The sequence below is a fragment of the Cajanus cajan genome, chromosome 6 (assembly GCF_000230855.2).
Source record: "Cajanus cajan strain Asha chromosome 6, NIPB_CcT2T_4, whole genome shotgun sequence".
NCBI classification, from domain to species: Eukaryota; Viridiplantae; Streptophyta; class Magnoliopsida; order Fabales; family Fabaceae; genus Cajanus; species Cajanus cajan.
This window is the reverse complement of record NC_138522.1, coordinates 1,680,793-1,742,361: the sequence shown is the minus strand read 5'-3', so window position 1 is coordinate 1,742,361 and position 61,569 is coordinate 1,680,793. Positions and strand designations below refer to the sequence as shown.

General features: G+C 33.2%; 2 protein-coding genes and 1 long non-coding RNA gene across 3 annotated transcripts; 2 read left to right on the top strand and 1 right to left on the bottom strand.

Annotated features, from left to right (window-relative positions):
• Positions 1-25,325: 25,325 nt before the first annotated feature.
• On the top strand, positions 25,326-28,967 carry LOC109797246 (Tetratricopeptide repeat (TPR)-like superfamily protein). The gene is made up of 4 exons (XM_020357220.3): positions 25,326-26,066; positions 27,686-27,832; positions 27,994-28,074; positions 28,438-28,967. Exons 1-4 carry the CDS (start codon positions 25,431-25,433, stop codon positions 28,627-28,629), a joined length of 1,056 nt encoding a protein of 351 aa, XP_020212809.1. The 5' UTR covers positions 25,326-25,430; the 3' UTR covers positions 28,630-28,967.
• Positions 28,968-29,091: 124 nt separating this feature from the next.
• Positions 29,092-33,993, top strand: LOC109795963 (glucan endo-1,3-beta-glucosidase 8). Its single transcript, XM_020355540.3, has 2 exons — positions 29,092-31,406; positions 32,045-33,993. Exons 1-2 carry the CDS (start codon positions 31,036-31,038, stop codon positions 33,147-33,149), a joined length of 1,476 nt encoding a protein of 491 aa, XP_020211129.1. The 5' UTR covers positions 29,092-31,035; the 3' UTR covers positions 33,150-33,993.
• Positions 33,994-51,137: 17,144 nt separating this feature from the next.
• On the bottom strand, positions 51,138-54,631 carry LOC145958821 (uncharacterized). The gene is made up of 3 exons (XR_014434374.1): positions 54,385-54,631; positions 52,331-52,462; positions 51,138-52,183 (listed from the first exon to the last, which is right to left on the bottom strand). It is a non-coding gene; the product is annotated as an uncharacterized LOC145958821 (long non-coding RNA).
• Between the last annotated feature and the right edge of the window lie 6,938 nt (positions 54,632-61,569).

The window sequence follows — 61,569 nt, the reverse complement described above, 5'->3', positions numbered from 1 at the left end:
AAAAATAGATTTTGATTTAAATGTTATTAAATATTAATTATCTTATCATTTACTCAATGTAACAATTAAAAAATAATGAGAAATATTTAATAAATAAAAAAAGTTAAAATTAAAATTTTTATAAAATTAAACTAATAAGATTGCGAAATTAAAAATCAGGACTAAAATTACAAACTTAAACATTATAGCAAACTTAAAAGCACACTTCATTCCTGATTTTATTCTTACGTGTTTCTAATGAAAGAAACATATATGTGCGTGATAAATTTTTAAGATTTTTTTTTTCAAAATCATATTATAACTTAAAGAGTTAAAATTTTTTTTTATAAATCATATACTTTTTTTATCATTCATGATAAGATAAAGTATTCAATAACGATAGCATATCAAAATTATATCATGTATGGGTGATAAAATTGTTAAATTTTATAATAATAATAATAATAATAATAATGTTAAATTACAAGTTTATCCTTCTATTTATTTTTAATATTTAATATATTCTCACTATTTTAAATGATTTAATTTTATCATTTAATTTTTTAAAAATGTTGAATATTATCCTTTTGTCTAAATTAACATTAACAACATTTCATAAATTTAATGAAAAACAATATTAAATATGGTTTAAGAATTAGATAATTAAATTGAATCATATAAAATATTCAATTTGATCCCACTATTTTTAAAATGTTTAATTTGATCCTCTAATTTTAAAAAATAATGTCAAATATTGTCCTTTCACCTAATTTTTCATTAATGTTGTTAATGTTTGTACCTGTCTGAGGGCACACTCATAATCTTCTGGTGGGTGAAGGGCCGAACGAGAGCTTCAGGTAGATGTTTCAGAGGGGGGAGGTACCTGGAAAAAGCACTCCGACGCTTAAGTCAGGACAAGAACGATTCTCAAGGGTAATAAATGAACAGTGACATAACTCGTTTCGTGTGACTTATTTATACTACTTGTCATGGGCCCTGAGCATGGTGGGTCTTCTCTGACATTTACCAAATTAGGTAATACAATGCTAATCGGCTAGTTATGCCTTAATTGCGTGTTGTTCCTTGTTAATCATGATTATCGTCCTAACTATTCTGACTCTGTTGGTCCTTGGCCGAGCCGACAGGGAACGACCGAGACACCTTTTTCGTCCTCGGCGCCTTTGGCCGAGCCGATAGGAAAAGGGTTGGGTTCTCCATGGTTCTCGGCCCTTGCCGAGCCGAAGTGGTGTCTGAGCTGCGTCAATATCTGATAGGACATGACGTATCGGTCCACGTAGCCGATCCACATGACCGATAAAACCCTTCCGGTACAATGTTAATTTAGATGAAAGAATAATATTGAATATTTTTAAAGAATTAAAGGATCAAATTAAACTCTTTTTTTATAAATAATAAGATTAAATTAAATCCTAAAAATAAATAGAAGGATTTAAAATATGATTTTATTAATAATAATAAATTTTCAAAGTTATAATAATAATAATGATTTTTATAATAATAACGATATCATATCAAAATTATATCATAAATTTAAATAGAAAGTAACCATGTGGGATTTAGTCAGTATTTACACTTTTTTTTTACTATGGTATGTTTAGGGGGTGTTTTTTTTATACTCCTTTACTAACTTAATATACATTTTTAATGCTGATAAAAATAAACAATTTTGTCCTTCACCCAAAAATATCAAATTGAGATATTACTATTTATGACAAATCTCGATCAAATGGTACGTTTGAGCTTAATAATGGACCAAGTTTTATTATCAATATAACAATCTGAGCTCATAAAAAAAATAGTTGAACAATGATTGTCTCGCACTCTTTTATGAGAGGTGGGAACTCAGAAAAGTGTAAGGAAGAGAAAACGAAAGGAATAGAAAAAGTAAGAATATATGTATAATATATATATAAAGAAAAATAGATTTTAAAATACTTTTGTAAGATCGAGATACAAATTCTGCAACTCTAATCAGGTTTATGCTAAAGATGCTGATCACTAGGAAAATCTCATAAAAAATTGGAAATAAAAACATTTAACATTTTCAATAAAATATATTTTAAAAAGTTAGATACTAATAATCAAGTATTAAGTTTACCTTTATCAGTATTTATTTTTCAAATTAAAATTAAATTATAAACTTTATATAGAAAATAAATATATACCATTAATATAAATGGTAAACCTTTGATATTTATGTATTGATATTTTTACAAAATACTAAAAATGTAATTTCATCAAATAAATATTATACTGATTTTTTTATTAGTGGGAAATAATCTTACACTGATATAAATAAAAAAATGCAATGCCTAATAATTTTCTCTCGTTGACTTTTTTTTTTCTTCCCGGCATGATAATTACTTAAAGTGTACTAGTAAAAGACTTCTATCTTTTGGTGAGATTTAAAATGTAAAAGTCATGCGTATATCAAGGTATATATTATATCGAACGTACATTTAATAATAGTATTATTTGCTTATCTAAAATTATAACTGTACGTTTAAAGTTATAATTTTTCTCTTAATTATCAATTAAATCAGTGCACTTTAAAATTGCTTCTATTCTTAAAATACAAATTAATGATAATAAATTTATTAATTTATAATTTTAACAAAATAATAATAATTTTAAATTCGTTATAAAAGTATTAAATAGTTTTTTAACATTATAAAAAATTCTAATTAATATTTTATTTTAATTGATTTGGAGAATGTTAAAAATAATTGGCAAGGAGGTATAAATCATATATGTAGAAATGGTATTGTGTATTGCTAGCGTGAGGCTAACGTGGCGATGATGTCATAAGGAGTACGTACCGTAGTAATAATATGATTAATATTTAATATCTTGAATCTTCTACTCTCTACAGCAAAACCTCGTGTATATTGTTAAATTATGAATGATTTTTAAATGATCATGCTTTCTCCTTTTTCGGTTTAAGCCCTAAGTGAGTTGGAGAAAGGGCATGCAGTGGCAAACATGCATCATTTCTTTGTGCCACTGCTTATAGGTTGCAATTATGGCATTCGAACTACCACCTATTTTTTTTTATATATATATAAAAATAGAAAAAATTACAAAGATGTCGCAAATGAAGATTCAACATAAGTCCTCATACTTCTAATTATTCTAATCCCTCTCATTTAATCACTAAGTTAATCTTAGTGGTCGAACTACCACCTATTAATTTACACTTTCTCAATTTATTATTTTCGTTGATTTAATAAGAAAACATATATACCTCTTTTTTATAAAGTACTATTTTCAGTGACTTTATATTTAAATTAAATATCAATTCTGATCTTTAATATAAAAAAATATATAAGTTCTAAATTATTTGTGCGCACCATTTTTTATTTTCTCAATTTATTCTCTCTTTGCAGCCAACATAATAGAATATTGTTGATTAATTACATACTTTGCCAAAGTTAATGAATATCGTCTTTGAACGTAATTTGTAGTCATGGCATTATGACCACATAACTATATACGATTACGAATATGAGGGTGAAACAATTATATATGATAGTATTGTCTTTGTCATGCCAAGGCCATTCATGCATATAGTTCCAACATGTGATGCATACATTTATTTATCAACAACACATGATTTGCATGGTGATTGGTGAGAAGGAAAATTACTGTTCAGAGGAGGTACAATATGTCTCGTACGTACATAAATGGAACATTTATACTTATTTTTTCTCCACGAGTCTTGAACTCTTGATTTTGTTACATTCTATTTTGCAGTCACTTGCATCTGTTTATTTTGTCTGTTCTTAATGTTCTGGTCACTATCACCCATGATAAATATTTTCTCTTTGTCGTAGAAAAAGATAGAGAAGAAAAAAAGTAAATTAATTAAGAAAGAAAAATACACAAGTTTAAATATATTCAATTCATTTGAAACAGGATGTAAAAAGGAGAGACAAAAAAATATGAAAACTGTTTCATGAAATGAATCTTAGAAATTAAAAAAAAAAAATCTTAAGATTGAATAAATAAAAGTTATAAACACAATTTCACTTTTGGTTTAAATTAATGCCAATCAAGTTTCGCGTCATTCTGTCATTAACTTTTTTTTTTTTTTTGTTAATAAGACCTATTAGAGATTATGTAAATGTTAACATGGCAGTATACATAATCTTATGATGTTGACATGAGGTAACAATACACATGTAGTGTGAGATTTGAACTTTCATTAACACTTGTTTCATCACCAAGATAAAAGTCACTAAGCCATTTTCATTAATAAATCTTTTTATAAGAAAATATAGTATACAACATGATTGCGTCTGAGACTAAAACAAATATACATATTTTATTAAAAGGTATTCAACAAGAAATCGAAGGTGAATTGTTAACTTGGACATGATATCGAAATCCAACTTAATTAATAAAAAGGAATTATTCCTCTGTATAAAATAAAATACAACAATATAATATTAAAAAATAACTTATAATTTGTAATATTGCATGCTTTAATTAATTATAACTTAATTACTCTATATTTAATAACATTTTATTTTAAAAAATTTGATTTGTTTTAATATTTCATTTTTTAGTAAATAGTATACACATCAACAATTTAAATGATTAGTAAAGAAGAAACAATTTAAATGATTTTATAGTCATTTAATCACAAATTAATATTTATATAATAATAATAATAATTTTATTAAATTTTATAATAATTATCTTAAAATTTATATAAACAATAATTTCTAATTAATAATGATTTTTTCAAATTGACTATACATGAAATCAAATAATTTTTTATTTGGATATTTTATTAGTCGAAATAATATGTTACTATTCATGTAATTGTTTGTATTTTACTAAAAAAAATTGTTAAATATAATTGTACTCTGATTTTGAAACATAAAATATTTAATTTAATTAATGATAAATTAAAGGTTATATTGTTTTAAAATTAAAAAAGTTAATTTAGTAACTGAAATAAAATAGTATTATTCATGTGATATTTTATACTAAATTATAAAACAAATTATTATATTAATAATAACATCTTATTTGAATATCTAAAAATATCTATATAAAAACAATTTTGTATATGAAAATGTAGTACAAAGTGATTAAGTCATGATTAAGACATATAGTATTAAAAAAAAAAAAAGTTATTATGAGACATCCATTTATTCTCAAGAATGATATCAATTTAAATTCATAAAAATCTAAAATACATCCTTATAGAAATCATAAATAGAATAAACCAGTTCTTTAGAAAATAAATAAATAAAGTAATAGTAAACAAATTGTAATTTAAAAATATTGAAATGACAAATAAGTAATATAATTCCTAAACTACTTCAAATCCTCGATGTCATACTGGCATCAAAGTTTGGCATACACCTAGACCTCTCCAACTTCTCCCAAGATTGAGGATCCTCATTTGCAAAACATACAAAAGACACACCAACAAAAAATAGAGAATGAAAACAATCTCACTCTATAGAAAATGGACCACAACGCTTGACATCTCATCCTTTCACGATAAACAAATATAATAACAATTAATACTTCGAGATATGATAACAGTAACTCATACTTCAAACTATGGTAATCGTTATTCATATTTCAAACTATAATAATCATAATTCACACTTCAACTTCAATTATAGACAACATCAATTTCATCCATCAACATACACACAAAAATGCACCTACATCTAAATGCATGGGGTACCCGACCATCATCATCAAGAATATACAGTTGGTACTTAAGTTCTGAGTCAACCTTAGGCTATCAACACAGAAGTATTCCCATCAGAACCACAAAAACAAGTTTCCACCAGAACCACAAAACAAGTTCCCACGAGAAACACAGAATCATGCACGTAGGATGCATGTCACAGCCATGCAAATGCTTCTATATAATTTCATCGTGATAATCATATAATCCATCATTCTTTAACATTTATACTCATGCACATCAATTATCATTCATCAAGATAGAAATCATCATTCAGTAGTCATATATATATATATAGACACACACATTCATCATCATATAATCAGTCATAGACATCACAATAACATCATTTAAAACATCAAAGAGAGCCTCCTGACAATCTACGTCGAGCTTGGAAACCCATGCATAGTTTTAAGTCGAGATAGAGAGCATTCTAGTCAACAACTCATGCCCGACTTAAAAATAATAAGCCCGACTTAATTATTTCCAATTTAAAAATTACAAACCCGACTTAATTCAAGCCTAGCTTTAAGCTGAGATAGAGAGCACCAGATTCATCTTGCACCTGACGTGGACATTTTCCTGCCCAACGCCAGCACGTTTGGGCAAGGTCTTCATACACATGAAGGCATGCCCAACTTTGAGCACTCAAGCCCGGCATCGCGTGTGATTCAACACCCAATCACCAACATCAAAATTACTAGATTTTGAAATAAACGTTTCCACAATCAACCATACAAATTATAATCTCCCATAACTCGTTTTACATCCAAAAATTCACCAATTTTATCGTTTACAACTTTTACCCCTTAAATTCAACAAATTTCTCCCCTTAGGGTTCTAACCCCTTTCTATAGGACACTCAATTAATTATTCTAAAAACATCTGATCATCAATTAAATTACATGTTTTGATTCTACTCGACAAATCGCATCAAACACACACAAAATTTCATCGAAAAGAAAACTTATGGGATTGGGGCCAATCCCTCTACCCTTCATGCATACATCCAATCCTTCTCTGATGATCCTTTCTCTTTGTTCTCTAGATGTGTTCTCTTTAGAGCACTCGAGCATCAGGATAGTGAAGATGAATAATAAAATAATCCTTTCTCCCTTCTCTCTATATATAAAATTATTTCTCTAAACCCCCTATTGTCTTGATTATTTCTAATACTCCCCTGAATAATTAAATATATTAAAATGATTAAAATAAAAATTATTAATCACAAAATAAAAAAAAAAATCATCATCATCTCCTAATTAATAATTACTAATTATTAGAAAATTCTTAGGGTGTTACAACTCTCCCCCTTCAAAGAATTTTGTCCCCGAAATTACCTATAGGGAACAACATCGAGTATGCTTCAAGCATCTTGCATTTGAGTTCCCAAGTCGCGCTTTAATAGTCTTATTCTTGGGTCAGCCTTGAAAATCCTTTAGTGACTTGACTTAATTATAATTAATATTATATATACTATAAAAAATACTTAAAAAAATTAATATATTAATTGACTTTTTTTTACAAAATAAAAATAAGGAGAGCAATATAAGGGCACTTAATTTTTAACAGTTTTTTTGTTACACAATATTTTTAGCATAATAAGTAGGAACACATTATTATAATATGTATATATATAAATTAATGAGGGCATTTGCCCCCAAAACTTATCAACATGAATTTGTCTTTAACAATATCGGGCGCTACTCTACTGATGTTTGGCATAGTCTTCACTGGGAGCCATTGTCTCACCCACATTGAACACAAGTCTTGCCACACTTGACTTGACATTGGCATAAAAGCCTTTTCTCTTGCTCATGTGTTTGTGTCGGACACCATCTTCATTATGTGAAGCTTTTAGTTCATTTTATCCCTCTTTCTTTGAGGTTTTGGGTATCATATATCATATAGGACGAGTTTAAGAGTTTTCCAAGTGCTTTTAGGGTTTCCTTTACCACCTTGAAGCTTTTCCTTGGCTTTCCATCTTCAATGAATTCATTATTTGTTTCATTTTATGTGTTTTTTTTTTGTAATAATGAGGAGCTAATTTCATCGTTGTTGCAATTAGATATAATCAACCAAACTCTCATGTAACTTGTATCGATTATATATGTGTATGTGTTTTTCCATTTCAATATTAATATTTTGTTTCTAATGTTAATGTTTGTTGTGAATTAATCAACCACAACTTGATATTGGATTTATTAGGTATATTAGAAAATATCTTTCGTAATCTATAACTGAAACAAAATACCTAGTAGAACTTGTATCTAGGAATAGAACTTGACTTATTAGTTGTCTTAAACCCTTTTGATTAATACAAATTTGTTTATTAAGTATTTAAGGAATTGATGTTTTATAAAAGAATTTAGACTTTTTCTTCTAAGGAATTAAAGTTTGAGTAAACTACTGAATTTACATTAACATTAAATGTGAAAGAAAATTTGAGTGTTTAAATGTATAAGAGTGAGGTTCGATAAAGTTCAATCCCAACATTAACATGTCATTTCATTTCTTATCTAAACGACCTTCTAAGTATTTGCAAAAATATCAAAAATGAACTTTATTTTTTTTTATAATTTTTTTTCTTTTATCAATCAATATTATATAATGAGATATTATTTAGTCTAAATTAGCTATTGAATGTATTTATTGTCATGTATTGAAAAAAATTTAAGAAACAACATTTACTTATCATTGACTACTTGTGCTGTAACAACCCACCATGGTCCTACACTCAGTGGAATTACACTAACAATACTAATCACCTAAAACAAAATATTAAGCTAGATAACAGAATATACACGTAAAGGAAGTGATAAAAGAAATCAAATATTTATATACGAAATATAATACTATGTATATAAAGTCATCCACATAATACTACCCTAGTGTCGGTCAAGTACAGACAAAATAGTTACCCAAAATGGTAACTCTGACACGAGGACAAAACTCCACGTCTCATAGTGGTCATAGCAACCACCTCCAACCTAACCCTGACATGCTCCCATACACAGTATGATCATAATCCATCCACATGAAAACATAATGATAAGTTAGAGTTCAATAAATAACCATACAAGTATAGAATAATAATCTATACTACACAATTATCCAATCATGTCCCAAGGGACTTCCATCTCAATCAATCATCAACCTATCAATCATGAAGACAAACATCATACACTTCATCATAATAACAATCATGCAATAAATGCAACTCATGACAGATATCAATGGATATCAATCATCTAATGTGTCGTCATGCATTCACCTAGGAGATCTCCCTAACAACAGAGCAGTATAAGTGACATTCCATCCTACCGAAACCACCCCAACTATTTTCATGCCCAATGCGCCCGCTCGGTCACAGCTAACCGGGATATAAATCTCCACTTGGGTTTATTCGGATGATGTCACTTACGCACTTGGAAGTCCGGTTCCATCGTCAGGTATAACATAGCTGGGTACAAACTTACTACGACATTGACATGCATTACTAAGTCCCTTGTGGAGTTCGTCCACCGACTATCCGCAAGGAACCACGACCTTTCCCAATACTTGGTTAAGGGAATAACCCTCGACCTCATACCCCTCTCCAACACTAGCTAAGGACTTAGAGGAGACTCACCAAAACCAATGGCATATCCAAGCACCACTCTCACTCAAAATCAGTGGTCTATCTAAGCACCACTATCATAAATCAATGGCCTATACAAGCACCACTCTCAAGATACTATGTAAGCTCTTCCAATTCGAAAACATTTTCCCTCTCCTCAAGTCCTAGGCTAGACACATGTCACAAAGCATCACATGCAATAATTCATCATACATCATACATGGTCAATCCACCATCATGATCAATATCATCCTCATATGAACATATACATATGTCATATCATATTTAAACATTCATATACATCATTACCAAGCATACATATGAATCATACATTACCATACATCATATATCATACATACATGATCCAACTTCACTCTTAAACATGCAAAAGCATTAATTTCAATCAACATCACTAAGCATACTTACGCCCGACACAATCTGCTCGCACCCGGCCTAAATCCAACCCGAGAGCTCAAAAAGCTCATCCACGCTCGGCGTAGAATCTCCACGCCTGACGTCTTTTAAATAGAGACTCATAAGAGTCTCCATGCCTGACACACCCACCCTGCGTCCGACGTCGTATCATAAAAATACCACTCCAAACAACTATCTGATATCGCGCCCGACGTGGCTCTCCTCACGCCTGGCATGACTCATCCAAAGGCTCCCATCTCAAATCGCGCCCGACACGACTAACCTTGTGCTCGACGTGATTAGGAAATGACTGCCTCTGATAAATGCACGTCCGACATCAAGAACATGCGCCCGACGCAAATTTAAATAACAGCCTCCCAAAACTTTGAAAATTACATCCAAAACCTGAAAATCGGTAAATTCAGCCACATGCAATTCATGAAACACAATACATAGACTCCATACAATTTGAAAACAATTTCAAATTCAACATGCACCCACCTGATGCATCAAAATCATCAAAACCCCATTTTGCCCAAAATCTCCAAAATGAGCAAATCCTTCAATACAACCCTTGATTCTCAATACTCATGCATGGATTGAGTTCCTAAACTCACATGCAACCAAACAACCGCTTCCCTCACTGAAGATTGGCTCAGAATAGCCAAGAATTTGAGGAGAAGAAGAATTTCTCCCGAAGCTTGACCCGCGGACATCAATCCTTCGAAAACTGGCTTTCTAGCCTGAATTCCAAGAAAAGATAGAAGGGATTAATGATCTAGAGAATAAGAAGATTCAAACAGAGGAATTTGGGAGAGAAAGGAGCTCACGAACCCAGAGTCTTTCTCTCTAAAACTTCTCTGTAGAATTCCTTTGAGAATGAGCTTATGAGGCTCTGTTCTCAGAGAAAGTCTTATATACTCTTCCTTCTAGCATCCAATAAACTTTAAACCAACTCACTACATTACATGTGCGACTCGTGCAATTACCAAAATCACCTAACAAAGTCCAAACTACCGTATTTTATATTTTTCTACAAGTTATACGTAATGGATTCAAGAGAATGAAAGTGAGTTCTAAATATGAGCTTGTGCATAAAAAATATACAAATTGTTATCTTAAGTGGTTTGGCCTTTTATACTCCTTAACTAAAATTAAAGTTCAATCCTATCATTTTAATTCTTATAAAAACTGACTTGGTGATGTTAGAAAAAATTAGTAGTAAATAAAAGAAAAATAATATTATATCATGACATTAGTCTTTATCTTGATAGGAATTTTGTGGACCTTTAGTGCAACCTAAAAGTAAATTTGTTCTTCAAAATTTACAAAACATCTTATTATAATTCGTGCACTCAAAATTAAAACACATTATCGTTAGAACTTCATGAACAATGTCTAAAAGAATACACAATATAAAGTAAAAATGTGTAATACACTATACTCTAAGATCCACTCTATTGTTCTTTTATATGAAATCAATATGTTGACAAATATATAAGAAAAGTTTTTAATATCAAGGACAACAAAATAATCAACGATAATAAAAACAATTAATATGTTAACAGTAACCATAAAATAATTAACACTTCTATATAATTATTTTCATATACGAGAAAGGAGTTACACCTTTTATTAATATAGATAGATAGATAGATAGATAGATATATATAGGGGTTATAATTATACCAGTGTAACTTTTACTAAGTATTACACCACTCAATAATTTTATATTAATTGTGAATTTTGTAAATCAAACTGTTAGATTGAAAGTTCATATCACTTTATACGTGTATATCAAATTTTTTTTAAAATTAAACAATAACTTGAAGGTAATCAAAGTGTTCATATTTTATTGTATTTTGAAATGAATATATTACGTCAATTTTGTTTTATAAAAATGAATTATCAAATCATCTTGGATTAATATAAAATTTTGTATATATGATCTAAGAGATATAAACTTTCAATCTAACGATTGGATTTACAAAATTCACAATTAATATAAAGTTATTAAGTGATGTAATACTTAGTAAAAATTACACCAGTATTATACTTAGTAAATTATATATATATATATATATATATATATATATATATATATATAATTTACTTATTTCAATAGTAAGTCTTAGTATACTTACTTTATTCGATAACTCATATTCTATATCAAATTTTAATAATTCAATAAATTAAAAGTTTTTTTTTATTATATTAAGGAAATAGTTCTTAAGAGAGTATTGTTTTAATAATCTCTCTCTCTCACACACACATATATATATATGAGGAGAGTAAGTTTATCTAAGCTTATATCACTCAATAATTCATATTTTATATTAAATTTTAATTTTTTAATCGTTAAATTAAAAAAATTTTATATATATAATCTGTAAATTTTTACAAATTTTGAAATTTATTTGATACTTTATTAATTTTATTAATTCAAATTGATGAATAAACATAAATATATTTTATATGTTGATTTGAATTAATGAATTATAGAATATTAAATAATTTTTACTTTTTTTAAAATTTATAAATTTAATATATATTAAAAAAATTAATTTAATAAATAAATTATTAAAACTTAGTGTAAAATAAAAGTCGATGAGATTTACTCTCATAAAAATAGATCTCTTATATATATATATATAACATGATGACTCTTCTGATTGTGGTTATTCCTCTCAGAAAAATGGATCTCTTATATATATAAGAGCACTGTTTTAAAACCTGGACCGACCCGGCCGGTCGGACCGGGAACAGTGGTCCATCCGGTTCGAATATGAAGTTGGATCGGTTATGCAGTCGATCCGTTTCAAACCTGATTGAACCGGTCAATTTTCCGATTTAACCGGTGAATCGGTGGGTCAAACAGGTTCAACCACTTTTTTTTCTTATTTTTTTTAAAAAAATTTTAAGGGACCATAAATCACAAAAATAATAATGAAAATTGAATCTCTTAATGAAAAAGCAAGGAGTCTTATTAAATATAACAATGATTATTTGTTCTAATATATTTATTTGCAATATATACAACTTAAATAACTTTTATAGTATATTATTAATTTTAAATTATATATTTAATAATGCGATATCTATGTAAATATTACATATATTATTTTGTGATATTAATTGCAAGCATATTATATATGTACATATTATTTATATTTTTAATTTGTATTAATATACCGTTTAACATGTAATTTTTGTATGTATTTTTTTACAAAATAAAAATAAAAATAATTTTAAATAAGATAGAAAAATTGAAATTTAAAATAAGATATGAATTTATTAAAATTTATAAGTATAAAATATATTTAATATAAATATTTTTTAATAAAAATCGAGGCATGCGGTTCAACTAGTGACCCACCGGTTCAACTTTTGACCTACTGACACAGTACCTTAACTAGTTCGATAACCGGTCCAGTTTTTAAAACTGTGTATAAGAATTAATTATCTATACACTGTTAATATATGTTAATAACGCCTTTTTTATTTTAATTTAATTAAATAAGCAAATAACATGATAATATTAACAAATCTGATTGATTGTCGGTATAAAATAACTTTACACTAATAATGTATAAATAATTAATTATATATATAATATCATCACTTTTCTGAATTCAGGGTATTCATATAAATTCGAAAATATAACTAGTTATTTTTTGCAGTAAATGTGAATGATGAATGATCTCTTAGTGTATACAATGATTACACCACGCCCCTTGTGCTCTAGTGTCTGTGTGCGTGGGTTTGGGACTCTTGTCCGTATCTTGTCTATGCATTCAAAGAAACTGAATTTGGCAGAGACAACCCGTGCCCTTCAGTAACATGTGACAACACACTGCTCCCGCTGTCATTTTTCTCTACATACCCTCAATTCTCGTCCTTTTCTGAACTCTTTAACTTATCGATGCATCTCCTTTTTAAGTTTATACATTCTTATGCCTTCTTTCTTTTCATCCAATTCACTTCTTCAAATAACTTATGAGTGCCGCCTGAAATTGGAACTTGCAAAATTCAGAATAATAATAGTCGATTTCAATTTCAAGAAAGAATATATTAGTTTTATAATATTTTTTTTCTGTTGTCTATTATAAAAAATGCAGATTTTTTAAACTATTTTTATCTCATTTGATCTTATTTATTCTAAAATATTTCTCTTTTAATACATAATTTTTCAATTACACTATTTTTTTAACATTTATAACTATGACAATTTTGAAAGAATATTATAGTAGTAAAATTTATTATAAATAACTAACTTTATTATTATGCATAAAATCATTTATTTACTTATAATGGAAAATAGAGAGTATTTTTTTAGTATCTTAAATTTTAGTCTATTTTTTATCTAAATTTAAAATTTGTATTTTTAATCTCTCAAAAATTAATAATTATTTTTTCATTCTCTCTCCATTTGTCATTATTTAATTATGGTATTAATGACTATAATAATATTTTTATAAATATTTTGGTATTACTTAATTTTAGTAGATATGGACTAGCATTGTTCCAACAAAAGTTTCAGCTTTCGCTTGGAGGGTTATTTTGAATAGAATTCCAACTAAAGATAATTTGTTTAGAAGAGGTGTTCTGCAAGCATCACAGTTGGAATGTGGTTTGTGTAGGAATAAGGGAGAAATTACTTCTCACTTGTTTTTTTAGTGTGAGATTTATTTTCAGCTCTGGATGGCGTGTTTCAATTGGTTAGGATTAAATTCTGTTATGCATAATTGTTGTGTGCAAAACTTGGAACAGTTTTATGGGCTTCGTTATTGTTCTGCGAAGTATCATAATTGTTTGATTCTTATTTGGTTATTTGTTATTTGGATCATCTGGCTGGCAAGAAATGATCTAATATTCAGCTCTAAAATAATTCCTGTTTCTGAAATGCTAAATCTGGTGCAATTACGCTCATGGAGATGGTTAAGGGTCAGATCCCCTTCTTTCAATTATGATTTCTTTTCTTGTTCCAATTCTCCTAATGTCTGTCTTTCTTAATATTGCACATTGGTTGTTAGGTTTTTGGGATATGAGAAGCTTGTTGGATTAGATTAACTTTCTTAATTCTTTGTAAAATACTATGTGTATATAGGTTAGAGTATCATTTGTACTCTTGTTAATTCTATTTTGCTTATCAAAAAAAATATTTTTTTAAAATTACACAAATTTTAAAGATAAATTTTAAATTTGAGGAATCAAAATAATAATTTTATATATTTTAGAAAATACAAAATTTAAATCTATTTCAAAATTGAAGGGCTAAAAATATAATTAATTATTTTAAAATCAAATATAAAAGGGTTAAATTGCACTTTTGGTTCTCTATTTTTATTAACCTGTAATTTTAGTCATTGTATTTTAAAATAAAGACATTTAGTCCTTCTAATTTTAAAAATATAAAAATTTGATTCTCTCATCGAATTGATATTTATTAATAGTTAAGTTTCACGGTTCACACATATTTTTGTAATAACATAATAGATATAATATATGTTGGTATATTGTTAAAAAGTGTAGAAATAAATTATAGTGATACATAATTTATATTGTTGAATTAATATTATTAAAAATTGACATTAAAATTATGTATAACTATATATCAAACAAATTTATACATACATTACATATATTGTATTTATAGTAACACTTTCTATATGTTACTATATATAATATTTATTGTAGTGTGTAAAATTTAATAACATAATATTTAAAAATTAAAAATTAAAAATTAAAAAAATGTAAATAAAATTTATTAATGAAATAAACACTAATAACTAGTTAAAATAGACATAAATGAAAATATTTTGTATAGTATATTTTAATTTTTATTCTTATATATCATCTCATCAAAAAAGTCAAAATTTAATGACAATGAATAACAAATCGATAGTAAGACTAAAATTTTGTATTTTTTAAAATAAAAAACTAAATATTTCTAATTTTAAAATAGAGGAATCGAAATTATATAAAAAAAATATATAGTATATCTCTCAAGTGTATAAAATGATTTTTAAATTTTAATGTATTATAACTTAATTAAAATGTATTATATGCATAATAAATAACTTAATTTTATAATAATTATGTTAAAAATATTTATATGATAATACACTTTATTATTTAAGTTGCATGTCTACAAAATATCTCATAATTAACATATAAATATTCTAGTATTCCGAGATCTTTTGAAAAGAAAACTCTAAAGAAATTCTATTAGGAATCTCCAATCGAGTAGAATAAAAAATTACAATGTTAACCATAATTCCTCTATCTAATAGACTAGTTCATTATGTTAGAATGGTCTGATCTTTTGGTTTGGAAATTCAAAATAATGAATGTGAATTAATTTGGATTTAATGACACAACATGTAAAAACGTACAAATTGGTATATTTGGTAAATTATAATTGACCCGATTTATAAAGTACGTGAATAGTGATTATTTTTAATTTCAAATATGTGCATGTATCTGAATATGCACATATTTACACCGTTAATTAATGATTTTACATTATTAATTAACTCCAAAATTTGAAAGCATAACATTGTTTTGTGGTAATATAAATTAAAGGGTGCCCACAGAATTGGCTTGAACATAAAGAATCGAACAAAAATGGACATAATGATTTCGGATTTAATTTTTACTAAGTTCGTGACATGCCCAGACAAAGAAGCCAAAGTGTGGTCGAAACATAACATATATACATAATTGATAATTCCATGGGCGCATATATATATACCTAGCCAGAACCGAACCGTACTGTCAGCAAAGCAAACAATGATTGCATCTGGATATCACTATGAGAGCAGTGGAATAAACTGCAACACAGAGCTGAATGAAGAAGTAGGTCCATGTTTATTGAAATTCAGTAACAGAGATAAAATTAGCTAGGATAAATATATATTTAGCACTCCATATTCACTTCATATTCCAAAGATCATAAATCAAATAGAAACATGAGCAAAATTGTCTCCTTTTATAATGATATATATGTGGGTCTCAGCAGATATGTTAGATATATATGATGTTTACTATATAATTAAGCGATTATTTAGATAATATATTTATGTAAATAATATTTGTTTTTGGGTGGAAGAAGAGAGGGTTAGCTTGCAGGGCATGTGAGGGTAGGTCTGAAACTGAATTGACGAGGCAGCAACAGCAACCCCAGCTGACAGCTGCAGCACCACCTTCTCATGAGCCCTCCCTATTTCTTCTACTTGAACAGTCGTTTTCAGACAACTAGACATCCATGATTTGCTGATGTGATACTTTATTCTTTTGCACCAGCCAATGTGGAATGTTGAATTGAATGTTGAATGTGCAGACATTCACTTCACTTCTAAATTAAAAAAAGGCAAGTACCATATATTTTCTATTTAATTAAAAAAATAACTTAGTATATCATCAAATCCAAATTCACGTTCATTATTCAGAATTAATTGAAAAGACTACTCAAGGTCGAAGGAGAGTCTAATCTAAGACAATGGACTAGTTTGTTAGTTGGTAGGGCCAAATGGCTTAAAAACTAAGTTGAGCATATCATTTTACTCAACCTGAGATTCATATTAACAGAAGCCTTTTAAGATTTTTTTTTTTTCTGGAGATCTCGAAGTTTCAAAAAATTTATACATATTAATTATTAATTATAAAATTTATTTTGCACAACATAAATAAAATACATTGTCTTGTAAATATTTTAAAGATAATTATTATAAACATTAACTTATTTATCATACATATAATACATGATGAGTTGTTATCCATAAAAATGTAAAAATCATTTGCAAGATCGAGGCATCCGCTATATATTTTGTATACTTCATAATAAAAAGCTGACTGTATTTTGAGAGATTGGTGGTCTTAATTTCACTTATGGGACGAAAGGATACATCGTAGATAAAATAAAATAAAATTTAATTTATTAAATGTAACATAATTACTTCTTTCAGGTTTTACGTTATTTTTTCGAAACCGGATTCCTTGGCCTATAAAGTCACATCCTAATGAAACAATGGTTTTCTATTTCTGCAGTAATCTCACCCTTTATCATGATTTTCATAATTTCTTTTTATATAAAGACATCATTAATAGAAGCAATTCATTTGAGTTGCTTTATGCATTGAAAAATAAAAAAGTAGTTTCTAGTGTGCTATGTCAGCATTAAGCAACTCAAACATAAATTTACTCCAATGATAAGAAACTTTAAAAAATTTAACTTTTAGAACTTTTTTTCAAATTATTTATGAACTAAATTTAAATTTTTATTAAAAAGGACAATTGCACTACAATAAAAAAAAATAAATTATGAGAAAAAATATACAATAAGTAAATATTAAAAATAAAATAAAACAATAATAAATACATAAACATTATACAAAATTAATTTTCATCATTATTATTTTTGAAACGTTTCCAAATATGTTCAATAAAATCTGCTTGAAGTTGGCAGTATATTCATTTGTTATGAATTGAGTTGATGAATATTTATAGTGATATTTTTCTTTTTAAAAAAAAAAAAAGCCAACGGCTACTTTAATGGTACTTTTAGGTTATTATTTTTTTTTATATTTATTTCTTATTTCTTTAACTCAACGTCTCTTTTTCTTTCTTTAAGAGTTTTTTTTTCTTTTTCTTCACGCTTCCTTTTCTTCAACTCCTCCTTCAAACTCTTTCTGCCGCCTCCATTGTACGCGCCAGGTCCAGGCCGAGGCTCACAAAGCTCAGGAAGCAGTTCGCGTTGCATCAAGCCAAGTCCCGCGGCAGAACGTCCACCACCTTTGACGATAGCGTCGTTGGCTCTGATTTCAATCTGTTTCGCTCTAATCAGGTCCCGCGGCAGAACTTCCAACCGCGCGCTTCCGCTGTCCAACCCCGCGCCTCTGCAGTCCAACCACCGCCTCACCACCGCACCTCCTTCTGTTCACAAAGATAAGAAACAGTTGCTTCACTAAGCAATCCTCTCTCTTCTGCAAGAAACTCTTGCTGCCACGTCACACCACTCCAATAATAAGAAATTGAAGTTAGAGTTGCTTGATGGGCCAAACAACTCCCATTAGAATTGTTCTAGCCTGACAAATGTGAAATCTTCTATTCTTCCTCTCCTGGAGGCTTTTTAAATGCTATGAGAAAAGGTCCCTAGCTACCACAAGGAAGGATTATTATCCCTTAATTAAATTTGTTCTTATTACTTTTTGTTTGTCATCGCAATAAGTTACCGGGGGTTTAAATTTTCTTACTAAGCAAATATACTTGACGTAATAATCTTTGACATTTTACATATAATATAATAATATTATACCTTTAACAAATGGCAAACTAACGGTCTTTTTCCTTATCAGAATGAACACTGCATATACATATATAACGTCTTTCCAAACTTGGTTAATTTAATTGTTGATTAACGATGGTTACAACTGCATACCTTTCTCCGACTTTATTTTGAGAAGTAAAGTCTTTCAAATCTTAACTCTATTTTATAAAAAGAAGCGTTATAGTAATGTAGTTTTTTTTTAAAAAATATACTTTTTACCTTTGGTTGAAATGTGTTAAAAACTACAAAATTATATGCAAATATTGTTTTTTTTATTTAACTGGTCTTATTTATGATTTCATATATTTTTTAAAAATTTTAATTAATAATAAATGTATGTTAAAAAATGTTTTTTTATTGGAGGATGTTAAGGAACGGAAGAATTGTCTGCTTGGTTGATACGTTTTTTCTAGCTTTGATTGGCACACATATTATCAATCGTCAAATTCCTATTATAACATTTTAGAATAAATTTTTGGCTTATCATGCTTCAAACCCAAGTTACTATCTAGAAAGAAGCATCAACTCAAATTACATAATGGGTGGGACTTGTGTCGGAACGACTATCACTAACACATGATGCAAAAAAAACACTGAATATGATTGATAAATACCAAATAAAAATGGTTAATTTTAAATCTGTCTTGCACTAGCAATTTATATATAATTGATCTGATGTATCATGCGTTTGTAAAAACATTGAGTTAAGAAGGATGTTCTTTTATTGGTTGGACTTACAAAATTTGTCAGCTAAAATGATTTCTTACAATTAAAGAGAAATTATTAATGGGAGTATAAAAGATATTTTAACTCTTGCAACAAATAACATGATAAGAGGCCTAAATTTCATGATTTAACCCGGTATTTTCATCTAAAGGCCCATTATACACTGTTTCTGGTAAAGAAACGTGTTGGTTCGTCCAAGCGAGTAAGGCTCATGATATATACACCTCTTTTTTTATATAAGTACACCTCCTTCTTTTAAAAAAAAATATAAAATATTATAATTTACAAAAAAAATTAATTTTACACTTTCAACTGTCAATTTACTACTTTCTTCTTCTTATTCACACACTTTTTTTTTTCTCTTTCAATTTTCAAATGCTACCAAAATAGGTGGGGTGAAGGAAAAATAAGGGGGTGCATGTAAAAATTGAAAAAGGAAGAAAGATATATGAAAAAAAAGTACTAAATTAAATGTTGTGGATGTAAAATTAAAAAATTTAAAACAAAAAATTAAGAAAATTTTAAAATTTTAATTATTTTTTTAAAGGAGGTGTACTTATAGAAAAAATGAGGTGTATATATCATGAACCAGCGAGTAAAGGTTGAGTTTAATCCATTGAAAAAATCTAATTAAGGCTGATGATATATACACCTCCTATCTTTTATAAGTACACCTCCGATCTCTTTTTTTTTTTATAAATAAAATTCTTAAAATATCCTTCTAACTAAATTTTTATTTTAAGTTTTATTTTTAAATTTGTTTTTTATTCATCTCTTTTTTCATCATTTTTCTTTTTCTTTCTTCTTTTTTTTTTTCTCATTCTCCTTTTTCATCACTCTAGTCATTTTTTGATGATTTTATTTTTTATTTTTCATTCTTGATTTTTCTTCTTTTACAATCAACATAATCATATTTTATCTTTCTATCTTTTAAATTCTATTTTTCACTTTCTACTCTATTATTTCTTAAACCCTAATTTTTCATTCAATCTTCATTATTCTCTACATTCAATACAATGTACAAATTAATATATTAAATTACATTTTATATTTATAATTTTTTTTAACTTATTTAGCATTACTTATGGACAACAGCATCGTAGACGACGATAGTGGATGAGGAGATAAAGAAACACGTAAGTTAAATTTGTCATACCGGAAAATAAGATTCGAAATTTAATTTTAGCATTCCGGAAAGTACTTTCCGGAATAGTAAAATTATTATTCCAAAAAGTATTTTCCGGAAGTGTGTTTCTTATATAATTCCGGAAAAAATTTTCCGGAACAGTAACTTTAGTATTCTGGAAAGCACTTTCCTGGAATTATGTAACAAAACTTTTCCATAAAATACTTTATGGAATAAGAATTTACTATTATGGAAAATATTTTCTGGAATAAAAACTTTATTATTCCGGAAAGTAATTTTCAGAACAAAAACTTTACTATTTCAAAAAGAGGGGTGCGGGAAAAAGAAAGAAGAAGGGGGGTGCGGGAAAAAGAAAGAAAAAGAGGGGTGTAGGGAAGAGAATGAACAGGGGTGCGAGGTGCGAGAAAAATAAAGAAGAAGAGGGGTGCAGGGAAGAGAAAGAAGAGGGGTGCGGGTGCGGGTGTGGGAAAAAGAAAAAAGAAGAAGAGTGCGGGAAAGAGAAAGAAGAGGAGTGCGGGGTGCAAGAAAAACAAAAAAGAAGAAGGGTGCGGGGAAGAGAAAGAAGAGGAGTGCGGAGTGCGAGAAAAACAAAAAATAAGAGGGGTGTGGGAAAAAGAAAGAAGAGGGGTGCATGGTGCAAATTTAAAAATTATATATATATTTTTTAAGAAAAAGATAATTTAGAGATTTTATATATTTTATAAAAAAAAGGGGGTGTGTTTATATGAAAATAGAGGTGTATTTATCATCACCCAAAATCTAATTCAGTAACATGTCCAAGCGAGAAGAAATTTGAGCTCTAATGGATTAATTAAAGAAAACAAAAAGATAGCCCAAAATGCACAAAAGAGCAACAAAAAAAGTATTGGGCTTTCTCTCTGTATTGGATATCGAGCCCATATATGAATAGTTATAAAGAAATGTAACGGGACCTTTATATAATAGATAATAAATAACATATAATAGATACTCTATATAGAGATAATCTTTTTTTTTATGTAATTTATGTTTATTTTGTTTTATTTGATTTATAACTTTAAACATGTTATAAATTAAGCCTAAAATTGTTATAATCCGTCTAATAATGATGTTATTTGTTAAATAAAATAATTTGAGTATTTTCTCTATCAGATCGATATATTCTTGACTTTTGAAGATTCATATATTCCTGAAGACCCTATCTTTGTAGAGAGTATGGAAACTTTCACTAATATAAAAACTCAAGATTTTCTTTTGGAAGATTTGCCAAGATGCTTACCCAATGAATGACAAAAGGCGTAAGTGTCATCTTACAACTAGTAACTTATGCCTTAGATGTTTGTCTTGGGTTAGAACAACCTTGTAATTTCGGAGGGACTACCTTTGTGCCTAGATATTTGGTTACAAATGGGAGTTGGCACTAGAGTAATACTATCTTGCTTCTTTATTGAAAATTAGGTTAACCTTATACGTACGAGTAATGATGTCATCTATATTATAATTGTGTGCTAGTGGGTTTGGTGTTGACATTCAAATATTGTGTCTAATAATCAAAACTAACATTTGTAGTATGGTTAAATCTACAATAGATGAGTGCACTCCTGGTGGTACTATTACAATAAACACTAGCAACTTCATTAGGTGACTTTAAAGTCAATGTGAATGGAAGTTATAGGAACCGATGTATGGGCATTGGTGAAATTATTCAAAGCCTTCAGTTAGCTTAAGACATGTCTCCTTGTTTGTGAAACAAGTTGTAGAGAGGTTGGACACACAATTTTGCACGACAATACTTGTTCCACAAGAATATACTTACACTTTTCAAGTGGTGGTGGGTGGGCATTCTTGCCCTCCTTCAATGTGATTGACAAGTGGGATTATAGGTCATTCTAAGATAAATGAATATGATTGTCTACACTCTTACTAGTTGGAACTCTAGGGGTTCTTGTAACTTTAAAGTTAGATTTATTATTAGATTAACTGTCTTTTATATTTTTAATTTATTAGAATTAAATTAAATTAAGCCTATACATAATAAATATTTAGTCTATGCAAAGTAACTGTAAACTTTAAAATCGTGTTGGACAACTTTTTTGCAAAAGTAATATTTGTTTTATTTTTTTACTCTCGTTTTTATTTCAATTTAATTATAGGTTAAATCCTCATTGCGATCAACTTTGTAATCTTTCTTATCTTAAAAAAAAATTTTAAATATAGTCACAGAAGTACTTTTTTTTTGTTTGTTAATTATTAATAAAAATAATACAACTTTTTGTGTGTATAATTTTGTTGACCATCTTGTTTTTTTAAATAACTTTTAAGCACTTTTTTATTTGATTTCATTATATTTTCTAATTAATTATTTAAAAATTACTCCAATTTATTATTAAGTACTTTCTTATATTTAACTTTTGTAACTGTTTATCATTTATTTATTTTTATTTTAAAAATATTTGTTAATATAGAGAGACAAACCACTAGAATTGATAAGGTGAAAAGATTGAAGTAGAAGATATAAAATTTTAGATTGCTAATGGATAAAAAAAAAAAGAGAGAGAAAATTTTGAAATTAGATATGATTATACGTCTAAAAAATAATTAACAAAATTAATATTTGTAAAGGATTGTAGTGCAAAGTATGTCCCAATTTTGTTTCTACCTTTCTAAACTAATAAAAAAAAAAGTTTAACTATAGTTTTATTATTTTTTTAAATTGGTTTATTCTGAGGATAGAAATAAGAGAAAAATAGAAATAAAAAATAAAAAATAAGGTGAAAATAAGTTTTTTTAATTTATGATAAATATATAAGAAATATAATAAAAATAATATTATAGAGTTGTTTGATTTAAATAGATAAAGAGAAAAAAAAATTATAATTAAAAAGATTACAATTTTATCCTTTCAAGTTTACAAAGTAGTATCAAGAATTTTTTTCTTCTTCTTTTACTCAATTAAATTAAATATTCATACAAATAAATCAAACTTATTTATTTATTTGTAGTCAAATAACATACATGCTATTTGAATACAACTAAATAAATAAGTTACTAAAATGTTGTTTATTCAAATAAACTTTCAATTTTTTTTTGAATAAAACAACTTCCAAGAAGAAAAAAAAAATTGCATTAAACTAAATGAATAACAACGTCTATTTAATGTATACATAAACCAGTTGAATATACATAAAATTATTTGTATTAAAACCTTATTTCTTTCCATTAACAACCTTTCTATTTGAATAAAATCTAATAACACATTCGAATAACATGTATTAATATTTGAAAATAGTCCCCTTTAATTGAATAACATTCTCTCTTATTCGAATACAACAACAATCAATTGAATAATAAAATGAGTGATTTGAAATTTGGAATACACATCAACATCTATATACTCTCGTGCATAATCGATGATCATACTTGATTAAAAAAATGCTAATCAATTAAGCAAATGATTTAATCAATTTTGGTGGTCCATATCCATCGGTTTCAAACCCAAATCAAACAAAAAACCTTACTTATTTGAATGAGAGAAGTTTTAGGAGGAGTATTTGAATGGATAAAAAAAACATTATAGTATAGAAACTCTTTAAATTAATAATGTCAGGACCGGAAAAATTTATTAATTTAGAGAGTTATTAATTTATTGATAAATTAATAATTATTAATTTAAAGAATTTTTAAGTAATTATACTATACATTAGAAATCAATAATGCCTTTTAAAGTACAATAAATGTAAACAAGAGGAACAAATGTGTAATATATTAAACTTGAACTTTAAAGGAAAACAGACAACTATTGAATCATATTTCAATAGAGTGTAATATTTTTGTTCAGTTTCTATGAATTATTAATTTATCATTTTCTTAGGACAAAAAATTATAAAGGGATCTCCCGAAAAATTATTATCTTATTATTTTATCGAGTTTTTCAATTTTTTACATTGGCCCAAGTCGGGACCAGACAAAATTTATTATTTTAGAGAATTTATTAATTTACCAAATATTAATTTAAAGAGTTTCTGCTGTATCACGAAGATAAAAGTGTCTCACATGTATTCTTATGTTCTTTCTTTCTTATTTCTTCTCCATTACGAGACGCACCTCTTTTAATTTCCTTATGGACAAAAATATGTTTAACTAAAAGATACACATTATTTTTCTTCACCTATTTTTGAGTCATCATTTCTATTCCTTGCATATTTCTTACTAATCAAACATAATGTTATGTATAAAAAAATAAAAAATTATTTTTAACCTCTTAAGTTAAAAATTAAAAATTTAAATTACGTAATATAAATAAGATTTTTTTAAGATGAATTTTAAATTTGAAAACTAAAAATAAATTCATTGTAAATTTGAGATATTAAAAATATAATTTAAGTTAATAATGTTATTGTTTTTGTTAGAAAAGGAAAGGAGCGGGATAAAAGATACTGTGTGTTCATCACAAACTCCGCCGACCACCGGAGAGTATTTTCCCGGCGAGAACATCAACGACATGGCTTCAACTTCAATAACTACTTTCTCCGTCTACTCGAAATCCCAACCCAAGTTCATCAATCTGCTTCCGCAGCCACTGATTCACACCCGCAACAAGCGCACATCAATTTCGTTTCAGCCAGCCACAGTTCGCGCCACCCTTTTCTCAACGCTCACTTGTTCCCACACCCCTTCAACGCCCTCTTCGGATTTTTCACCGGGAAGGACTTTATCCAAGTTCCTCTCAGAAAAGGTCGCATTTTTCCTCATTGGGTCGTTTCTCTTCTTGGGTTGCTTCGGAAAAAGAGCAGCTTTTGCGGAAGCAACGCCTTCGGTGGGTTCTGGCGCAGTGTTGGAGGAGAAGATGAAGCTTTCCGAAGAGAAAAGCGAGGAGGAGGAAATGTGGGAGCAGGTTTTGGAGAAGGATCCGAAAAATGTTGAGGCTCTTAAGGTGGTCTTGTATGGGAAGATTAGGAGAGGGAAGTCCAAGGAGGCTGTGAAATTTGTGGAGGATTTGATTGCTGTGGAGCCCAACGAGGTTGAGTGGAGGCTTTTGCTGGCACTTTGTTACGAGACTATGGGGCAATTGAGCAAGGCTAAAAAATTGTTTAGGGAAATCTTGAAGAAAAGGCCTCTTCTAGTCAGAGCTTTGCATGTAATGTTTCTCTCTATTTTCTTTCTGGTGGAATTTTGAATGTTATTAAAAAGTTTGAATTTTGGTTTTGATTAGAAAGGCGGGTGGATAGATACATAGATAGGGGTTCTTTGTGTTGGTTGGTTGTATGGGGTTAGAAAGTTTTGGAAACATGGTCCAGTTTTTGTTATTTGAAAATGATGATAAATATTGTGTTGCTAATTGCTGGTCACATGCTTGTTATGAGTGCACAACATAAAAATTGCTTTACTGCGAAAAAGATACATTGTTTGTTGTTCAGTATGCAAATGTGATGATGATTGCAAGTTGGCATTTTATATCTTCCGTAAATTCTTTAGTTTTATTTCATGATTTTGTGATGTTCATTCATTAGAATTGTAGAACACCGAGAGCAGAGTTTTTAGTACTGTTTTCAGAGGTGATGCTTCAAAAGCATTCTGTTATGCTGATATTTTTATCAGCATTTGGAGCAGTGCTTTGGTAATGAATTCATATCATCACTCAAAAGCTTTAGTGAATGAATTGTGAAGAGGATTTCTCTAGTGGTAGATTTATGTGATGAATATTAGTGGCAGTTATGATGCTTTCAAGCCAATAGATTAAATAATTACTATAACTATACTGTAATGTAACCCTATTTTGGAAGGGCTGGCTGAAAGGATTGATTTTGGGATCAATTCAAATTAGCGTTGAATTTACATACACTTGTCTCAGTCTGGGGAAAGAATGAGGATACAGAAGAAACTAAAATGAAGAGAAGGCTGATCATAAGTTGCACCCAAGTCAGTCTAATTCAAAATAGAGAGAAAGTAAACAGAAAATAAGAATATATGGTTATGTTATGTATTCTAAATTACACCCTATTATTCTTAGAGTCTCTAAAATAAAATCAGTTATGGGAAACATTTTACTCGTCATCCTCATTACTTTCTCTCCTCATTTTTTTGCAAACAAAGGCCAAACAACTGAGTTTGTGTTTTGCAACCCCAAAAAGGGCCAAGGCCAAGCATTGAAGGTTAAATAGACTTGAGATAATTAATCAATATACATACCAATGTAATTGAGCTGTTTCATAGGAGGAATACAAGGGCTGGAAGCATATGTATTGTCAATTTGTCATGGTTCTGCAGCTTACAAAGTTCTGTTCACTTATTGTGTTTATATATTTTTTCTTTTTTCATTTTCTTATTAAGTGTGCTGGTATTACTATTTGTGCTATTTCTGCGAGAAAGATAGATTACTTATTGTCCTGTGAACCTTGCTTCAACATCTTGTGTTTGACTTGAAGTTCAAAGAGTTATTGTAACAAGCATCCTGGTATTATTTCTGCAGTATAATAGTATTGAATATATTTTACTTTGGCCTTTTTGTTTGCTGTTAGCATTCTTTTGGTGTGATTTGATCAGATTAGTAGAAAAATATTTCTTCATTCCAATAATTTGGAGGTAGCATGTTAGTTTAGATGCTTCTTCGACAATTTTGTGACTGGTATATTAAAAGATATATGTATCATATTCAAATTGTATTATAATTCCAAATAATGTAATCAAGTTACCATGGCACTTCATTTGTTACGTCTGTCCACTTATGGCTGAGATGAGTGATACTCTTATTTTCAGGGTTTGGCTATGGCAATGCACAAAAACCGGGAAGGTCCTGCTGTATTTGAAATGCTAAATAATGCTCAAGAGTTAGCTTCTCGTGAAAACAGAGTTACCGAGGAGAGAAATATAAGAATCTTAATTGCGCAAATGCATGTTGTCCAGGTGAACTGTGATCCATCAGATTGGGGTGGGGCTGTTTTAAATTGTTATAGTACCAAACAAGTTTCCTCTTTCTTTGCTTATTTACTACCAATTTAAGATAAACCGTAGACAATACCTTTTAGGATTAATATTTAACATGCTTAGTATTGTGTGCTTTGCAGGGTAATTTGGAGGAGGGCTTAAAAAGATTTCAAGATTTGATTGATCAAAATCCTCGAGATTTTAGGCCTTATATTTGCCAGGTGAGTTGTCAGCTAATCAATTATGAGTTGTGATTACAATGGTACATTAGGTAATCTGAGACTAGTTCCGAAAAAGTAGGATAGCACCCATTCTTTCTATAGACAAAACTGCCTTCTTATCATAATATTGCCAAAATTTATGTTCATATAGTTTTATAACTTCAAAATTGGAATACATTTTATGAGCTTGCACACTTAAGGGCTAGTGTAATATTGCCAATATTTTGCTAGTGTAATTTTGTAAGATAATTCACAGTGAAGGGCTACTTTCTGTGGTCATGGAATTTAAGCAGCTAGAGATAATGGTGATTTTGGCTGATTCCATTCGTGAAATTACTAAATTGATACTAAAAAAAATTGCAGGGAATAATATACAGTCTCCTGGGTAAAAATGATGAAGCTGCACAGCAATTTGAAACATATCAAACTCTTGTTCCTGAAGAATTTCCTCAGAGGGGATTTCTTGATGATGTTGCCATAGCAGCAAAAAAAACATCACTGGAACAGTTTAAGAAGGAATTTAAAGATCAAATTTCTTCCCGGAAACAGAGATAATCTAGGACCTTTTCTTTGCTGTCTTGGCAATAATCATCAGTGCATTTCAGTAGCAAAAGAGAAAAGTTAGACCACTTTCATGATTCACTTCAATGTATAGCACAGTTTTGTTTTTTTTCGCATTTTTTTTTCCTGGGCTTATAGCACATGATTTGGATAGGATTTTCTTGTTTTACTTTGCTTAGATCATGTATTTTAATCCTTAAATGTGTGTTTTATCGTGGCACAACCTTTTTTCCCCTCTCTTTTGAGTGTGTTAGTAAGTAGTGACTTGCTGGGCAAGTTGTTCGAGGATTTACACCTATTTCTTAATGTCTTATCCTTCATATTCGATCTCTGATTGAAGTGCTCTTAACATACTCTTTGATATTCCTTTCAAAGGAGATTCAAACTTTGGTTTGCTACGTTGTAGGGGACTAGCCCCTCCTACTAGACCTAATCACTATTGGTAAAATGTTCTATTTATTGATTCTTTAATGTTCCGAGAAAACTGATTAGCAAATTTCTATTCATACTATACAAACACGAAAAATCATGTTAGTGTACACATCAGAATTCCATTCAATTAGAGGAACGAAAATCTCTCCCATCAGAAAATGAGTTACTCAACTGATTTGCTAAAATATTACTCTAATGATGGTAGGCTCAAACATTCTTGTTTCCTCTTCAAATTCCTTTCAGATGTATTGCATGTAAATAAGTAAAAATATCAAAATAAAAAATAAAAACAGAGATAACCAACCCAATGTAATATAAAAACCTAAAGATCCAGCCATTTTGTATCCTCATCGAAGAAGAAAAGAAGCAACAGTAATAAATTTTAATCATGAGCACATTTTTTCTCCCCCTTTTTTTGACAAGTTCACAAGTTGGTGAAGTTATTGAGAAGCCTGAAATAGCATAACTATTTATTCAACAATTATATTGATATGAAAATTGAAATTTTAAGAGTATAAATTCTACCAACTTGTAAATTTTGAAATACTCTTTTAAGTAGCCACACAATACTTAATTATAACACTTAGATATTAATTTAAGGTTAAAATACTTTTTTAATTTTTATATTTTAACTTATTTTACTTTTTAGTCCTTATAATTTAAAATATTTTTTTTAGTTTCTATATTTATCTTTTTCAATCATTTTTAGTCCCTATAGTTTAAAATAGGTCTTTTTAGTCTTTATATTTGTAGTTTTTTTTTTTAAATTTTAGTCTTTATTTTTTTTTTTTGTAACATTTTGTGTTGATGTAATAGATATCAATTTGACATTGTGTGTCTGATGTTGAATTTATTTTGTTATAGTTACGTTAAATTAAGTTCATCAATGTTTTGTGTCTCTTTTTTATCTTCACATACGATGTTCATTATTAAAATGCCTTTTTTATCCTTACAAATTAAAAATTCCTATTCTATCAACACAAAAGACATGACGTTATAAAAAAATCAACAATAGAGAAAAAAAATGAAGTATAAGGATTAAAAAGGTGTGTGCCTATATATATATATATAATTATAGAGATTAAAAATGATTAATAAAAATAAATATAAAAACTAAAATAGTCTATTTTAAAATATAAAAAATAAAAGATAAAATAAGTAAAATTATAGAGACTAAAATGGTCATAGATTTGATTTACGTCTATATTTAAATAATGTTTGATTAGTAAAAATTATATCTCATAAGATCAGTTTTTAGTTATTAGTTTTGAAATATTTTACACATGTCCATTAAAAAAAAAAGTAAAACTGAGATTAAAAATATGTTTTGACCTTTAAAAAATTTGAGATTTTTAGATGGCCATGAAATTCTCAATACGAGCCGTCAGATCAGATTAATTTGGAGGTGGAAACAATCATGAATGTGGATTTGGGTAAGGATTTTCCACAAAATACAAAATAAAAACAGGAAAGCACATTTGGCATATCGCAATGTGTTTAGCAACATTATTGAGAATCTGCTATCTTCGTACATAGAGGAACCGAGGTTCAACGACATTAGGGGCAAAACAGAACGTGCCCCAAAAAAGGAGAACAGGCTCAGGGTGATTGTACAAACTAAAAATACCGTCGTTTACCTATAAACGTCTTTAAAGATTGTTAAAATATTCACCAAGTATCATGTACAACTTGTTTCGAATCTGTATGAGTATGAAAACTACCATTAGAGAATTATTTAGTGAGTTACACAGTTAACTAACCAGCGCTTTGAGCACTTTATTTAGACTAATAACTACAAACATCTAGCAAAACCCATATTTGGTCTAAATGTTAGTTGTACTTGTAATCATAACAAATTATTTTCGTTTTTCATACTCAATATTTATCTATAAATCTCTTAAACAAATTTCTATATCATGTTTGTAATCTCGACTAGTTTACCACTTACAACTTACAAAAACTCAAATCATGGGTCGAGCCATGTGGGGGCTTTGTTTGATATTTGCCCTAGCTCATTACCAATTTCAAGGTGCCCATGGAGCAGATTCTGTACCAGCTGGTCTTGGTATCAATTGGGGTGCATTAGCATCCCACCCTTTGAGTCCTGACATTGTGGTAAATTTGTTGAAGGACAATGGCATCAAGAAGGTAAAACTTTTCGATGCAGATTCTTGGGTCGTGAGTGCTTTCTCTGGCACAGACATTGAAGTCATGGTCGGAATACCTAATGATCAATTGAGTAAATTTGCTGCAAGTAGCAGAGATGCAGAACATTGGGTCAAAGAAAATGTCACCATACATATTCACGGTCATGATCATCGTGGGGGCGTCAACATCAGGTATGGCTGGGGTTCAGCAAGGGATAGGTTCATCATTGTTTCTATTCATTCTAAAATTTTGATTGGATCATTTATGTGAATTCCTTCTGATCGAGATCATAAATATAAGAAACGAAGAGTTAACTTGACGTACGTTTTAATATAATACACCAATATTAACATTATACAGTTAATTTGTAAAATAAAATAGCCACAAAATTTAAATTATAAAATACATTTTATAGTATATTTTTAAAATAAATAATATTATTCTTATAATAATAAATTGAATACAAAATAATATGCATTAAATAGACTTTTTAAAATTACGTACATTAAAATGCTAAAAAAAAAAACTCGTATCCGTCTTAAAACTATTCTGGCTAATTTTAAAATCTAAATCCATCAAAATCAACTAAAGACTTGGTTTAGTCTGAATAGGTCGAGTCTTATTCACCTTTCGGTTAAGTTCCTTCACATAGAACTCAAACAATTACATGCATGTTAGTAACATGGTAAATCAAATTATTACCTCTCCCACTTCTTTTTGTCCTTTTTTGGTCCCCTCAATTTAAGAATAATACTTAATCCAAAAATACAATATTAACAACCAAGAGAAAATGTGCCTTTTGACTTGGGACGTAATTATGATATTGCAGATACATATCTGTTGGAAATGAACCATTCATGGAAGATTACAACGGTATGTACGTTAAAACCACATTCCCAGCAATGCAAAATATTCAAAATGCCCTCGATAAGGCTGGTCTTGGAGACAAAGTGAAGGTAACTACAGCTTTGAATGCCGATGTTTACAGCTCTCCTTCTGACAAGCCATCAGATGGAGAATTTCGAAGTGACATTCGTGATGCCATAAACCAAATACTAAGTTTTCTTCACCAAAGGGACTCACCATTTCTTGTCAACATATACCCTTTTCTTAGTCTCTTCCAGAATGACAATTTTCCTAAAGAGTTAGCATTCTTTGATGGACAAGGTCAAACAATCCACGACAAAAATGCACAATATACCAACGTGTTTGATGCAAACTTTGACACCCTTGTTTGGTCATTGAAAAAAGCTGGCTACCCTGACATGAGAGTTGTGGTTGGTGAAATAGGGTGGCCAACTGATGGTAACAAAAATGCTAACACCTATAATGCAAAGAGGTTCTACCACGGGTTGCTCAAGAAAATGGCAAGCAAAAAGGGTACTCCACTTAGACCTGGAGCCATGGACATGTATCTGTTTTCTCTTTTTGATGAGGACTTGAAGAGTATTGCACCTGGCAACTTTGAGCGTCACTGGGGGATTTTTGGCTACGATGGAAGGCCTAAGTTTCCCATTGATTTTTCTGGCCAGGGACAAGACCAATGGCCTGTGGCAGCCAAAGGTGTTGTTTACCAAGATCGTAAATGGTGTGTCCTAAATAGTGATGTTAAGAACCTTAGCAAGGTGCCAAGTGCATTGGACTATGCTTGTGGTGGTGCTGATTGTACAAGCTTAGGATTTGGTTGTTCTTGTGAAAATCTAGACCTGGCTGGCAAGGCTTCTTTTGCTTTCAATCAGTATTTTCAGACGAGGGATCAAAGCGTTGAGGCTTGTAATTTCGATGGATTGGCCACTATTGTAACACAGGATCCATCAAGGGGAAGTTGCGTATTCCCTGTGGAAATAGAAAGCAATGGTAACATGGTTAGAGCTATGCGTACGCTGGGAAGCCTTTTGATTGGATTCTCATTGTTTTTCATAACATATGCGTAAAGAATATAAAGCTGGGTGCCGGTAAAGTATTTATCATGGGGCAATAGTAGTTGTCAACTTAACATTGTTCCTGTATTACAATCACTAGATGATACTTTATATCAAGGTTCTTCAGAATCTACGATAGTAAAGTGACACCTCCAAAGTTTCAGTTATGACTTTATGTCTATATTGGAAATTAAATTTCAATTTTTGATTTAGAAATATAAATGTCAAATCATTTTTGTTAGCAACTTTTAATATGAATATTCACTTCTTGGTCTTGGACCTAGTATTTTTGTTGCCTCTATGATTGGAGATGTCTTCAAAGAGCTTGGTGTGCTAGAAAAATACCTGAAGCTACATACAAAATATCCACCACCCAAATAGACACATAAGAGGAAAACATGTAAAAGTCAAAGTGCATGTTCAGTCTAATGATCTCAGGTCTACCCATACAAAGAAAGGCACGAAATATATAAGAATTTTAATCACCTTTGGAATGATTAAGAGCTATGGGGTTGTATGATGAAAAACTACTATGTGTAAAATTGCCTCATGTGTATGATATGAGGATACTAAGGAGTTGTAGTACATATAAAGCTCAAGCAAAGTACGTACTTTGTGTAAATTTTGTGGGTTGGTTGTAAAAGGAGTTTATGGGTTTAGTTGACCACTGTGATGTTAAAGTTTCAAATTGAACATCACAATAATAAAATTTATTTTGTTCCCAAACTCAAAGTGCTTGTACATCTTCACCTTCATATTCGTTTGCAATGATGTTGAGGTTTTATAGTTAGTTATACTCATTACCAGTATTCCAGTAGTCTCCAATTGTAAGTGTGTTGCAACTTACAACAACCGTAAATCTTATTATAATGTTGGATAACAGGGAAATTTCTTTTACGAAGTTGTGTTAGAGTATATATGTAGCTGAAAACCAATGGAAAAATGCTTTTTAATCTCAGCTAGCCATTTGATAGATCTAACAGTCCACATGTTTGTAAGAATATAAATTATTATATATAATCCTTAACTATTCTTTATATGAACGTGTAATTAAGTCTAATAATAAAATGTCTTTAAAAAAGTAGTTTAAATAATGTATTTTCTATTTTTCTATTTTTTACTATGACATTTAATTATTTATTTTTTGTTTGATAAAGAGATATAACTCCTTTCTATCATATCAACTCTTAAAAGGAATAAAGTGGCACTTCTAGTTACAATTTCATACTTAAAATGAGTATTTGATTTAACCACAATCTTTAATTAAAGAATATAAATATTAAACTACTTGACTTATAATATGCAAAGTGGTACTTCTAATCACCAATAACTTTTAATTTAAAGAGTAAATTATGTCACATTCTTTGAAAGTTTAGAGTATTACATTCTCTTCCTATCTTATCTTAAAATATAGAATTTAGTTTATTTAACTTAATACCGTTAATATAAATTAAATTTATCTTCCTTGAGAGATGTAAGTATTACATTATATACCTTGCATATATTAAATATAAAATAAATTATACTTTTATCCCTTATAATTTTAAGTATTATATTATCACTCTCTTATTATATTAACTTAATATTTTAAAAGAATTATCATTATAAGATTTCAAAAATAATTTAATTTTAATTATTTAGAAAAAATTATACTTTTAATTTAATTATTCATAAAAAAATATAATTTTAATAAAAATATATTTCAAAATATTTTTAAATTCATTGCTATTCATTCATTGAATTAAAAAATTGTAAAATATTTAATTAAATTTAAATTAATTTATTAAAATAATAAATAAACTAAAAACTATTTATTAAATTATATATTATATTTTTATATATACTTGAATATATATAAATTTATAATAATTATTTTATCTAATAATTGATTTTTAATATAAATATATTTATTAAAAGTTATATATTTAATATACATATTTTAGTATTACATTAATTAAATATAATATAATATTATATCGTAAAACACTAATTTATTTATATATTATTTAAATATTTTATTAGTAACATAAATAACATATTAATTTAATATATATATATAATTAATACTATATAATGAAAATATTATTCTATTTTAAAAATATTACATTTCCTATATTGATTAAATAATATATTAATACTTGTATTTGATTTTATTATACTTATATATATATATTATTTTATTTTAATATGTAAATTTAAAAATATTTGGTAAATTAATATATTTTTTTAAAGATATATAGTTAATTTTAGTAAAATTTATAATAATTTTTAAAATAATAATTAAATATGTAAATTAAGAAATATATTATTAAAGTGTAGCATGTTTAGATTTTTTAAGGAAATTTTTTTTTATAAAAAACAAGGATGGTGTAACATTTAAATCTCTAAGAAAACGTTAAAGGGTATTTTAATGATAGCAGAAATTTAACGAAAACTTTATAAAATGAGTAAAATGTTATACATTAAAACCTGTTGAGAAAACGATAATTTTTATCATAAGAGGCGAGAGTAATGTAATATTTGTATGGATAAGAGTATAATTCACTCTAGTTTAAAAAATAAGTTATTATATCTCATAAAAAAGCTGTTCTAACCTTTAATTTTAGTATATCTATTATCTGGTATTAATAATTTTTAAAATGTACCTGTTCCTGTGTTAGGATACACACTTCACTTATCCTTGTTGTAGCGGGTCTAATCCTGGGTCTCGGTCTTCTCGTTCCTATCCGGGTAGTCTGATGTGAGGAGGGGGGTGTGCCTGCAAAGACACTCCAACGCTCAAGTAAGTGCTCAGCGTAATAAATGCGGTAGTTGAAAGTTTTTTACATACCTCGAAGGTGGTCTATTTATAGTGTTTCTTATTGGGCCGTGATTAGGAGCTGGGCCCCGGAAAATTAGGGGGTTAATCCGGCTTATTTCTTAAATTAATCCCTTCGTAATCATACTGGTGGAGTCCCGGGGATCGGCCGAGCAAACCGACCCCTTCTGTTTGGCGAGTGTTCGGTGTGTTCGGGTATTGGTTTCGGTCTCTGTTGGGTTCTGGTATTCGGTCGGGTCGGTCGGCTCGGCCTCGGTCCCATACGGTATACAACCCCCGCAGTGTCGAGGATTCAGAAGACGAGGACGTTTACAAATATAAAGCGTCGTGGTTTTTCGTGAGGGAGTAAGGATCGGTCTCGACCGCTGGTGGTGCTCGTTTGTGGCTGGGTGTGCCAAGGTCTTCGCTTAATGAAGCTTTTCCCGAGACCTCAATTGGAGAACCGAGAGTGACTTGGGGAGGTATTTTCCGAGACCTCAACTGGAGGAGGTCTATGCCGAGACCTCAATTGGAGGAGGTCTATGTCGAGACCTCAATCGGAGGAGGTCTATACCGAGACCTCAATTGGAGGAGGTCTATGCCGAGACCTCAATCGGAGGAGGTCTATACCGAGACCTCAATTGGAGGAGCCGCGAGCACGACTGGAGGAGGTCTATACCGAGACCTCAATTGGAGGAGGTCTATGCCGAGACCTCAAACATTGAGAGCCAGTGCCGAGAACTCTATGGGTGTGGTGTGCCACGTTGGCCCTAGGGGGTTTGGAGCATTTACTTGCTGTAAATTCTCTGAGATCTCTGAGTTAAAGAGTTTAGCCGAGCTCACCGATCAAGGTACAATTTTGTATTTTTTAATTTGTGGTAATAAATGGACAAGGGTTACTCTTCGGCAAGGAGTTGGACGTCGTCGGAGGTGTCGGGCGCTGCGTCAGATGGGGAGGGATCGGATTCGAGTGAGATATCGAGGCTGCCATTGTTACAATGTGAAGTGGTGTTCCCTTCCGACCATCCGGAACAGGAAGACAGTGGGGATGACGTGGTCGAGGTATCGCCTCCCGTAACCTTGGCCGTGGCTTTGGCCCGAGCGACCGAGGAAGACGATAGAGGCTTAGGTCGGGTCGGTCAGCCGGACCCATGTGCTGCAGCCATTCATGCCGAAATAAGCGGGGACGAGTTGGAGGTGCTTGACGATGCACGAGGCAAGGGTGTGGTCGGCCCGAGTGGTCGGTCGAAACCAAAGATTGACTACGGCACGGTGGAAATGCCGGGTATGAATGGGTAGACGGAGAGGTCGGCATTTACTTCTCCAAGTTATCCGACCAAGGGCTGTTAGACACATTCGTGTCTTTAGACAAGTGCTTTGGGAGCGGGGATGATGAATTTTCGTTACTCGTCGAGGCGTGCGTGGATGATGGGCCGGACACTGACTTCGTGTTTTTGGAGCCGGGTCCCGATGAGGACGACTATTTTTACGCTTATATGTGTTGGTTCGATGATCTCGGCATATAGTTGCCCTTTGACGATTTTCAGATGGGAGTGCTCCGAATACTCAATGTGGCCCCGACCCAATTGCATCCGAACGCCTGGGCCGCTATGCAGGCGTTTCAGAAACCTGTGTCTATGCTTGGGTCTTATTCCCCGACCATTGGCTTTCCTTTATTATTATATCTGTCGCCCGAGCAAGCCGGTGAAATGGGTGTCACTGGCTCGAGTGTCGAAGCGAGGATTCCTCCAGGCTTTCACCTCCTCTTACAAGGGGTTTAAGGATGGCTTCTTCAAGGTCCGTTTGGGGTAGGACTTGAAAAATTGCTTTTATGACCGAGACGGGTCTCCTCTGTTTCCCTTTTATTGGACGAGGCGCCCGACACGCTTCGAGGCCATACCCGAATCCAAACTCCCTGCCGAGGACAAAGAAATCGTGGAGCTCCTTGACAAGTTTCCGAAAGGCCTGCCTGACCGAGGCCTTTTGGACATTTTTGAGACGTCTCACTTCGAGATGGCCTTGCTAGGTATCTGTTTTAGGCTTCGGCGATTTTTCAGTGGTTTGAATTGATGTTAAGGTTTATTTTGTTGTAGGTTTAATGGCCGGAGGCAAGCTGGATGTTACTGCTATTCTTGCTCAGAGGGCGAAGGAGGCGAAGGCTAGCGGGAAGGTCCCGCCGGCGAGGTCGGCTTTGAAGAATCCACGGGAGAAGCCGACCAACGTGATCATTCCCCTGGCCGATGCCAGGAAGAAGGGTAGCACTTCTCGGGTGAGGGCTGCCGAGCACAATATAGAGCCGGAGCGTCCGAGCTCTTCTAGCAAACGCCCGAAACAACTATCCCTGGAGCAATCGGGCTGCGGTCCTTTTGCCATTCCTGCCGTCGTCGTCGAATCGAACTTCCTCGCTCTTAATGTACAAACTGAGAACCTAGTCGGCCTGGACCTTGCAACTGGAGGCGGGTTGCAATATTTAGAGGGCATGTCTGCCGAGGCCGCGTATAAGCTTTTCTGTGAGCTTGATACTCGGACCTCCCTCGTTGCCAAACACGTGATGAACAGGCATGTCGTTTCCGAAGAGAGGACCTATGGCCGACTCAGGGAGGCCGAGTCCACAGTGAAGGAGGCGTTGGCTACGAACGCCAAGTTAACTGAGTCGGCTGAAGAAATGAAGAGGGCTGCCGACGCCTACAGAAGGGAGGCCGACGACTTGAAGTTGGCTGTGCAAAAAATGAAAGTCGATGTCGCCGCATCGACGAACGAGGTCGCTCGGTTGAAGGAGGCTGCTGCCAAGTTTGAGGCCGAGGCAACCAAGCAGATCCTTTCCCAACATGACGCCGGCTTCCAACATGCGGTCAGGCAAGCTTACCACTTCTGCGAGGTCCCGACTGACTTTCAATTCGATGTTAGCCGAGACATTTTGGGTGGTAAGTTTATAAGCTACGTTGAGTTCCCTCAAGGGGCCCAGCCCAATGCCGAGGCCCCTCGTCAGGGCATTTCTACCCAAGTTCCTGTGCAATCGGCCGAAGAGGAAGATCCGATCATTGATGTGGTCGGCGACGACGATGGGGGTAATCCTGGAGGCTCGGGGGCTAATTAGGGGATCGACTTGTCGATAGTTTAGGATTTTTTTGTCTCTTGTAACCGGGCCGTAAGTGTCTTTTGTTAATTTGGCCATTGGTGACGGTGGGAAGACAATTATTTGTAATTAGCCGTTTTGCTCGGCCATGATTAATGAAATATTGCTTTTTTAATTGCATGTATATCAACATCGATTACTAAAACGAACCGACTTCGTATTTTGCCGAGTGGGATGATTTCGCGATTTGAACGTTAAAATAAACCTAGAGTGCTCGGATTGTAATCTTTCGGGTTAATCGTGCTCGGGCCTAGATTACACATTTTAACAGCGTGTCGAATTACGCAAGGGTGACCGAAATGAGAGTGCTCGGGTGTATTTTTGAGGGTCCGGTCAAGGGTTGCTCGGTTTCAGTGTACGTGATGCGTGTTACTGTCGAGCTCGCGTGCACCTTTGAGTGGTCGGTCTCTCAATGTTAGGCCATGAGCATACGAGAGTGCTCGATTTAAGGGTAATTTTGCGAATGAATGGTTGGTGCGTAATGCTCGGGTGAAACTTGTAGGGCGCGAGTACATTTTTAGTGGTCAGCCGAGGATAACTCGACCTCGTCGCTTGTGTTTAGTGCTCGGCCTGGGTGCATCCTTAGCCGAGGAGGTTACTCGGGAGGGAAACCTAAGGTGCGAGTGCGCATTTCATGGTCGGCCGAGTATTGCTCGGTTAAGTACGCGTTATGTGTAATGCTCGACCTAGGTGCATCCTTAGTCGAAGAGGTTACTCGGGAGGGAAACCTGTAGGGCACGGGTGCACCTTTTAGTGGTCGGTCGAGGATAGCTCGGCCTCGTCGTGTGTTTAGTGCTCAGCCTAGGTGCATCCTTAGCCGAGGAGGTTACTCGGGAGGGAAACCTAAAGTGCGAGTGCGCATTTTGTGGCCGCTCGAGTATTGCTCGGTTTAAGTACGCGTTATGCGTAATGCTCGGCCTAGGTGCATCCTTAGCCGAGGAGGTTACTCGAGAGGGAAACCTGTAGGGCTCGAGCGTACTTTGGAGCGGTCGGCCAAGGATTGCTTGGTTCAAGTGTGCGAGAGTGCGTAGTGCTCGGCCTATGTGACCTAAACAACAATAAAAAATAGGAAACATGATGAAATTTGAAGTTTTTATTAGTGAAGTGTCTCGTTAAAAACCTTGCCGACCCAAAACCCTCCTTAGGGAAAAAAGAGTCGGTCAAGGAAAAGAGTGCACTGATACATCAACTGTAATACACTTTTAAATGCGAGGAGTTCCAGGTTCTTAGAATTCGTTCTCCCGATAAGTAATCTAGCTTGTATGCTCCGTTTTTTAGGTTGTGTCATATTCGGAAGGGTCCGTCCCAATTTAGAGCAAGCTTTCCTTGTCTCGGATCTTTTCTTGCCTCGCCCGTGGCTCTCCAAACAAGATCTCCCTCTCTGAATTCTCTAGGCTTCACCTTGCTATCAAACCTTCTCTTGTAGCGTTGTTTCGTGGCCTCGGCCACGATTTGTGCTCAGTCTCGAGTATTTTCTACGATGTCCAGGTTTATTCGGAGTTCGGCTTCATTATTCGACTCCTCGAAATGGGCTCGACGAAATGAAGGCTCCCTGATTTCGACCGGAATCATCACGTCGGACCCATAGACTAACCGGAAGGGGGTCTCTTGTGTGGTTGACTGAGGGGTGCATCGGTAGGCCCAAAGTACCTCGGGCAACTGTTCGGCCCATGCTCCCTTTGCTTCTCCCAGCCGCTTCTTCAATTCTGTCAAAATGACCTTGTTTGCGGACTCGGCCTGACCGTTCGTTTGCGGGTGCTTGACAGATGTGACCTTGTGTTGGATTCCTAGGCCAGCTAGGAACTCGTTGAGTTTTCGGTCGGTGAACTGAAGGCCGTTGTCGGTCACCAGGGTATGTGCGATGCCGAACCGAGTGATGATATTCCTCCATAAGAACTTTTGGACTTGATGGGCCGAGATACATGCCAAGGTCTCGACTTCAATCCATTTGGTGAAGAGGTCTACGGAAACAATGAGAAACTTGCATTGCCCCTTAGAAATCGGGAAAGGACCTAGTATGTCGGCCCCCCAAGTGGCGAATGGGCATGCAGGAGGAATACAATGCAGCTGCTCGGCCGGTTGGTGGATCAGGTTGCCGTGTTTCTGACATGGTTGACACTTCTTTACAAATGTTTCGTAGTCGGTGTTCATGGTCGGCCAATAGTACCCGGCTCGTAGTAGTTTAGAGACGGTCGTTCTGGCTCCGGAGTGCATTCCACAAATTCCCTCGTGAACTTCCCGTATCACGTAATCGGCCTCGGTGGGGTCTAGGCACTTGAGTAGCGAAGTGGAGAAACCACGCCTGTATAGCAGGTTGGCGATGACGACGTATCTGCTAGCCTGTGTTCTCAACCGTTTTGCCTCGATTGGGTGGGTTGGGGTGACACCATTGGTGATGAATGCCTTGATTTCCTCTCGCCAATCCGGGGAGTCACTTTGGTCGGGTGTCTCGGCAACAACGTTTGCCACGATTTCTTCCTCAACACTGGGGTGGACGAGTTCTTGTTGAATGATGGTTCTTAGTTGGCCTGGCTTCTTGGTTGCGGCTAATCTGGCCAATTGATCGGCTCTGGTGTTGTCCTCGCGCGGGATATGCTCGACCAACACTTCTTGAAAGTTTGCCTTCAACTTTTGGTAAGCATGGTAGTACTTCATCATGTTGTGGTCTTTTACTTGGAAGCTACCGCCCACCTGCTCGGCCACAACTTTGGAATCGGTCAGGCATTTGATTCTCGACGCACCCATGTCTTCGGCTAGTCTAAGTCCGGCCAATAGGGCTTCATACTCGGCTTGGTTGTTCGAAACCCTGAACTGAAAGCAAAGTGATTGTTCTAAGACTATCCCTTTGGGTCCCTCCAGGATTACTCCTGCTCCGCTTCCTCGACAATTTGAGGAACCGTCCACGTGGAGGGTCCAACAGTGCTCTTCGAATTGACCGTGGGGGTGGAGCTCGTTTACGAAATTGGCCAGGCACTGAGCCTTGATCGGTCCTCTCGGTTTGAAGGTGATGTCGAATTGCGAGAGCTCCATTGACCAGGCCATCATTCTTCCGGCGAGTTCAGGCTTGCCTAAGACTTTTGAGATCGGACAGTTGGTGTGGACGACTACTCGGTGGCTCTGGAAATAATGCCGTAGGCGTCGGGAAGTGTGTATTAAGCCAAGCGCCACCTTTTCGATCAACTAGTATCGAGTTTCGGAATCTTGTAGGAGTCGGCTAACGAAATATACTGGAGCCTGGGTGCCTTCTTTTTCTTGCACTATAACCGAGCTGATCGCCTCTTCGGAAACGGTCAAATATACGAGTAGTGGGCTCAGAGGATCTGGTCTCGTGAGGATCGGCGGCGTCGCTAAGGTCGTTTTCAGTGTTGTGAAGGCTTCCTCGCATGGTTCGTTCCACGAGAATACCGAAGCCTTGCGTAAGAGCTTCGTCATCGGACTAATCTTGTCGGCCAAACGGGGGAGGAATCGGGACAGCGCGACCAATCTTCCTGACAGTCGCTGTAGTTCCTTGAGGTTGTTCGGGCTTCGCATGTTCAACACGGCATGACACTTGTCTCGGTTTGCCTCTATCCCCCTTTCTGAAAGCATAAAACCTTGGAACTTGCCCCCCTTGACCCCGAAGGTGCACTTCTCGGGGTTGAGTCTCATATTGTGCTTGCGTAGTTCACGGAAGATTTCGGCTAGGTCAGCTACGTGAGCGGCCAGGGAATCGGACTTGACCACCATATCGTCCACATAAATCTCAATGTTTCAGCCGATTTAACCTTGAAACACTTTGTCCATTAACCTCTGGTAGGTCGCCCCAACATTCTTCAGTCCGAACGGCATGACTCGGTAACAAAAGTTGGCGTTGTCGGTGATGAATGTCGTCTTCTCTTCGTCAGCCAGGTGCATCCTTATCTGGTTGTAGCCGGAATAGGTGTCGAGGAAACTGAAGATGGAGTGTCCGGATGCCCCGTCAACAAGTCGGTCAATGCAGGGTAATGGATAGGCTTCCTTGGGGCAAGCTTTGTTGAGGTCGGTGTAGTCGGTACACATTCTCCACTTTTCGTTTGCTTTTTTGACCAGAACCACGTTAGCTAGCCAAGTCGTGTACGTAACCTCCCTTATGAATTTAGCCTGTAGTAATTTTTTTATCTCAGTATTTGCGGCCTTTCGCTTCTCGTCCCCCATTTTTCTTTTCTTTTGTGCGACCGGTCGTGCGTCTTGGCATACGGCCAGTCGGTGGCACAGGAATTTGGGATCTATTCCTGGCATGTCTGATGTCGTCCACGCGAAGAGGTCTCGGTTGTCCCTGACTACACGCTTGACTCGGTTTGAGTCGATCTCGCTCAGCTGGGATCCCATGTTTGTTACTTGCTCGGGTGTTCTGCCGAGTTGAAAAGGCATGAGGTCCTCGGCGGGCTCGATTCGTTCTTCTTCACCTAACCGAGGATCGAGGTCAATGTCTTCAGTCGTCTGCTGCCTTACTACATTCACACCTTTCGTCTTCGGGGGGTCGGCCAGTGGTTGCACTTTAAGGCTGGAGAGATAGCACTCTCTTGCCGTTTTCTGGTCGGCATGCATGGTTATCACTTGTCCATCTCTCGAAGGGAACTTCATGCACAGGTGGGGGGTCGAGACGATGGCTCCTAGTGCATTGATCGAGGGTCGGCCTAGAAGGATGTTGTACGATGTGTTTGCGTGCACCACAATGTAACGGATTTTAATCTCTTTGGAATACTTTTGATCGAAGCCGAAACGGGTGTATAGGTCAATACATCCCCTCGTCATCACTCTTTCGCCTGATAAGCCTACCAGTGGTTCGTGGTATGGTTCTAGGCTCTCCTCCGGGATCCCGAGCTGCACAAACGTATTCCAGTACAAGATGTCGGCCGAGCTCCCTTGATCGACCAATGTTTTCTTCACAATGCAGTTGTGCATTTCGACTGAAATCACCATGGGGTCGTCTAGGATGGGGTCGACGCCACGGAAGTCTCGGTCGAAGAAAGTTATAGAAGGCATTCTCGGCATTTTCGGCTGGTTTACACTGTTCACTGATCGTACGGCGTGGAGGTGTCTCTTTCGCGCGAAAGATGTGGAACCTCCCCCGGCGAAGCCTCCGGCTATGGTGTTTATTACCTTCCTTGGTCGGTCATTGCCTTCTCGGGAGTGCCGCGAGTGGTCTCTCCTTTCGGCCGGCCGGGATCGGCGGTGCCGATCCCTCGGCAGTGGAGCTTCCCGAGAGTGGTAGTCACCTCCCTTTGACTGGTGGTTTTGAGAGGTGACGAAGCTCGCGAGGTGACCCTGTTTGATAAGGTCCTCAAGCTTGTCTTTTAGTGCTGAACATTCTTCTGTTGAGTGCCCCCTGTTTCGGTGGAATCGGCACGTCTTGGCCTTGTCGGCTCTAGAGGGCGTGTTCGCCCTTTTTGGCATCACGAGGATCTCTGATGCAAGGGCCTGTTCCATTACTTTGGCTCTACTCGCATTGAGGGGAGTATACGTTGTATAACGTGGGCCCCTTGGGAGACGAGTGCTCGAGGGGTCGGCATTAGGCTTTCTCATTGGCTCTCGGCCAGATTCTTTTCGGCTATGGCCCTCCTCGGCCCTGGCTTGATTTCGGGTCTCCGCCAGCTCCTCCATTTGCATATATTTTTCAGCTCGGCGTCGGAGATCAATCATATCAACAGGAGGCTTTTTGCACAAGCTATTCACAAATGGCCCCGGCCTGAGGGCAGTGCTCAGCCGGTCCATCACCACGGCCGGGTTAAGGTCACCGATCTCCATGGCGACTTTGTTGAATCGGTCCATGAAACTTCTCAAACTTTCTTTCTTCTCTTGACGAACCCCCGCTAAGGCTAACGAGGTCGTCTTGTATGGTTTACTCGTCGCGAACTGGAGGGCGAATTGGGATGACAACTTGTTGAACGAGTCGATAGAGGAGCTCGGCAACCTCGTGAACCAACTCAAGGCCCTTCCTTTCAGTGACGTGGGGAATATTCGGCACAAGGCCGAGTCGTCTTAAGTAGAGAGGGTTGCTTGTGTTAGGAAAACATTCAAGTGCTCCTCGGGGTCGGTGGACCCATCATACTTCTCGATCGGCAAGCTTTTCCAGTGGTCTAATAAGGTAACTTCCATTATCCTTCGGGAGAAGGGATGACTTAGTGAATGCGTGTTGGAGTCGGCCTTGTTGCCTATCAGAGAGGTGGCGGGTGTTCGGGTGATCTGATCGGTCGGAGCGTGATAGGCTGACTCCTTAATGAGTGTAGGAGTGGTCGGCACATAGGTCTGGTTCTGATTTCGGAGCTCGACATTTTGTCGACGCAACTCCGCCAGCTCCTTGGCATCGACTTCTCTTTGTCTTCATATAGGCGCCATTTCTTCGCGCAATGCGCGCAAGTCATCTTGGAGGTCGGGCTGAGCTTGATTAACGTTCGGCTGGACCTCTTGTATCACAGGATCCGATTGAGTCTGAGGCATTCCGTATGGAAAACGTTCCTGGTTATTCATGGCGGGATTGTTCTCGGGGTTAGGTATCGGTTGAGTCGTTGTTGATTGTCCTTTGCGTGTTCCTGTGTTAGGATATACACTTCACTTATCCTTGTTGTAGGGGGTCTAATCCTGGGTCTCGGTCTTCTCGTTCCTATCCGGGTAGTCCGATGTGAGGGAGGGTGTGCCTGCAAAGACACTCCAATGCTCAAGTAAGTGTTCGGCGTAATAAATGCAGTAGTTGAAAGTTTTTTACATACCTCGAAGGTGGTCTATTTATAGTGTTTCTTATTGGGCCATGATTAGGAGCTGGGCCCCGAAAAATTAGGGGGTTAATCCGGCTTATTCCTTAAATTAATCCCTTCGTAATCATACTGGTGGAGTTCTGGGGATCGGCCGAGCAAACCGACCCCTTCTGTTTGGCGAGTGTTCGGTGTGTTCGGGTATTGGTTTCGGTCTGTGTTGAGTTCTGGTATTCGGTCGGGTCGGTCGGGTCGGCCTCGGTCCCATACGGTATAGCACCGTTATTTATAATTTCTTTTCATATTAATAACTTAAAACTAGCATAATTGTTGCGTACCATTTTGAATACTTATTTGATATTTCTGAAAGACATTTTAAAGACTTTCCGTCGTCCCACTAGACCTGAGTCAAGATGAAGTTATTCAGAATAGTTTTTATCTTGTTTTTAGTGGATTTAACGTGAAAATGAAATTTGGATCATAGATGAAAGACGACGAAACAGACACTGTGTACGAGAAATTATTATTAGTTTAAAAAATTATTACGTGTTTATAGTTTTATTTTTAATTAATCTCCACACAATATATAATTAAATTTTTAATTTAAAAACTATAAAATTTGATTATTTATAATGTATAGATTATCTGGGATTGTTAAAACTTTACTGTATATAATAATAACTAGTTCGATCCACTGTATTTGATTTAATACATATTTTTATATAACAATAAATACATTAGAAGTAAATTACTTTTGATAGTTTCATGTTTTAAAGTATTCTATATTTATATTTTAAAATTATTATCTTTATTTTATAAAAATAGAAAAGTTAATTATATAATAATTATAAATTAATGTATACAATAATAAATTTAATATTTTTTTTGACTTTATTATAATTAATATATATATATATATATATATGTTAATAATAATATAATTTTTTACACTAAATCTTTGATATTGAAAATTCTATTATGAGATCACATAAAATTAGTTTATATACATACTCTGTTAATATGTGTTAATTTTTACACCATAATATATAATATCAGTTTTATACCTTATTTTTTGACACTTAATTTTATAATAATGAAAATATTATTTTGATATTTAACGTAAACTAATTAAAAAAATAAATATTAATAATAATCTCAAGAGGAATATGTAATATTTGTAACATTTACAACAATCTGTAATATGACTCTTATCATTTCGTTCACAATTATTATTATATCTAAAAGGTTTAATTGGTTAGGAATGTTCAATAGACATAATTTGAAAAATATATATTTATTAATATACTGGTCAATATAATGTTGGAAGGATATATTTAAATTTTAAAAATAATTATGTTCATCTTGTCTATATTATATATGATATATAAACTAAATTATACATATATTTTTAATTTTTTAATAAATATTCATCATAATCATTATATTTAAAAATAATAATATAATTTAATATATTAAATAAATTATTAATTAAAATTCAAATATAAAACTTAAATATAATTAATGAAAAATCTATTAATCATAAAATTATATTACAAAATAATATTATTAATATTTACACTCTCACTAATAATAAATTAATTTTAATGCTAAAAATTATAAATATTTATGTTCAATAGTTAATTCATTTAAACTTCATTAAATATAAACATGTTATAATAGAATAATTTAATCATTTTCATATTTTTTTAATCACAACGTTTATTTTAATTTATCTTATATGCTCTTGAATTAGCAACGTCTATTTATTATAATTTACGTTTCAAAGTTTTAAAGACATATCATTAATATATTCTTAAATTATAAATACTTATTTTGTGTATGTAGGAGTTGAAAAAAAAAAAGATAATATAAATATTGGAGAAAAAATAATTTAAATATAAATTAATTATGTGTGAAAGAAATATATATATATATATATATATATATATATATATATAAATTAATGCAAGATTAATTAAATCAAACGTCAATTAATTATTACATGATATATTTTTTCTCATTAAGCTCTCAAATATAATTTGGGATAATAACTTCTTTTATATGAGAAAGGTAATTGTAAAATTGGGAAACATCATTCTTTCATTATAAAATTGAGTTTTAAATTTTTCTTTTAATATTGCATGTGATTGACAAATGAAGAATGAAAAATTGATAGAAATTGTATACAAAATGATATAAAAGTAACTTTATTATTTTTTGTAATTCAATGTGTTAAACATGAATTATATAATTATTTTTTAATGTAAAATAGTTAACTTTGTAGAAAAAAATGAAGAAAAGAAAATTTGTTATTGTTAAATCAAAGAGAAAATGCAAAAGAGAATTTGTATTTAATTAAAGAAATTGAATGTTTTACAACAAATACTAGACAAGATAGACATTAGTACTAAAATGTTTTATTTATTCATTGGAATAAGTGTACACGACTAAGACGTGTGATAATTTCAATCGCCTTAATTTTTTTTTCTTTTTCTTTTTCTGTTTTTTATTTTTCTTCTCACAAAAATTATATTTTTTGAATTTGTATTTTTCAATTAATTACTTATTGAAAAATCAATTTTTTTATAAAATTACAATTGCAATAATTAATTACAATTAATTTTTTAGTATTATTAATTATGAAAAATTATATAATATATTTACAAATAATTATATAATATCTTTCTTTTTGGTATTGAATTATATAATATCTTTACAATTAGTATTCACTGACTAATAATTTAAAATAGTAATTAATTAATAATTATATATATTAAAAACTTAAGAGATTGAATTTATTTGAAAAATTATTCATAAAAATTAATAAATATTATGTAATTATTATTAAGTATAAACAATAAAAATAAAAATATTATTAATATTTGAATATTTTATATTTTATTTTATGTTTAATAAATATTTAATTTTTATTTTAAAATATATAATTTTTTTAACTCATGTAGATTCTAGCTCACTTTCAGATATGTTCTTAATATATTTTTTATTTTATTAAATATATCTTACCTTACTTATAATAAAACAGATAACTTATCCATAAGTTCTTAATACAATATTTACTCCTTAAATGATGAATATTAAGTGCATAATTTTCTCATATGTTCTCAACACAATATTTTTTCCTTAAAATTATTACACTGCATGCATATAATCAAAATAACGTCACTAAAAAAATTATTTATTTATATATCATGTAATAATAACTACATAAAAAAATTATATAACTAAAAAACTTATGTCTCGTCACCATCAATTCATCATCTAAAGAGGACATAAAAAAAAATTGAACAAAAATATGATACTACATAAAACAAAAATAAAACAGATAAAATTAAGAAAATGCATATATGCATGAGTAATAGGTGAAGGAAGAGAAGACAAAGTGAAATAGAAATTACCTAAGGCTCATAAAATCCATAAAAATCAAATAAAAATATTTGAAAACACATAATTAGCGTTAAAAATCATTAAAATGTGATACCCTTAATTAGCATCATTAAATTTACTAATGACTATAATTTAGTTTTATAATTAATAAAAAAATTTGAATTCTAAAAAGCCGAAGAGTTAGAGTGAGAAAATTTTCAAGAAGAATTCTACCTCTAATAATATATAGATAATGGTCATACTCAATATAAAAAATAAAAATAAAAAACAAAAAAAAAAACTACATAAGAATACATGTAAGTTTTACAAAAATACAAGGATAATAGATTATATAATAATTTATCCACTTTATCAATTAATAAATTGTTGATCTAAATGATATTAAAATTATTCTCTTAAGTATATAAGTTTTTATATTTGAGTTTTGAGTATGAAAAATATGTAATTATAAAAGAAGGTTCTATTAAATATAATTAACCAAATTTTTTAATAAAAATTAATCATCAATAAAATAGATTCATACTTTATAATTTCTAAAATATAAATGTTTTAACGTCTCTGATACATTTACAGTCTTTGATATAATAAGTATGAACATATAAAAACTTCCCTTTATGTGTGAAGTCAAATAGTCGATATCCTTGGAATATATTTTGATTTTTGAGGTTATTTCCTTGTGTTTGCAGTTGCAGATATGTCAATATGATAGGATGGCTTTCGGAAAACTAGGGCAAAGCTACGAAAAATTATAAAATTGGGAAAAAAACTTCATTCATGCCTTCAATCTGACAACCCATACACTTAAAAAGCAATAGAATTGGGCCAAAACATCAACAGCCCATTTAGGAAAAGCTACTAAAGCAAATAATAGAAAAGTGAATTAATTAAAAGAAGGCAGATGATAAACACACCTCCACTCTCGTATAAACACACCCCCTTTTTAAAAAAATATATATATAATGTCTAAATTACCCTTAAAAAAAATAAAATTCCTAAACTTACACCTCCCTTTCCTGTATTCCCGTTCTCCGCACCCCCCTTCCTCGCACCCCACACCCTCCTTCCCCGCACCCTACACCCCACACTCCCTTTCCACTTGTGATTTGTGGCGGTTATTTTGGCAGTTTCTGGCGGTTAAAAACCGCCACAAATTGCATTACCGCGTCATTAATAACCGCCGGATCTACTATCGCCAAAAAACCGTTGGGTGGACATTTTGTAAACGCTGGCTCCTAGCGCAAAAAAATTCAATCTCTTTGTGGCGGTTTGAAACCCTCACAAAATACATTTTTATTTGACATGTTCTGACGGTCGGAAACCGCCACAAAATTGCAGTTCTATTTGACTTGTTTGTCATTTTGTGGCGGTTTTACACCGCCACAAAATTCATTTTAATTCTGTCCAATTCAAAGTTTCTGACGATTTTAAAACCGCCACAAAAATACTATTATTTTTACTTGTATACATTTGATGGCTATTTTAGATTACAAAAAATATATTTTTTATTTTTAAATCGTCAAAAATACACTTTATTTTACAATAAAAAAAATCTATAGAAAAATTTCTTGCAAAAAAAAATGGCAGCAAACTTTCTTGTGAAAAAAAAATTCTTAAAAATTTTGCAAAAAATATTCTACAAATTTTAAAATCCACAAAATTTTTGCAAGAAATTTTCCACGAAAATTAAAATTTGCAAGTAAATTTCTTGTAAAATTAAAATTTTCCAAGTAAATTTTCTGCAAAATTAAAATTTTATAGGTAAATTTTCTGCAAAATTTCAAATTCGCAAATAAATTTCCTAGGAAAAATTGCAGGTAATTTTTTATATTTTTTTTAATATTCTAATGCTATTAAAATAAGCATTTGTTAAAGAAAATCCCAACCAGTATCTGTTTCCTATCAGTTTTAGTGCTGAAAATAACATTTCTATTTTTCAAATTTGAATCAGCAAAACTGCAAGTGAAGCAGTTTTGACTGTTAAAGAATGAAAAACAAAGTAACAAGCACCATTTATTTCAACATTATATATCTGCAAGTGAGGCGTTTGATTTTTATTTTTCACCAAACATAAAGCATAGCCGTTTGAAGGCCGCTGCATGAAGGGACCACAACATGCATGACCTGTCTACACCAACTATCACATGATTCAAAGCACATAGACATTGCCGTCTAAACTCAAATTTATGTGTTTATTGATCAACTTAAAATATTAATTCATTTATCAAGTGGAGCCTAAAAATTGGCTAGTATTGTTTCACTCTAAACAACACAAGATAGCAAAGCAATATACACTCACCCTTCCACCATCTCTCTAAGCTCAACCTATCTAAGAATCATCTTTGTCCTTGCATCTGAGAAAAATGGCACGCATTAGCAAGAGCAGAGCATTGTTCTTCTTTATGGCCTTCTTTGTGGGGCTTCTGTTTGCTGCTGGGGTAAAAGCGCAGAGCAATGAAGCACCAGCACCAGCACCAGCACCTACAATGGATCCATAAATACAAAATAAATATTAAATATCAATACATAAATTCACGAGTTAACACGATACTCATTTCAAATTACGTCATAAACATTTGATGGTATTGCATCAAATGTTATATGAAAGAAGATTTTCACAAAATTCTAAAGTAATTCACACAAAAGAACTTGGCATTTGATGATTTTCTTAAATTAGAAGCAGGACTATAATTTGGAAGTTAAGGAGGGAAACATACCTCTAACAGATAATTAAAAGCATCTAAACATCCAAACTATCACAAGGCACTTCATGGTACTGCATTATAAACTTAGATAATTAGAACATTATCTTTGAGTACTACATAAACATGTTGAATCTAAAAAGTAAAAGAAATTAAAAAGAAAAAAATTGCGGATGTTTAACAGCAATAATAAAAATCATAACCCTGGTTTCCAGAATCATACTTTTTTTGCGGGAACTAGAATTTAGCAATGTATTGTATGCATGTGTTATCCTCATAAATCTCTCCTGTGCCTTATCCTGTGAAAAGAAACTTCAGAATACATAAACAAGCACTGCGGTTTCCAATCTTCTGATGGTTAATTATTACGTTAATTGAAAATATAGTAAAAAAACTCAAAATCAATGTGAGTGGTCACTAACATAAACCCAAAAGGGGATACTTACATCATTTGAGCACTTTCAGCATAGTGCATACAACAAGCTTTTACAAATTCTTTGTCCTTGTGATCAAATTTCATTTTTATTTTCCAGTCTGTTTTGTGTCTTTTGGGTGGAGCAGGAGACATGACGTCACCACTACAATAATTAAAGCAAAAACACAAGAAAATTCAAGATTGGAAGACAATAAGCCAATTACAAGTGCAAATACATGGAGGGTGATAAATTGTTTTATCACTATCTGATATCTGACATTCAGTTAATTAACCACCATAGATCCACATTTTTTTATACTTTTGAGAACTAGTGTATATGTAAAAAAGACTCTGTGATTTCCTAAGCAGGAGAGTCAATAATCAGGCTACATATCAATCTATCCAAAGAGAAGTATCCAACTAGTAAAAGAGAAACACTCACCAAACAGGAATACGCATATGGCTTCAACTTAAAGGATAGTAGACACAAAAATTGCACCCTTCTCTATTTTCTCCAATAAAGAGCAATGCAAGTGTGTCAACACTAGATGTTTCCCTTTCCCTATCACTAGATGTTTATTTTTAGTAGAGAAGCTTTCAAAAGCCCTTCTAAACTATATCCAAATAGGCTCTTAGTGTCTTTGTTTTTGTGCTTCTAGCTTTATGCAATTACAATTACTTGTCTTTTTTAACATATTATGTGGCATAGGGGAGTGTTGGTGAAGGTGGGAGTGGGGGTGTCATTTGCATTCAATTGTCTATAAATTGATGATGTGGTTCTATATGGTAGTGTATTTCCATTCATTTCAATGCCTGGTCGTTAAATTTTTCAATTCAACTCACATGTTGGAAATATATTGAAAGTTAAAATTATATTATTTATTTTATATAGACTTGGTGCTTTTTAACTGTGTATCTTAGCAAAAGTAATAAAGACAGAAAGCCGAGTATGTTATATTTTAGGCATTTTTTTTTCACATACATATGTACTTGGTGCTTTTCAACTGTGTATTTTAGAAACTAGCAGGAATAATAATGAGAGAAAGCTCAGTATTTTGAATTTTAGGTATTTTTATCAAGAAAAGTTTGCTTTGGGTTGTCGACTTGGGATCAATATGAAACTAAAACACAATGAATTAAAAAGAGTTTTTTTTTTGTGCTACTCAAAGACAAATCGGTAGGTAACCACCAACAAAGGTGTATGTTAGGAAGAAGTTACATGAGCAGCAGGGGATCTATTCTACAAGTAAGGATGACAACTTGCAAGAAATGTGAATAAGTAAATCCTATGTGTGATGAGTCTCATGATGGAGGGAGAGTAAACAACACAGCAGTGTGGGATAACTAGGAATTGAGGGAAAGAGAGGAGGGATGAAAGAAGTGATTATAAGCAGTGGGGAGAGAACCAGGCCCCTTGAATGTGTGGCTTCTAGTGTGTTTTCTTTTTAATTTCTGCTAGTTTTGTATACACATATCAGAGCCCAGTGATTTGATATCAAGTTGATGTCAGCTTACACGACTTGATACATATCTCAGTTTGCATGGTTCTGATCTGGTGCCTATCACAAAAATTATGTGATGCATTGATGCTCCATAGGTATATACATGGATAAAATTAATATTATGGTTTTCAATAACAAAATCTGTCATGAGTGATTAGATATCATGACTGTTCAAAACAAAATAACAACAAAACTGAGCCTATTTTATGTAGTAGCAATTGGCGGTGTTTTTGTGTATGACTTATTGGCATCTTGATCTAGGTATCACTGAACTATCTATTCTACCTGTAAGTCAATTTTTCACAAGCAGGTTACTGCTTTAACTGAGCCTAACATCTCCGTTCCAGTATAAATTGAAATTACGATCCCTTTACTCGTCATTGACCCCAATCAAAAGATCTATAAATTGAGAAATGAAATGCGAATTGAAAACAGGCGTACAAAAATCTGCCCTCTGTTTAAAGTGACTTAAATGAATTATGCTCTGAAATTCCTCATAAGAGGATCGACGTAACCAAAATTAGCATCAAGGGAACTAAATCCAAAATTTCACAGTTCAGAGCAAAGGATAGATAGAACAAACCAGATCGGAAGGCCGTAAGCGGAGAGGGCGGATACGACGGAAGATTTCAGAGCGTACGGTGGCGCTTGGCGGAGCTAGGGAGGAGTCCGGCCTGGTTTAGAGCTGAGAGAAGTGTTACAGTGAGCGGTGTGCGGAGGTTATGTTTACGGAGGTGCGGAGGTTACGGAGGTGACTTACTTGAGAAGTGTTGTGCGGCGGTGATGAGGAAAAATAGTGTTGTGCGGCGGTGATGAGAAAAAATAGTGTTGTGCGATGAAGGGGGTGTAGGGTGCGGGGAATGGGGGTACGGGGAAGGGAGGTGTAAGTTTAGAAATAAAATTTTTTTTAAGGGTAATTTAGACATTTTATATAATTTTTTTTTAAAAAGGGGGTGTGTTTATACGAGAGTGGAAGTGTGTTAATCATCTGCCTTAAAAGAAATCTTTCATCCAATATGGATTTGATGTAATTCTTTTGGGCCTAACATAGCCTCCCGCATTCAGTGAAACCTTGTCCTTAAGGTTTAATGGGCCAGATGTTGCTGGATTGGTCTCAACAGGTGGAGAAAGTGGTGGACACCACGTGGGTTGCTGAAAAGGACATGGCTGTTCCTCAATGGTTATATTGGACGGTGCGGTGGGAAAGACTTGAGAAGTCTCGAGAAGCTCTTCACATGGGCAGTCAGAAGGTGAAGTGGAGGAGTTAAAGTGGTGTGGGGCCTGATGAGTAGGCACTAAAGGAGTAGGGTGTGAGGGTTGGAATACAGGGGGTTTAATATTGGTAGTATCATCCTGAACATCGTGGTTGTCTTCTTTGAGGGTGGACGGCGGCGCGGAAATGTGTGAGGGTGGTTTGGGGTCGTGGTAGGCGCGCATGAGAGAAACATGAACACAGGGTGTATCTTGGATGTACTTGGTAATTGAAGCTCATAGGCGACACTGCCAATGCGGCGGAGCACCTGAAACGGGCCAAAATAACGCTTCGCGAGCTTGGCTGATGGACGATGGTGTACAGAAGTTTGTCGATAAGGCCGGAGACGCAACCAAACCCAGTCATCGACATCAAAGGTAATATCACCCTGTTTTTTGTTCGCTTAATCTATCATACTTTGACGGCTTCGCTTAAGATTCTCTTTCAATGTTGTCAATATGTGGTGTCGTTCTTGCAATGAGGCCTGAATCTCAGGTATTATCGAGGAAGCTGGATGGAGATGAGGAAAATGGGGCGGAGCTCGGCCGTACAAGGCTTCAAAAGGAGACATGCCAATAGCAGAGTGAACAGATGTATTATACCAATACTCAGCCAAATGAAGAAATAAGAACCATCGCTTGGGAAAATCAGAGGCAAAACATCGAAGGTATGCTTCAAGAGACCGATTTACGACCTCTGTTTGCCCGTCTGTTTCTGGATGATAAGCTATGCTATAGCGCAATGTTGTTCCCTGTAGGTGGAAAAGCTCCTTCCAGAAATGGCTGAGAAACAACGGGTCACGATCTGTGGTGATAGATCTAGGAATCCCATGCAGGCAACAAACTTCAACAGAAAAACGGCGAGCCAAATCTTTAGCCGAAAAATGCGTAGGAAGCCCGATGAAGTGGACAGATTTGGACAAACGATCACAGATCACCCAAATGACAGTGTGGCCATGTGATTGGGGCAAATGCGTAATAAAATCCATGGTGAGGTCGTCCCAAACCTGTAACGGGATGGGTAACGGTTGTAGCAATCCTGGCTTTCGTTGCGGTATATACTTATTTTGTTGGCATACTGTGCATTGTTTGATGAACAACTTTGTGTCTGTGTACAGGCCAGGCCAGTAAAATGATGCAGCTAAACGCGCTACCGTGGGTTTGAGTCCCGAATGACCCGCAGTCGGAAAAGCATGGAACTCCGCAATCAAAGATTGGCGCAACTCAGAAATTGCTGGAATGAAAAGGCGATCACCGTAATATATCAAACCATTAGCAATATGAAATTTGGCACTAAGTTCCTGGGAAGTTTGTACCTGTTGAATGAACGCAATTCCTTCAGGGTCATTTTGAAAATATTGCTGCAGTTGACCCAATAACACAGGAACAGGAGAGGAGATGCAGGACATGAACAGCTGAGTGTCACCAAACTGACGGGATAAGGCATCAGCCACTGTGTTTAATCTCCCAGGTTTGTAAAATATATCAAAACTGTAGCCTTGGAGTTTACATGTCCATTTTTGTTGTTCAGGAGTTTGAATAGTCTGTTGAATGAGATTACTCAAACTCTTTTGGTCTGTATAAATGTGGAAGTGCCTGCCTATGAGATATTGACGCCACTTGTTAACTGCCTCTGTGACAGCATACAACTCACGGGTATAAGCAGCAGATGCCTGAAGCCTAGGGCTCATCTTCTTGCTGAAGAAAGCAATGGGATGCCCAAGCTGTGTCAAAACTGCCCCAATGGCCACCCCAAAAACATCTGTCTCCACTACGAAAAGAGCATCAAAATTAGGGAGGTGAAGAATAGGACTTGTAGAGAGTTTATTTTTTAAGCATGTAAAAGCCTCTGAAGCAGCAGGTGTCCATGTAAATTTTTGAGGAGCAAGTAAATCGGTGAGAGGAGCGGCGAGAGTGGCGTATTGGCGTATAAAACGTCTATAAAAGCCGGTGAGGCCCAAAAATCCCCTAAGAGTCGTGAGTGAACGAGGCTGAGGCCACTCTTGAATTGCTTTTAATTTGTCAGGGTCAGGTGCTACTCCATGGGCTGAAATGATGTGACCAAGATATTGAACCGAAGAAACAACAAAAACACACTTAGTGAATTTAACAAAAAATTGATTAGTAAGTAATAGATCAAAAACCACACTTAAGTGATGTAAGTGATCAGAAAATGTTGGACTATAAATGAGGATTTCATCAAAAAAAACCAAAACAAATTTACGGAGGTAGGGTCGAAAAAGATCATTCATGGCTGATTGAAATGTGGAGGGTGCGTTAGTAAGCCCAAATGGCATTACTAGGAACTCGTAATGACCGTCACAAGTTCGAAAAGCTGTCTTATAAGTGTCTCCAGGAGCCATCCTGATTTGATGATATCCAGAGCGTAGATCTAATTTAGAAAAAATTGTAGCTTTGCCTAGCTCATCCAAAAGTTCATCCACCGTGGGAATTGGGAAACGATCTTTTATGGTTACCGAATTGAGAGCTCGGTAGTCAACACATAGGCGCCAAGTACCATCCTTTTTGTGAACTAGTAAAACAGGTGAGGAGAATGGGCTATGGCTAGGAATGATGAGACCTTGAGTAAGTAGGTCCTGTATGATGTGAGACATGACATCCTTTTGAGTGTGGGGGTATCTGTAAGGTTTGACATTAATAGGTGGGGTATTGGGAAGCAAAGTAATATGATGGTCATCAGTACGAATGGGTGGTAAGCCTGTAGGTTGATTGAAGATAGAGGTATGGTTGGATATGAGGGTCTTAATTTCGGGGTTTAAAGTGGGGGGAAGATGGAGTTCAGGGTTGTGGGTATTGTCATCAAGTCGGTGGGTGAAGATCAGATGGCATGAAGCAATCGCATTGTGGTGTTGCATGAGGTTAAAATGATGGAACGTGGCTAATGTGGGGGTATGGTTAGGATCGACCTTGATGGTGATGGGCACATCATTATGAGTAAAAGATAGGCTAAGGGTAGAAAAATCAGCAGTTAGAGGTCCAAGGGTACGTAGCCAATCAATACCAAGTACTGCGTCAGCACCCTCTATTGACAGCAAATAAAAGGGAACTGAAAAGGAATGACCATACAATGTAATTGGAACTTGCTCACATAATCTCGTACAAGCAATATGTTGGCCATTTCCCACCATCACAGAGAAGTGAGGGATAGGTGTAATGGGTAGTTGGAGGAAATTGTGGGAGATACCAGTGTCAATTAAAACTCTCACATTCAGGTTGTGAATGGAACCCCAAAATTGGAAGGATTGAGGAGAAGGGTGACCTGTTAAAGCTTGAAATGATAAATGAAACAAGGGAGATAAGGAGGTAGGTTCAGTTGGGGATGGTGTGTTGGTAGTCACGTCAGGGTCATCTTCTATGAGAAGTAGGAAATGAGGGGTACAACATTTATGGCCGGGGATAAATTTGTCATCACAGTTGTAACAAAGACCAAGAGCCCTTCGTTCTTGCATCTGGGCAGAAGTCAGGCGTTTAATGGGGGGAACAACCGGGGTAGGAGAAGTGGACGTAGGAGGGCTAGTATGAGTGTGGGAGTTGGTTGAGGGGGTTGTAAGGTAGGGTTTCGGGGTTTTGGGTTTAGAATCACGAAATTTAGCTTCAAACAGCTTAGCTAAACCAATGGCCTCTGAGATTGTGGGTGGGTGTAATATCAATAATTCATGTCGTAAGTCTGGCCGAAGTCCTGAAATAAAGCAGTTTAGTAAATTCTCAGGAGAAAGGCCATAGACACGATTAGATAATCTCTCAAATTGAGCCCGGTACTCAGAAACGGTCCCAAATTGACGGAGTTTGTATAACTCTTGTTGATGGTTGGTATAAGAAGATGGACCAAAACGTAACTCTAGGGCACGAGCAAATGAATGCCAATCCGTTAATTGATGATTGTGGTACATCCACTTGAACCAACTAAGGGCCTCGCCCTTCATGTAAAAAGCAGCAATGTGGAGACGGTGTTCCATAGCAATTTGGTATAAAAGGAAAAACTGCTCTGCCTGAAAGAGCCAATCCAGTGGGTCAGTCCCCTCAAAAGTTGTAAGTTGAAGTTTAGGTGGTTGTATCTGAGGCATGGGTATATTAGTTGTGACTGAATGGGTGAAAGGGGTGGAAAAAGGTAAGGATAAATTGGAAGGGGTGGAAGTTCCAAAATGTATAAAAAGAGGTGGAGGTGGGGAAGTCATAGATGATCCAATTGATGTGGTTGAAAGGGGCATAAAAGACATGGGCATACCCAACGACATAGGGACCGTAGGAAAGGGTGAAGGGGATGTAAAACGAAAAGAGGAAACAGGAGAGGGTAATGTAGTGGAAAGGGAAGTAGGAAAAGGAGAAGATTGGATAGGGTGTACCGAACATGGTGAATCAGGGGTTGGACTGGTAGATGAGACCGATGCCATAGCGGTGAGTTTGGCCATCATCGCATCAATGGATTGTTGGAAAGCAGCTTGACGAGCCTCTTGGTTGAGTTGTTGAGTATCAAACGCTGATTGGAGAACCACAAATTTCTCCGTGAGGAGTTGGATGGCTTCATCGGTCTCCTTGGATGGTTTGGGAGGCATGGATCGAAATGAAAGCACCACTGATAGGATGGCTTTCGAAAAACTAGGGCAAAGCTACGAAAAATTATAAAACTGGGAAAAAAACTTCATTCATGCCTTCAATCTGACAACCCATACACTTAAAAAGCAATAAAATTGGGTCAAAACATCAACAGCCCATTTAGGAAAAGCTACTAAAGCAAATAACAGAAAAGTGAATTAATTAAAAGAAATCTTTCATCCAATATGAATTTGATGTAATTCTTTTGGACCTAACACAATATCATGCAAGCGAAGTTTCTCAGCTGCTCTAATCATTTAACATAAGAGCAAGACTTTATTATTTTTGTTTTTTGCCACACATTTGGATCATAGCTAATTAAACTTTTTAGTTTTTAATTATGTCATCCTCAATAAGCATTTTTAGAGCAATGCTTCTACGCTTTTGCATGATCTTCTTGTCGTTATGTGGCCCCATCCACCATGAATTCATCCATCATAGTATCATATACATTGAACCTTTCCCTTTTCAAGTTTTGACTTCCAACTTTCTCACTCAATTTCGTTATCTTTTTATTATATACAGGTGGGAAAGATAATGCCTCAATGAATCTTACATAAATATAATAAATTAAAAGTTAAGATAAAATGGTGATAAATTATAATAGAAATAAAAAAAAAATATTTAATAAAATGTGTACACAAAAGAAGAGAATTGTTTTTATTAGTAATATATAAAGTATATTATTATTAACAAAATATGTATTCTTGATTTATTCAAATATTTATTAAATGGATAATTTTTAAATTTTTGTAAATGAAATTTAAATATTTAGAGAAAGGGATAAAAATACATATGTTTTATAGAAGAATTACCAAATGATGATCATCATAAAATTAATACTAAAAATTGTAATTAAGTTGTTTGACGAATACTACAATCCCTTCCATAATCAATAATGTACTTATATATTGACGAGTACACAATTTTGTTATATTAATAAAAATCTTTATGTAAAATATGTATACATTTATAATATAACCTTCAGATTATATATGCACATATAATTATTATGACATTTACCAGCAAGTTATAATATATCTAAAATACTATATTTTATAAATATCACTCATGCAATTGAACTCGTTGTCAATAAATTGAACTCTCGTAACATAGCAAATTAATAAGTTCGACTCTTTGTTGGGAAAGACGTCTGCAAAAGAGGATATATGTTGAAAAAGAAAAAGTCACTCCAACCATTGGTGGTAATGACATCAACACTTCTCTGTAATTAGAAGAACCATTTATGCATAAATAATTTATTTATACGAAGAGACATTCTACCTTATTTTTTAATTACCTTTTAAATAATAAATTATACATGTGATTTATTAATATTTCAAATAGGAAATGGTAAAGTGCATTGTTTATTTATATATATATATATATATATATATATATATATATATATATATATATATATTTCTTTTTAATTTTTATTTTATTTGTGTTTACACATACATAAATTAATATTTTAAAATTTGTTTACTGAATAAGAGTTTAATAAGAATAATGTGCACGACACTTTTAATGACGGGTAGAAATAATTTTTTATGTCAATTTTAAATTTATCATAAATCTTGACTATATAAAAAGTCTTGTTTTTTATGTTGGCTATAAAAATAATTAATAAAATTATTTTTTGGGTTAAAAAATGTTTTTTCATCGTGTTCTTTCTCTTTTGTCGCGTCTCTTCATATTTTTTCACCACATTGCTATTTCTTTTTAGTTGTTGCATCTTTTTGCATTTTATTTTTGTACTCTTTCTCTCTTATCGTATCTCTTCATGTTTCGTTGTTATGCTCTTTCTCTTTCACTGGACCAACAACATCAAACAACACCAACACCATATACATGAAATGCACAAAAAAGAGAAGACAATGAGAACTAATTTGAAACATGA

Excerpts from the sequence above, each read along its gene's own strand:
- LOC109797246 (XM_020357220.3), top strand. The coding sequence starts at position 25,431 with ATGGCTTCAACTTCAATAACTACTTTCTCCGTCTACTCGAAATCCCAA. Across the intron at positions 26,067-27,685 it reads TTCTAGTCAGAGCTTTGCAT|GGTTTGGCTATGGCAATGCA; the intron begins GTAATGTTTCTC and ends TCTTATTTTCAG. Across the intron at positions 28,075-28,437 it reads TTAGGCCTTATATTTGCCAG|GGAATAATATACAGTCTCCT; the intron begins GTGAGTTGTCAG and ends AAAAAATTGCAG.
- LOC109795963 (XM_020355540.3), top strand. The coding sequence starts at position 31,036 with ATGGGTCGAGCCATGTGGGGGCTTTGTTTGATATTTGCCCTAGCTCAT. Across the intron at positions 31,407-32,044 it reads CGTGGGGGCGTCAACATCAG|ATACATATCTGTTGGAAATG; the intron begins GTATGGCTGGGG and ends ATGATATTGCAG.